Source organism: Heptranchias perlo, unplaced genomic scaffold (assembly GCF_035084215.1).
Source record: "Heptranchias perlo isolate sHepPer1 unplaced genomic scaffold, sHepPer1.hap1 HAP1_SCAFFOLD_47, whole genome shotgun sequence".
Classification (NCBI taxonomy): Eukaryota; Metazoa; Chordata; class Chondrichthyes; order Hexanchiformes; family Hexanchidae; genus Heptranchias; species Heptranchias perlo.
In genome coordinates this window covers 9,341,300-9,413,388 of record NW_027139484.1, presented here as the reverse complement: position 1 = coordinate 9,413,388, position 72,089 = coordinate 9,341,300, and the positions used below count along the sequence as shown (strand labels likewise).

Here is a 72,089-nt window from a genome sequence, read left to right as displayed (position 1 = left end):
ACCAGACATTCGGAGGAAAGGTCCAATTAGCCATTTTGTGTAAAGAATGTAATTCGAGCTTCTATTAAATAAATCAGAGTAAAATTGGACTCAATCTGAATGTCGTTCTGATCAGGGTTTTGGTTCATTTCTCCATTATTCATATTTTTCTTTAATCTGAAACAATAACAGTATTTGTTACAGTAACAGATCTGGAGAGTGCTGCGGGGCCCTGTCCAGTTTAGTAACACAACAGAAGGGGTAAGAGTACATTGTGATTTATTACAGAATCCAGCAGCTCACCGACAGACAAGGAAAGCTTTAAGGTTTGAGAAAGGAAAAGCGCCAACATTTTAAGCAGTAAGCAGTCTGTAAAGTTAAGAAAGCGGCCTTGAGCTCAATACTGCTGACTCCAAAAGCACGTTCACTATTTTGAGCCGGAGTTAAACCAGTGATTTAATAGTGATTTTGCTTTCAAGTTTTTATCTCTAAAATTTTCCGCACCAGCTGAGCGATCGAAGGGAAGCAGCAAAGATTGCTCTCTTTGGTGATTGTTCACTGTGCACCTTTTAACACTCCCGGACTCGTGGAGTCAATTGTGCATGACCGAGACTGACTCGGTACCTGCTCATACCGCAGCGCTGTGGGAGTGTGAGCTGCGACTTGCCCGGCCAGTGGAGCAATGGGTAACGTGTCTGATCAGGGTTCAGAAGTTTGTAGGTTCAATTTCGACCTGGATGGATGGTTTTTGCAAACTGCCGATCAGTTTATGACTTTACACCTTGCAAACTGACCTACTTGGTAATGCTGCCAGGATGGTTATGTGTCAAATGCCTCCATAGCGCAGTAGGCAGCGCGTCAGGCTTATAATCTGAAGATCCTGAATTCAATCCTCAGAGAAAGCATCACCAAGCTCATCTTTCCATAAGACCAAAATCAAGAATGTTTGCTTCCTGCAGCACACCAAAAGATTTGCTGCCCCTTGACCTCTCTGTACCATCGCATGCAGTGAAGCTTAAGAAGTACATGGACCATGGGCTTGCTGAAACCTGACGCCACTATTGTTTCTGGACAATTGAACCAAGTCAAAGGTGAGTCGAGACTGCAAGAATCGATCCTGATGTCTCTCACATTGTCAGTGAGCACTCGACCAGAATCATAGAAAAGATACAGCACGGAAGGAGACCATTCGGCCCATCGAGTCCGCACTGGCTCGATGCAAGTGTCATCCAGCTAGTCGCAGCCCTGCATTTTTTTACCTTTCCATGATTGAATCACCCACTCGAGCAGTGCACTCCAGATCCTAACCACTCACTGTGTAAAAACGTTTTTCCTCATGTCTCCTTTGGTTCTTTTGCGAATCACCTGAAATCTATGTCTTCTGCCCCTTTACCCTTCCGCCAATGGGAACTGTCTCTCTCTATATACTATGTTTAGACCCTTCATGGTTTTGAAAATCTCTATCAAATCTGCTCGCAACCTTCTCTGTTCCAAGGCGAACATAACCATCTTCTCCAGTCTATCCACGTAACTAAAGTCCCTCATCCCTGGAATCATTGTAATAAATCTCTTCTGCACCCTTTCTAAGGCCGTCACATCTTTCCTAAAGTGCGGCGCCCAGAAGTAGACACAATCCTCCAGTTGTGGCCGAACCGGTGTTTTATAAAGGTTCATCATGACTTCCATACTTTTGTCGTCTATTTATGAAGCCCAGGACCCCGTGTGCTTTGTAACCACTTTCTCAACCTGCCCTGCCACCTTCAATGATTTGTGCACATACACCCCCAGATCTATGTTCCTGTACGCATTTTAGAGTGTGCCCTTTATTTAATATTGCCTCTCCTGTTTATTCCTTCCAAAATGCATCACTTTGCATTTTTCTGCGTTAATTTTCATCTGCCACATGTCCGCCCACGCAACCAGCGTGTTTATATCCTCTTGAAGTCCATCACTGTCCTCCTCACTGCTTACTACCCTTCCAAGTTTTGTGTCATCTGCAAATTTGGAAATTGTGCCCTGTACACCCAAGTCCAAGTCATTAATATATATCAAGAAAAGTAATGGCCCCAGCACCGTCTGCATACATCCCTCCAGTCCGAAAAAACAAACGTTCACCATTACGCTGTTTTCTGCACCTTAGGCAATCCTGTATGCATGTTTCTGCTGGGTCCTTTATTCCATATTTCAGATTGTTTCTTGTAAATTGCCAATCACAGCAGTTGCTCCGCACTCGCCTCCAAGCAGCTCCACGACCAGCAGAGAAATCTTGCCTTGGGTTGGCCGCCTCCCTGAATACAATCAATACTTTGCTCCAATCGGCGATATCGAGCCTGATGCTGAGAAGAGCCGGAGCCTGCGGAAGGCAGACGAGGTCACTGGGAAGGAACAGCGGCCCCGAGCTAAAGGGAGCAATTAGAGCCGTGTCTGTCTGATTGACTGATGGAAGGCTTTTTTGCCTGAAAGCAGTTTAAACTGTTGTTACTCAAAGGCACTCTCTGCTGGTGAACAGAGGCAAATGCTCGAACAAAAAGCCGTGCTCGGGCAGACACAGAAAGCTTTCAGGTTTGAGAAAGGAAAAGAGGTGTCCTGTGCCTCAGCACCAACATGTTAAGCTCTCGGCTGCCTGTAAAGTTAAGAAAGCGGCCTTGAGCTAGTAGCAACTTACTCCAAAAGCACGCTTGCTTCTTCGAGCCAGAATTAAACCAGCAAACTAAAGATGACTTTGCTTTGTTTTCGACTACAGTCCTCTGCACTCCGAGGTGAGCGATCGAAGGGAAGCCGCAAAGATTGCTCTCTTTGGTGATTGTTCACTGTGCGCCTTTTGACACTCCCGGACTCGTGGAGTCACGTGTGCATGACCGAGACTGACTTGGTACCTGCTCATACCGCAGCGCTGTGGGAGTGTGAGCTGTTACTTACTCTCCACAATCTGGGCCAGTGGATCAATGGGTAACGTGTCTAATTACAGGTCAGAAGATTGTAGGTTTGATTTCTAGATTGCTCGAAGGTTTCTGCACACTTTTTTAAATTACAAAATATGCTTTATTTCATAAAATTTAAGAATCCACAGAGTTCAAACTAAACACCACAGTTTCAAAGCAATATAATTCAAAATAATGCATAACAGATCGTACAAAATATGATCCCAATATTACAATTCAATTACATTTCATATTTTATAATACATGGTGAACAATACAAGGTGGGATGGCTTTCCACGGTTCCCTTTCGCCTTAAAGCCTTTGCGTAGGCCGCACGTCGCTTCAGTGCGTCCCGCAGCAGGTACTCCTGGACCTTGGAGTGTGCCAATCAGCAACACTCCGTCGTGGACAGCTCCCTCAGGTTGAAAGCCAGCAGGTTCAGGGCGGACCAAAGGGCCTCCTTCACTTAGTTGATGGTCTTCCAGCAGCAGTTGATATCTGTCTCGGTGTGCGTCCTGGGAAACAGCCCACAGAGCGCAGCGTCCTGTGTTACCGAGGTGTTGGGGATGAGCCGGGACAGATACCAACGCATCTCTCTCCACAACTCTGGCCCGGGAAAATTGGAATCAAAGATTGGCAGGCAAAATTGTAATCGAACAATGGGCGGCCTTTAAAGAGGAGATGGCTCGGGTACAGTCTGGGTACATTCTCACGAGTGGGAAAGGTAGGTCAACTAAAGCCAGATCTCCCTGGATGACGAAAGAGATAGAGTGTAAGATGAAGCAGAGAATGGGGGCGTATGGCAGATGTCAGGGTGATAATACAAGTGAGAACCAGGCTGAATATCGAAATCTCAGAGGAGAAGTAAAAAAGGAAATAAGAGGGGCAAAGAGAGAATATGAGAATAGACGGGCTTCTCACACAAAAAGGGAATCCCAAAGTCTTCGACAGGCATATAAATGAAACGGGTAGTAAGAAGTGGGATGGGGCCGGTTTGGGACCAAAAAGGAAATCTACGCATGGTGACAGAGGGCATGGCTGAAGTACTAAATGAGTCTGTCATTACCAAGGAAGAAGATGCTGCCAAAGTCGCAGTAAAAGGGGAGGTAGTTCATCTATTGGATGGGCTAAAAATTGACAAAGAAGAGGTAACAGAAAGGCTGGCTATGCTTAAAGTAGATAAGTCACCCGGTCCAGATGCGATGCATCCGAGGTTGCCGAAGGAAGTAAGGATGGAAATTGCGGAGGTACTGGCCATAATCTTCCAATCATCCTTGGATACGGAGGTGGTGCCATAGGACTGGAGAATTGCAAATGTAACACCCTTGTTCAAAAAAGGGTACCAGGATAAACCCATCAATTACAGGCCAGTCAGTTTCACCTCGGTGGTGGGGAAGCTTTTGGAAAAAATAATCAGGGATAAAATGAATAGCCACTTGGACAAGTGTGGGTTAATAAAGGGACAAATTGGAAAGCCCTTTCAAAGAGCTGGCACAGGCACAGTGGGCTGAATGGCCTTCTCTTGTGCCGTACCTACTATGAAAATATGAAACTATGAACAAAACAATTTCAACAACTTCAACGTCATAAACCTGAAAAAGAATGGCAGCCAGTATGGCAGCAATCGTACTGAGGGACAAACTGGACATCTTACTGAGGTGCAAAGCGGCTATCTTACTGAGGGGCAAGGCAACCAACTTACCAGCGGGCAAGGGGGCAATGTCAAACAAATTGGCCGCCATGAAACTTAAACAAAATGGCCGCACATATCCTGAAACAAAATGACCACCAGAAAGGCAGCCATCTTAATGAGGGGCAAGGTGGAGCTTGTTCTGGTCAGAGACACGGAGAGGGTTCATTTGCTGTTCCTGTTAAATCACTGTTGCACTATAGTTAACGATACAAACTGAGTGAGACTGGCACTAGCTGATGTTTAACACAAAGACAGCGGTGCAGTGAGGGAATTAAACACCAAAACGTGAACTTCTGCTGAAAAAAAAGGATTAACGTTTGTTTTTTTTGACGTAATGTTCACGGCGAAGGAGAGACCAGACAATCGTACCAAAGGTCAAATTAGCCATTTTGTGTAGAGAATGCAATTCTAGCTTCTATTAAATCAATCAGATTAAAATTGGACTCAATGTGAATGTGGTTCTGATCTGGGATTGTGTTTATTTCTCCATTATTATTTAATCTGAAACAATAACAGTATTTGTAACTGTAACAGAGCAGAAGAGTACTGCGGGACCCTGTCACAAGTAACACAGCACAGGGGGTAAGACTACAGTATGATTTATCACAGAATCCAGCAGCTCACTAGGAAAGTTATACATGGTACAGATGGAGAAGCGAAAAGGTGCAAAGTGATTTTACACTTCAATTTGGAGCAATGATTTTTATCTCCACAAGGTTTAATTTTATAATTAATTCAATGCGCTCTTTTTCCTGAAGAAACTTCAGGCACAAACCATGGCGTTATGAAGAAAACAATCATTTATCATTATTAATACACTAGAACATTTGAGATTATAATTTAAACAACACATTGGGTTTATGCCCGAATTAGAATTGCTTTAACACCAATAAAACAACACATTCTGAATTCCCAACATGCATAACCGTTTGGAAATCCAGTGTCTATCTTAGACTAAGCCCATAACGAAAGTTTTATACTGATGGTTGGCTCAATCTTGCCGGGAAGATTCCGGGTATTTTGATGGAGACCGTTGTCGTGCATCGTGACTTTCTCTTGTATCCAGGTCATCTACTTCACAGGCATTCTGTAAACCAGCATCGAGGCATCAAGCTGGGAGGTCGCGAGCAGTCATTAAGATTCCAGGAAGTGAAAGGTGAGATTGGACCAGTCGTGGTGGATCTGTGTCTCTCCCCACTCAACTTCTGCCCAGCTTTTAAAGAAATTTTGAAGCAGAATCACACCTCTGGGACGGTGGCTTATCAACAATAGGTTCCGACAAATACAGCCCACGATTGATTGACACTTCACTTGTTTTCGCTCAGTGTCCACAACGTAGCCGAGTTAAGTCGGCAGGAGTTCAAACCACTTCTCGCCCTCCTGGAATCGTTCTTGTTGCCATGGTGATCTATCGTCCGCTGTCTGATCTTTTGCAATGTGTCACGAACAAACCTTCAATCGTCCTTTTCCTTCAGACATGCTGAAGCCGATTTATTCTCAGGCCTTCGGTTATCAGTTCAATTTTTACTACACAGAGCAGCTGGGAAACTCCTGCAGTCAGTAATGGTCAGGGTCAGGTACACAAGACTGAGTGACTTTTTTGTGCAGCCTGCAGGCATCACCCATCGAAATGTCAAAATTAAATCCACAAGAGTGTTACCCCAGAACAAACATGAACTCTCTGGCCTGCTTCATCTGCTGCTGTTCTGCTGGTCAGCACTCTCACACACTCCAGGCTGATTACACAGTTTGTTTAATGATTTCTGCGTTCTATTCTCATTCCTGTCTCTGCCTTCCTGTCACGAAATATGTTTGTCCGTCTTTCATTGTGTCTGTTCTCTGTTTTTATCGTTTAACTCTGTTGACATTCTGTGCGTTTTTCTATCTTGTTATTTCCACTTCTACTTCTATCAATTTGTGATTCTGTGTCAATGTCTTTCTCTCCCGTTGCATCCACGTCTGCTTGCTCTCTCTCATTATGCTTTCTTTCACGCTTTTTATCGCTCTTTATTTTGATCTCCTGCCTTACAAACTCTCTTTATTTCTCTCCTTCTCTAGTAACTCTGTCTCTACCTCTCTTTGTTTCTATCTCTCTCGCTTTCATGTGAATCTCTCTTAATTTTCTGCGCTTTTGATTCATTATATTGCATTTGTCCCTCTGTCTCTCTCTCCCGTTGTCGCCCCGTTTCTCTCTTTTCCTGCCTCTCTCTTTCTCTCTTTCTCACTCTCGTTGTCTGTTTCTCTGTCGTTGTTTCTCTCCCGGTCTCTCTCTTCCTCTCTCTGTCTGTCTCTTTTTCTTTGTCTCTGCTTCTCGCCCTCTGTCTCATTCTCGCTCTCTGTATCACTATCTGGCTCTCTCTCACTCTCTATCTCTGTGTATGTCTGTGTGTGTGTGTGTGTGTTTCTCTCCCTCTCTAAATCACCATCCCTCCCTCTCACTTCCTTTCCCTGTCGCTCCCTCTTTATCTATCTCTATGTCTTTCTCTCTCTCTCTCTTCCTCCCTCTCTCTCCCGTACTCGCTCCCGATCTCTCTCCCTCTCCATTTATGTGGAGTGTCGCCCATTGTGATCAGGCCCACTGCAGCTACTTTTATTCCAAGCTTTGTAATTTATTTCAAGTCCAGCTGATCTCATTAGTGCCGTCAGTTCGAGCAAAAATGCATGTGTAGTCTGCAGAATAAATCCTGCCTCAAATGGTCAGATTTTAATAAAATATAATATTAGAAGCATATTTCAGATCATTTAATGGCTCTGTGCTGCTAATATAAAATGTATTTTCCGTCCCCCGGGAAGTGTAGGGGATGGAGAATGAAATGGGATTTCTTTCTAGTGCTTGAAAACCTTCAGCTCTTTCTATGATTTCACTAATTTAACAATTAGATTGAGTGGGTATTTCACCGCGTTCTTCAGTTCCTCTCTGAATTTAGTCTGAGTCAGGACATAAATACACGTATTTGTGCAGGAACTGAGAAGCTGCAGCATCTTTGCTGTTTGATCTGTGAGATAAACAGGGTCGGTGAAGGAGTAATAAAACCGAATGTCTGCAATTCGCACATAAATGTTCAATGCAACCTTTGTCAGCCACAACAGTATAAAACTGCCCGATATACTGAAGAGTAAAATGATGGATTTCTTTCGGTTCTCCATCTCTGGATCACTCTGATTCTCTCCATTGCTGCGGACCCGGAGTCCCCTGCGGACTCGACTGGACACTAAAATACACCTGACCGTCAGAACATTGAGCATCAAAATCAGACAGAACGGGACACAAGGGGTTAAAATGAGGTAAAACATGTCAAATGCGGTCCATGCCGGGGAAGTACGGAAGCTCGGTTTAACCTCACAAAACCAGGGAACATTATCGATTATATTGTAAGGTTCAAATGTAAAGTAAACTGGGAAACTCACCAAACAGCCCAGAACACTCACTGTTCCCAGAACCACAGCCGCCGTTCTCTCGGTGCAACATTTAGTTTTCAGCTTCTCACAACAAATGGCCACAAATCGATCAAAGGTGAAAGCGACTGTGAACCAGACAGAAACCCCCGTGGCTGCAGCATTTAAGGAGGCAATAAAACTACACACGGGAGTAATGAGCAGGAATGAATCTCTGAAATACATTATACCAATCCAATTCAATATCACACCAATGATAACTACCATGAGATCTGCCACTGCCATTCCCACCAGGTAGGCACTGATACATTTGGAGAGACCGCACTTTCCTCGGGACAGGATCACAATCGCCACCAAGTTAACTGTAAGAGAGAGAAAAGGAAGCAGAGAATTTACTGATCAGACCTGGAGCCAAAGCAGCAGTTTGAGCGGATCTGGGGTGAAATTTCCAGCTTTGTTTCTGCATCGAATGGTGGAAAGTGATTCATTGACCTGGGCAGCGCTTTCGGGCAGAGAGATGTTTTTAAACACAATGATCAATAATGAATTGGGAGATGGATACAGAAAGTGAATAAAGTGAGCACCGGATCCACTGGAAGGGCTGAGTGAGGGCGCAGTGCCGGTGGGGAAGGGAGAAGGGGTTTTAAACACCGGAAATCCAGCGGATTAAAGCCGGATTTGGCTTCCAGACTGACGGGAAAGAGGGGGAAGGGTGGGGAATGTGAGGGGACAGGGGGAGGTTCAGCTGGTTTATTTTTCTGGGTTAAGTGAGCCGACAGTGGCTGGCACGAAATGGGAAAGGCAGCTGGAGACCGAGCCAGTGAGTGAGATTGGGAGGGGGACAAGGAAAAGGCTATGTAGGAGCTGGACGGGAGTCAGGAGCAGATGGTTTGGGAAAGCGAACAAATTGAAGCAAGGGATGAGGAGACAGAGGATTCAATGCAATGGGAGGAGAGGCTGGGATTAGCAGGGAGAGACTGCAGCAGAGTGTTAGAGGAAATCTCATCTCTTGGTCCCACTAACACAATCCAACTATTACATTCAACTGTTCATTTCTGTGGTTATTGATATCAGGGAACCTGTGCAGTTGTAAAATGTGTACAATAAATTTACTTTGTAATTCACTTGAAATTAAATTTAAAAGTATTAATTAAATCAACCTCGTTGTTTATTGAATTCACATAAATTTAACGTACTGTATCCGAACAATTCATTACGATCAAGACATTTCTGATTATATTTTTTTCAGCAAATTTTAATTATATTTAGTGTTAAGTTGGAAAACAAGGAACATTCACAAAAACAGACTGAGGACCTGACAGGGATATAAACATGAGGAGCGAGTCCCACAATAAAAACTCACCCAATCTGACCAGACAACAATAACACATTCAAATCATATTTTCTATGTTTAATTGTACTTGAAGTTTCAACAGTTCATTCTGATGAATTATTCACACCACAGCCTTTCGCTTTCCCTCTCAGTCGCCCTCTCTATCACTCACTCTACTCTCTTTCTCAAGTCCATTTTCATATCCGATTAATTCCTATCATCCTGTGCCTGCATTCTGTTCACCAGCCCCGTGTTCCACCGATCCTATTCTCAATCTTAGTTTGTTAAATAGTGAAGCCTCTGTGGAATAGTTTAATATTTCTACAGATCATCCAAGTCTCCACCTGTTCACCTACACTGTTCACTTCATCTACAAATCATGGAATAAACAGAATCGAATCCCTCTCCCAGGCAGATCTCACAATAATTGAGATTCCTTCTCCTGTAATTATAGGGTATGGGGATAGATGGCGGGATTGTTCAATTTACAAAACACCAACATCATACTTATAACCTACAGGTATATAGAAGGGCTGCTGATTCCAACAGGGACAGTGCAAATTGAGACCACAAAACATCGAATCATTTCATTTTACAGTGAAGTCCAGTGACAGTCAGTGAATTCATCCACAGTGAAGCAGAGAAGGAGATGTGAAAGAGTCAGCAGCAAACTCAGTTCAGTCATCAGACATCTGAAGCGGCGTCAGATACACACATAATGAAATAATATTTCATAACAGTGATCACCAATAACATGAAGCATGTTATTGGGGAGGGAGACATTCCGCTGCCTCCTTGTAACACTGAGACCGTGAGCTGTCTCATTATCAATCACTGAAAACACATTGATGAAAACATATTCCAGGACAGGTTAGTTCCACAACAAGAAACTGTTATCATCTCCTGATGGTCTGATACCAACTCTTAGCTCAATACATTCAGTACAGAGAATAATGCAGTCACAATGCCAGGGTTGGATAGACAAATTCATGACAGATATAATGCAGCGCCTCAATATCGAAAGAGCAGAGACTTAACACATTCCATCATTCAACCAATACAACAGAACAAGTGACAGTGTAAAATATGGAGGGACAAAAAACAATTTGCCAAGTACAGCAGCAGATTTAACACCGATTTACACCATTAACAGATGAGATAACAGATTACCTGGAACTCCAAAGGCTGCAAGAACTGGATAATAAATGAGTTCTATCTGTTGGATTACTGGATATTCCATTTCTGTGAGAAGCACTGACTTCTGTTGGCCTGGAAACCACAGCTCCAGCAGACACTCTGAGCTGATCCATTCCAACAAGCCCTGATTTATACAGGGGAGAAGTCTCCAATGACACGGTTATACTTCTGACCATTGCTATTAGTTACAGTCAGTTTAACAAACACATTATATCAGCAGCTTTGACTCCGAAGTAAATAATGTGGTGAATAAAACACAAACATCTCAAATCCCACGATATTACTTAATCAGACCTCTCTCAGGAATAAAGTTTAAATCTGTTCTCATACAGGACTGATCCAACAATAATAAACGGCTTCATTTACAGCTTTTATATAACTATATTGACCATGTTCACTCCTGGTGTTTCATTTATAATTTAGACAGATGTCTCCGCAGTGTGCACTGAATCCAGGGACACGAGCAGACCCGTTTCACTCTGTTCCTGCAGTTTCCCAGTTAAAATATGAATTGTGAGTCTCTGACACGAGGACAGTTAAAGGGCAGGTTGAGGATTGCAGCCTAGAAATGACTGTGGGTGATATTAGGGGACGGACACTGAACGTGTCCCATTGACATTCCTCTCTCCTCTATTTTACTGCAGATGTTTACCCGTTTATTCTACATTGGTTAACGGCTCCAGTAAAATTGGCCCCGTGTAAAACCGAGCTGAACTCATGACCCTTTTTCACCTCCATCACAAAGGCCCCGTGATTCCCTCACCCGCCTCCATTCCTTCCTCAGCCCATTGCCATTGAAACCCTCATCAATGTCTCTGTCCCCTCCAGACTCCATTCCTCCAATACACTCCTGACCGGCCACCCAACCCCCACCTTCTATAAACGTGAGCTCGTCCAAAACTCTTGTCCGTGTCCAACCAGCACCAGGTCCTGCTCGGACTCACTGACCCTCACTGGCTCCCAGTTACATATTCATTAAATTTAAAATTCTCATCCTTGGGTTTAAAACACTCCCCATTTCCATACCTACAGACAACCCACCCGTCACCATCTCATTCATCGGACACTGGCCTCTTTTGCTGGGAGTCCCCTCACTTGGTTCCACTCACCTATCTGATCAGAGCCAGAAGAAGCTTCTCTTCCCACCCTATCACCGTTATCTCTGATGTCTCTAAAGATTCAATCCTCCTCTTCCTCATCTACATGCTGCCCTTTGGTGACACAGTCCACAGACACGGACCAGCTTTCAGATGGACGCTGACAAAACCACCGCCTCTCTTGACCCTTCCAATATCTTTGTGTTGTCAGGTCCACATTCTGTTTTAGATGAGCCACCAGTTCCTCCAGTTAAAAATTGGGAAGTCATGATCTTTGGCCCCAAAATCTCCACATCCTGGCCAGGGATTCCATCCTCACCACTGGTTTTTTGATTGGTGAGTCACTCACCAATCACTCAAGCTCTTACTGACTTGTGTTTATAATATATATATATTACCTGTATATTTATGATGTATTTATATATTTGGAAGTGTATTTGCACAGGGGCAGCACGGCTGCAGGTACGGCAGCCGGGCTTGGACCGAATGGAGGCCAGCGGGGAGTCCGTCCCGGACAAAATGGGGGCGAGCGCGACCAACATTTTTTAAAAAGTCGCCGCTCACGCGGCTCCCATGCCGTACAAAATGAGGCCCGCGTCGCCACCACCTTGGACAAAATGGAGGCCAGCTTGGCTAACCTCATTGGACCAAATGGAGGACAGCCAGGCCAACATTTTGGAAAAATGGCGGCTGCGCCAGCCGGCATCTTGGTCAGATGGCGGCAAGTAGCCAACCGAGTGTCCCCAGTGATCCCGCAGTCAACCCACAATGATGCCAGGGTGCAGCCAGGGTTCCCAGCTTGCACCCAGTCATGCCAGAGTGATGCCAGAGTGGCGGTCTTGATGTTCAGACCACCACCACAACAATAAGAACTACCACAACAATGTCCCAGTGACCACCACAAGTGTCCCCTGAATGTCCCAGTGACCCCCCCAAGTGTCCCCTGAATGTCCCAGTGACCACCCCAAGTGTCCCCTGAATGTCCCAGTGATCCCCCCCCAGTGTCCCCTGAATATCCCAGTGATTCCAGTGTGCACCCAGTGACCCCAGAGTAACCCAGACATTACTCACGTGCTCCCCATCGGGTCCAGGCTGTGGTGAAGGTCTCAGTCAGTCAGTCCCCAGCGGAGAGAACGATGCTTGGCCCAGGATTTCTCCCACTCCTCCTCCTCCTCACAAAATGACTCTTTCTTGATCATCTCCTTGCAGCATTTCATCAAAAAGATTCATGAGGGGAGAGAGAGGGAATTGATTAAAATACAAAAGCAAGGGATTAAAAAGGCACAGCAAGAGGCCAGAACTCCCTCCCTCCCACTCCCTCTCTCACTCTCTCTTTTTCTCACCCCTCCCTCTCTCTCTCACTCTCTCTCTCTCCCTCCCTCCCACTCCCTCTCTCACTCTCCCTCCCTCTCTCTACCCCTCTCCCTCTCTCTCTCTCACACTCCCCCAGTTGCACAGAATCTCTCCCTAATCCAAGTCTGCAGCTTGTTTCTCCCCTGCCTTTCCTCTGAATGCCTCTAACCGGTGCCGCACGGCCTGTCTGAGCTGCTCAGTGTTTGCTGCAGGGTCCAACCCTCCCCCTGGGTGTGTTTTCTCTTCTGTCCCTGGGCCTCGCCCACACCTGCTCTGGACATTGTTGCAACTTTAATTCTGGCAGTTGCTGTCAGCGAAAGGTCAACAGCTTTTCCCTCAACTGTTTTCTCCTGTTTGAATTAGAAGCTCGCCCCTCCCTGTTCAATCTCGACCTCTACCTCACCTTGTATTGTCCAGAATGTAATATCAGATATGGACTGAGTCCACCTCACCTTGTAATATACAGAATGTAATGTAAGATATTTACTGGGTCCACCCAACCTTGTAATGTGCAGAATGTATTATAAGATATGGAGTGAGTACAACCCATCTTGTATTGTACAGACTGTAATATAAGATAGGGACTGAGTCCAACCCACTGTGTAATGTGCAGAATGCAATATAAGATATGGACTGAGTCCAACCCACTGTGCAATGTGCAGAATGCAATATAAGATATGGACTGAGTCCAACCCACTGTGTAATGTACAGAATGTAATACAAGATATGGACTGAGTCCAACCCACTGTGTAATGTGCAGAATGCAATATAAGATATGGACTGAGTCCAACCCACTGTGTAATGTACAGAATGTAATATAAGATATGGACTGAGTCCAACCCACTGTGTAATGTGCAGAATGTAATATAAGATATGGACTGAGTCCAACCCACTGTGTAATGTACAGAATGTAATATAAGATATGGACTGAGTCCAACCCACCTTGTAATGTGCAGAATGTAATATAAGATATGTACTGTGTCCACCCCACTGTGTATTGTCCAGAATGTAATATAAGATATGTAATGAGAACACCAGATATTTAATGAGTAGCCAACAGAGTGTCCCCAGTGATCCCGCAGTCAACCCACGATGATGCCAGGGTGCAGCCAGGGTTCCCAGCTTGCACCCAGTCATGCCAGAGTGATGCCAGAGTGCGGTCTTGATGTTCAGACCACCACCACAACAATAAGAACTACCACAACAATGTCCCAGTGACCCCCCCCATTGATCCCTGAATGTCACAGTGACCACCCCAAGTGTCCCCTGAATGTCCCAGTGACCCCCCCCCAGTGTCCCCAGAATATCCCAGTGATTCCAGTGTGAACCCAGTGACCCCAGAGTAACCCAGACATTACTCACGTGCTCCCCATCGGGTCCAGGCTGTGGTGAAGGTCTCAGTCAGTCCGTCCCCAGCGGAGAGAACGATGCTTGGCCCAGGATTTCTCCCACTCCTCCTCCTCCTCACAAAATGTCTCTTTCTGGATCATCTCCTTGCAGCATTTCATCAAAAAGATTCCTGAGGGGAGAGAGAGGGAATTGATTAAAATACAAAAGCAAGGGATTAAAAAGGCACAGCAAGAGGCCAGAACTCCCTCCCTCCCACTCCCTCTCTCACTCTCTCTTTTTCTCCACCCTCTCTCTCTCTCCCACTCCCTCTCTCACTCTCTCTCACTCTCCCTCCCTCCCACTCTCCCTCTCTCTCTCTCTCTCTCTCCCTCTCCCTCTCCCTCTCTCTACCCATCTCCCTCTCTCTCTCCCTCTCTCACACTCCCCCAGTTGCACAGAATCTCTCCCTAATCCAAGTCTGCAGCTTGTTTCTCCCCTGCCTTTCCTCTGAATGCCTCTAACCGGTGCCGCACTGCCTGTCTGAGCTGCTCAGTGTTTGCTGCAGGGTCCAACCCTCCCCCTGGGTGTGTTTTCTCTTCTGTCCCTGGGCCTCGCCCACACCTGCTCTGGACATTGTTGCAACTTTAATTCTGTCAGTTGCTGTCAGCGAAAGGTCAACAGCTTTTCCCTCAACTGTTTTCTCCTGTTTGAATTAGAAACTCGCCCCTCCCTGTTCAATCTCGACCTCAACCTCACCTTGTATTGTCCAGAATGTAATATAAGATATGGACTGAGTCCACCTCACCTTGTAATATACAGAATGTAATATAAGATATTTACTGGGTCCACCCAACCTTGTAATGTACAGAATGTAATATAAGATATGGAGTGAGTACAACCCATCTTGTATTGTACAGACTGTAATATAAGATATGGACTGAGTCCAACCCACTGTGTATTGTACAGAATGTAATATAAGATATGGACTGAGTCCACCCCACTGTGTATTGTACAGACTATTACATAAGATATGGACTGAGTCCAACCCACTGTGTATTGTACAGAATGTAATATAAGATATGGACTGAGTCCAACCCACTGTGTATTGTGCAGAATGCAATGTAAGATAAGGACTGAGTCCACCCCACTGTGTATTGTACAGAATGTAATGTAAGATATGGGCTGAGTCCACCCCACTGTGTATTGTACAGAATGTAATATAAGATATGGACTGAGTCCAACCCACTGTGCATTGTACAGAATATGACATAAGATATGGACTGAGTCCAACCCACTGTGTATTGTACAGAATGTAATATAAGATATGGACTGAGTCCAACCCACTGTGTATTGTACAGAATGTAATATAAGATATGGACTGAGTCCACCCCACTGTGTGATGTGCAGAATGTAATATAAGATATGGACTGAGTCCAACCCACTGTGTAATGTGCAGAATGCAATATAAGATATGGACTGAGTCCAACCCACTGTGTAATGTGCAGAATGTAATATGAGATATGGACTCAGTCCAACCCACGTTGTAATGTGCAGAATGTAATTTAAGATATGTGCTGAGTCCACCCCACTGTGTATTGTCCAGAATGTAATATAAGATATGTAATGAGAACACCAGATATTTAATGAGTAGCCAACCGAGTGTCCCCAGTGATCCCCCAGTCAACCCACAATGATGCCAGGGTGCAGCCAGGGTTCCCAGCTTGCACCCAGTCATGCCAGAGTGATGTCAGAGTGGCGGTCTTGATGTTCAGACCACCACCACAACAATAAGAACTACCACAACAATGTCCCAGTGACCCCCCCCCCAGTGTCCCCTGAATGTCCCAGTGACCCCCCCAGTGTCCCCTGAATGTCCCAGTGACCCCCCCCCCAGTGTCCCCTGAATGTCCCAGTGACCCCCCCAGTGTCCCCTGAATGTCCCAGTGACCCCCCCCCCCCAGTGTCCCCTGAATATCCCAGTGATTCCAGTGTGCACCCAGTGACCCCAGAGTAACCCAGACATTACTCACGTGCTCCCCATCGGGTCCAGGCTGTGGTGAAGGTCTCAGTCAGTCCGTCCCCAGCGGAGAGAACGATGCTTGGCCCAGGATTTCTCCCACTCCTCCTCCTCCTCACAACATGTCTCTTTCTGGATCATCTCCTTGCAGCATTTCATCAAAAAGATTCCTGAGGGGAGAGAGAGGGAATTGATTAAAATAAAAAAGCAAGGGATTAAAAAGGCACAGCAAGAGGCCAGAACTCCCTCCCTCCCACTCCCTCTCTCACTCTCTCTTTTTCTCCCCCCTCTCTCTCTCTCCCACTCCCTCTCTCACTCTCCCTCCCTCCCACTCTCCCTCCCTCTCCCTCCCTCTCTCGACCCCTTTCCCTCTCCCTCTCTCACACTCCCCCAGTTGCACAGAATCTCTCCCTAATCCAAGTCTGCAGCTTGTTTCTCCCCTGCCTTTCCTCTGAATGCCTCGAACCGGTGCCGCACTGCCTGTCTGAGCTGCTCAGTGTTTGCTGCAGGGTCCAACCCTCCCCCTGGGTGTGTTTTCTCTTCTGTCCCTGGGCCTCGCCCACACCTGCTCTGGACATTGTTGCAACTTTAATTCTGTCAGTTGCTGTCAGCGAAAGGTCAACAGCTTTTCCCTCAACTGTTTTCTCCTGTTTGAATTAGAAACTCGCCCCTCCCTGTTCAATCTCGACCTCAACCTCACCTTGTATTGTCCAGAATGTAATATAAGATATGGACTGAGTCCACCTCACCTTGTAATATACAGAATGTAATATAAGATATTTACTGGGTCCACCCAACCTTGTAATGTACAGAATGTAATATAAGATATGGAGTGAGTACAACCCATCTTGTATTGTACAGACTGTAATATAAGATATGGACTGAGTCCAACCCACTGTGTATTGTACAGAATGTAATATAAGATATGGACTGAGTCCACCCCACTGTGTATTGTACAGACTATTACATAAGATATGGACTGAGTCCAACCCACTGTGTATTGTACAGAATGTAATATAAGATATGGACTGAGTCCAACCCACTGTGTATTGTGCAGAATGCAATGTAAGATAAGGACTGAGTCCACCCCACTGTGTATTGTACAGAATGTAATGTAAGATATGGGCTGAGTCCACCCCACTGTGTATTGTACAGAATGTAATATAAGATATGGACTGAGTCCAACCCACTGTGCATTGTACAGAATATGACATAAGATATGGACTGAGTCCAACCCACTGTGTATTGTACAGAATGTAATATAAGATATGGACTGAGTCCAACCCACTGTGTATTGTACAGAATGTAATATAAGATATGGACTGAGTCCACCCCACTGTGTGATGTGCAGAATGTAATATAAGATATGGACTGAGTCCAACCCACTGTGTAATGTGCAGAATGCAATATAAGATATGGACTGAGTCCAACCCACTGTGTAATGTGCAGAATGTAATATGAGATATGGACTCAGTCCAACCCACGTTGTAATGTGCAGAATGTAATTTAAGATATGTGCTGAGTCCACCCCACTGTGTATTGTCCAGAATGTAATATAAGATATGTAATGAGAACACCAGATATTTAATGAGTAGCCAACCGAGTGTCCCCAGTGATCCCCCAGTCAACCCACAATGATGCCAGGGTGCAGCCAGGGTTCCCAGCTTGCACCCAGTCATGCCAGAGTGATGTCAGAGTGGCGGTCTTGATGTTCAGACCACCACCACAACAATAAGAACTACCACAACAATGTCCCAGTGACCCCCCCAGTGTCCCCTGAATGTCCCAGTGACCCCCCCCCCCCAGTGTCCCCTGAATGTCCCAGTGACCCCCCCAGTGTCCCCTGAATGTCCCAGTGACCCCCCCCCCAGTGTCCCCTGAATATCCCAGTGATTCCAGTGTGCACCCAGTGACCCCAGAGTAACCCAGACATTACTCACGTGCTCCCCATCGGGTCCAGGCTGTGGTGAAGGTCTCAGTCAGTCCGTCCCCAGCGGAGAGAACGATGCTTGGCCCAGGATTTCTCCCACTCCTCCTCCTCCTCACAAAATGTCTCTTTCTGGATCATCTCCTTGCAGCATTTCATCAAAAAGATTCCTGAGGGGAGAGAGAGGGAATTGATTAAAATAAAAAAGCAAGGGATTAAAAAGGCACAGCAAGAGGCCAGAACTCCCTCCCTCCCACTCCCTCTCTCACTCTCTCTTTTTCTCCCCCCTCTCTCTCTCTCCCACTCCCTCTCTCACTCTCCCTCCCTCCCACTCTCCCTCCCTCTCCCTCCCTCTCTCGACCCCTTTCCCTCTCCCTCTCTCACACTCCCCCAGTTGCACAGAATCTCTCCCTAATCCAAGTCTGCAGCTTGTTTCTCCCCTGCCTTTCCTCTGAATGCCTCGAACCGGTGCCGCACTGCCTGTCTGAGCTGCTCAGTGTTTGCTGCAGGGTCCAACCCTCCCCCTGGGTGTGTTTTCTCTTCTGTCCCTGGGCCTCGCCCACACCTGCTCTGGACATTGTTGCAACTTTAATTCTGGCAGTTGCTGTCAGCGAAAGGTCAACAGCTTTTCCCTCAACTGTTTTCTCCTGTTTGAATTAGAAGCTCGCCCCTCCCTGTTCAATCTCGACCTCTACCTCACCTTGTATTGTCCAGAATGTAATATAAGATATGGACTGAGTCCACCTCACCTTGTAATATACAGAATGTAATATAAAATGCACGGTGTTCTCACTGTTTAAAATACAAGGTGCTCTCACTGTTTAAAATGCACGGTGCTCTCACAGTTTAAAATACAAGGTGCTCTCACTGTTTAAAATGCACGGTGCTCTCACAGTTTAAAATACAAGGTGCTCTCACTGTTTAAAATGCACGGTGCTCTCACAGTTTAAAATACAAGGTGCTCTCACTGTTTAAAATACAAGGTGCTCTCTCCCCCTATCCCTCCTCTCTCTCTCCCCTCTCTCTCACTCTCTCCCTCACACTCCCCCAGTTGCACAGAATCTCTCCCTAATCCAAGTCTGCAGCTTGTTTCTCCCCTGCCTTTCCTCTGAATGCCTCTAACCGGTGCCGCACTGCCTGTCTGAGCTGCTCAGTGTTTGCTGCAGGGTCCAACCCTCCCCCTGGGTGTGTTTTCTCTTCTCTCCCTGGGCTTCACACACACCTGCTCTGGACATTGTTGCAACTTTATAATGCACGGTGCACTCACTGTTTAAAATACAAGGTGCTCTCACTGTTTAAAATACAAGGTGCTCTCACTGTTTACAATGCATGGTGCTCTCACTGTTTACAATGCATGGTGCTCTCACTGTTTAAAATACAAGGTGCTCTCACTGTTTAAAATACAAGGTGCTCTCACTGTTTAAAATACAAGGTGCTCTCACTGTTTAAAATGCACGGTGCACTTACTGAAAAAAATGCACGTTGCTCTCACTGTTTATAATGCAAGGTGCTCTCAGTTTAAAATACAAGGTGCTCTCATTGTTTACAATGCATGGTGCTCTCACTGTTTAAAATGCACGGTGCTCTCACTGTTTATAATGCACGGTGCTCTGACAGTTTGAAATGCACGGTGCTCTCACAGTTTAAAATACAAGGCGCACTCACAGTTTAAAATGCACGGTGCACTCACAGTTTAAAATGCACGGTGCACTCACAGTTTAAAATACAAGGCGCACTCACAGTTTAAAATATAAGGTGCACTCACAGTTTAAAATACAAGGTGCACTCACAGTTTAAAATGCACGGTGCTCTCACAGTTTAAAATGCACGGTGCATTAATGTTTATAATGAACGGTGCTCTCCCAGTTTAAAATACAAGGTGCTCTCACTGTTTAAAATGCATGGTGCATTAATGTTTATAATGAACGGTGCTCTCACTGTTTAAAATACAAGGTGCTCTCACAGTTTAAAATACAAGGTGCTCTCACTGTTTAAAATACAAGGTGCTCTCACAGTTTAAAATGCACGGTGCTCTCACAGTTTAAAATGCACGGTGCTCTCACAGTTTAAAATACAAGGTGCTCTCACTGTTTAAAATGCACGGTGCATTAATGTTTACAATGAACGGTGCTCTCACTGTTTAAAATACAAGGTGCTCTCACAGTTTAAAATACAAGGTGCTCTCACTGTTTAAAATACAAGGTGCTCTCACTGTTTAAAATGAACGGTGCACTCACAGTTTAAAATACAAGGTGCTCTCACTGTTTAAAATGCACGGTGCACTTACTGATAAAAATGCACGTTGCTCTCACTGTTTAAAATGCACGGTGCTCTCACAGTTTAAAATGCACGGTGCTCTCACTGTTTAAAATGCACGGTGCATTAATGTTTATAATGAACGTTGCTCTCACTGTTTAAAATACAAGGTGCTCTCACAGTTTAAAATACAAGGTGCACTTCCTGATAAAAATGCACGTTGCTCTCACTGTTTAAAATGCACGGTGCTCTCACTGTTTAAAATGTACGGTGCTCTCACTGTTTAAAATACAAGGTGCTCTCACTGTTTAAAATACAAGGTGCTCTCACTGTTTAAAATACAAGGTGCTCTCACAGTTTGAAATACAAGGTGCTCTCACTGTTTAAAATGAACGGTGCACTCACAGTTTAAAATACAAGGTGCTCTCACAGTTTAAAATACAAGGTGCTCTCTGTTTAAAATGAACGGTGCACTCACAGTTTAAAATACAAGGTGCTCTCACTGTTTAAAATGCACGGTGCACTTACTGATAAAAATGCACGTTGCTCTCACTGTTTAAAATGCACGGTGCTCTCACTGTTTAAAATGCACGGTGCTCTCACTGTTTAAAATGCACGGTGCTCTCACTGTTTAAAATGCACGGTGCTCTCACTGTTTAAAATGCACGGTGCTCTCACAGTTTAAAATACAAGGTGCACTCACTGTTTAAAATACAAGGTGCTCTCTCCCCCTATCCCTCCTCTCTCTCTCTACCCCTCTCCCTCTCCCTCTCTCACACTCCCCCAGTTGCACAGAATCTCTCCCTAATCCAAGTCTGCAGCTTGTTTCTCCCCTGCCTTTCCTCTGAATGCCTCCAACCGGTTCCGCTCTGCCTGTCTGAGCTGCTCAGTGTTTGCTGCAGGGTCCAACCCTCCCCCTGGGTGTGTTTTCTCTTCTGTCCCTGGGCCTCGCCCACACCTGCTCTGGACATTGTTGCAACTTTATAATGCACGGTGCACTCACTGTTTAAAATACAAGGTGCTCTCACTGTTTAAAATACAAGGTGCTCTCACTGTTTAAAATACAAGGTGCTCTCACTGTTTAAAATGCACGGTGCTCTCACAGTTTAAAATACATGGTGCTCTCACTGTTTAAAATGCACGGTGCACTTACTGAAAAAAATGCACGTTGCTCTCACTGTTTATAATGCACGGTGCTCTCAGTTTAAAATACAAGGTGCTCTCACTGTTTAAAATGCACGGTGCACTTACTGAAAAAAATGCACGTTGCTCTCACTGTTTAAAATGCACGGTGCTCTCAGTTTAAAATACAAGGTGCTCTCATTGTTTACAATGCATGGTGCTCTCACTATTTAAAATGCACGGTGCTCTCACTGATCAAAATACAAGGTGCAATTGCTGTTTAAAATACAAGGTGCTCTCATTGTTTAAAATGCACGGTGCTCTCATTGTTTAAAATGCACGGCGCTCTCACTGTTTATAATGCACGGCGCTCTCACTGTTTATAATGCACGGTGCTCTGACAGTTTAAAATGCACGGTGCTCTCACAGTTTAAAATACAAGGCGCACTCACAGTTTAAAATGCACGGTGCACTCACACTTTAAAATACAAGGCGCACTCACAGTTTAAAATATAAGGTGCACTCACAGTTTAAAATGCACGGTGCTCTAACAGTTTAAAATGCACCGTGCTCTCAGTTTAAAATACAAGGTGCTCTCACAGTTTAAAATACAAGGTGCTCTCACTGTTTAAAATGCATGGTGCATTAATGTTTATAATGAACGGTGCTCTCACTGTTTAAAATACAAGGTGCTCTCACAGTTTAAAATACAAGGTGCTCTCACTGTTTAAAATGCACGGTGCACTTACTGATAAAAATGCACGTTGCTCTCACTGTTTAAAATGCACGGTGCTCTCACAGTTTAAAATGCACGGTGCTCTCACTGTTTAAAATGCACGGTGCATTAATGTTTATAATGAACGTTGCTCTCACTGTTTAAAATACAAGGTGCTCTCACAGTTTAAAATACAAGGTGCACTTCCTGATAAAAATGCACGTTGCTCTCACTGTTTAAAATGCACGGTGCTCTCACTGTTTAAAATGTACGGTGCTCTCACTGTTTAAAATACAAGGTGCTCTCACTGTTTAAAATACAAGGTGCTCTCACTGTTTAAAATACAAGGTGCTCTCACAGTTTGAAATACAAGGTGCTCTCACTGTTTAAAATGAACGGTGCACTCACAGTTTAAAATACAAGGTGCTCTCACAGTTTAAAATACAAGGTGCTCTCTGTTTAAAATGAACGGTGCACTCACAGTTTAAAATACAAGGTGCTCTCACTGTTTAAAATGCACGGTGCACTTACTGATAAAAATGCACGTTGCTCTCACTGTTTAAAATGCACGGTGCTCTCACTGTTTAAAATGCACGGTGCTCTCACTGTTTAAAATGCACGGTGCTCTCACTGTTTAAAATGCACGGTGCTCTCACTGTTTAAAATGCACGGTGCTCTCACTGTTTAAAATGCACGGTGCTCTCACTGTTTAAAATGCATGGTGCTCTCATTGTTTAAAATGCACGGTGCTCTCACTGTTTAAAATACAAGGTGCTCTCACTGTTTAAAATACAAGGTGCTCTCACTGTTTAAAATGCACGGTGCTCTCACAGTTTAAAATACAAGGTGCTCTCACAGTTTAAAATACAAGGTGCTCTCACTGTTTAAAATGCACGGTGCACTTACTGATAAAAATGCACGGTGCTCTCACTGTTTAAAATGCACGGTGCTCTCACAGTTTAAAATACAAGGTGCACTCACTGTTTAAAATACAAGGTGCTCTCTCCCCCTATCCCTCCTCTCTCTCTCCCCTCTCTCTCACTCTCTCCCTCACACTCCCCCAGTTGCACAGAATCTCTCCCAAATCCAAGTCTGCAGCTTGTTTCTCCCCTGCCTTTCCTCTGAATGCCTCTAACCGGTGCCGCACTGCCTGTCTGAGCTGCTCAGTGTTTGCTGCAGGGTCCAACCCTCCCCCTGGGTGTGTTTTCTCTTCTCTCCCTGGGCTTCACACACACCTGCTCTGGACATTGTTGCAACTTTATAATGCACGGTGCACTCACTGTTTAAAATACAAGGTGCTCTCACTGTTTAAAATACAAGGTGCTCTCACTGTTTACAATGCATGGTGCTCTCACTGTTTACAATGCATGGTGCTCTCACTGTTTAAAATACAAGGTGCTCTCACTGTTTAAAATACAAGGTGCTCTCACTGTTTAAAATACAAGGTGCTCTCACTGTTTAAAATGCACGGTGCACTTACTGAAAAAAATGCACGTTGCTCTCACTGTTTATAATACAAGGTGCTCTCATTGTTTACAATGCATGGTGCTCTCACTGTTTAAAATGCACGGTGCTCTCACTGTTTATAATGCACGGTGCTCTGACAGTTTGAAATGCACGGTGCTCTCACAGTTTAAAATACAAGGCGCACTCACAGTTTAAAATGCACGGTGCACTCACAGTTTAAAATGCACGGTGCACTCACAGTTTAAAATACAAGGCGCACTCACAGTTTAAAATATAAGGTGCACTCACAGTTTAAAATACAAGGTGCACTCACAGTTTAAAATGCACGGTGCTCTCACAGTTTAAAATACAAGGTGCTCTCACTGTTTAAAATGCACGGTGCTCTCACAGTTTAAAATACAAGGTGCACTCACTGTTTAAAATACAAGGTGCTCTCTCCCCCTATCCCTCCTCTCTCTCTCCCCTCTCTCTCACTCTCTCCCTCACACTCCCCCAGTTGCACAGAATCTCTCCCTAATCCAAGTCTGCAGCTTGTTTCTCCCCTGCCTTTCCTCTGAATGCCTCTAACCGGTGCCGCACTGCCTGTCTGAGCTGCTCAGTGTTTGCTGCAGGGTCCAACCCTCCCCCTGGGTGTGTTTTCTCTTCTCTCCCTGGGCTTCACACACACCTGCTCTGGACATTGTTGCAACTTTATAATGCACGGTGCACTCACTGTTTAAAATACAAGGTGCTCTCACTGTTTAAAATACAAGGTGCTCTCACTGTTTACAATGCATGGTGCTCTCACTGTTTACAATGCATGGTGCTCTCACTGTTTAAAATACAAGGTGCTCTCACTGTTTAAAATACAAGGTGCTCTCACTGTTTAAAATACAAGGTGCTCTCACTGTTTAAAATGCACGGTGCACTTACTGAAAAAAATGCACGTTGCTCTCACTGTTTATAATGCAAGGTGCTCTCAGTTTAAAATACAAGGTGCTCTCATTGTTTACAATGCATGGTGCTCTCACTGTTTAAAATGCACGGTGCTCTCACTGTTTATAATGCACGGTGCTCTGACAGTTTGAAATGCACGGTGCTCTCACAGTTTAAAATACAAGGCGCACTCACAGTTTAAAATGCACGGTGCACTCACAGTTTAAAATGCACGGTGCACTCACAGTTTAAAATACAAGGCGCACTCACAGTTTAAAATATAAGGTGCACTCACAGTTTAAAATACAAGGTGCACTCACAGTTTAAAATGCACGGTGCTCTCACAGTTTAAAATGCACGGTGCATTAATGTTTATAATGAACGGTGCTCTCCCAGTTTAAAATACAAGGTGCTCTCACTGTTTAAAATGCATGGTGCATTAATGTTTATAATGAACGGTGCTCTCACTGTTTAAAATACAAGGTGCTCTCACTGTTTAAAATGAACGGTGCACTCACAGTTTAAAATACAAGGTGCTCTCACTGTTTAAAATGCACGGTGCACTTACTGATAAAAATGCACGTTGCTCTCACTGTTTAAAATGCACGGTGCTCTCACAGTTTAAAATGCACGGTGCTCTCACTGTTTAAAATGCACGGTGCATTAATGTTTATAATGAACGTTGCTCTCACTGTTTAAAATACAAGGTGCTCTCACAGTTTAAAATACAAGGTGCACTTCCTGATAAAAATGCACGTTGCTCTCACTGTTTAAAATGCACGGTGCTCTCACTGTTTAAAATGTACGGTGCTCTCACTGTTTAAAATACAAGGTGCTCTCACTGTTTAAAATACAAGGTGCTCTCACTGTTTAAAATACAAGGTGCTCTCACAGTTTGAAATACAAGGTGCTCTCACAGTTTAAAATACAAGGTGCTCTCTGTTTAAAATGAACGGTGCACTCACAGTTTAAAATACAAGGTGCTCTCACTGTTTAAAATGCACGGTGCACTTACTGATAAAAATGCACGTTGCTCTCACTGTTTAAAATGCACGGTGCTCTCACTGTTTAAAATGCACGGTGCTCTCACTGTTTAAAATGCACGGTGCTCTCACTGTTTAAAATGCACGGTGCTCTCACTGTTTAAAATGCACGGTGCTCTCACTGTTTAAAATGCACGGTGCTCTCACTGTTTAAAATGCATGGTGCTCTCATTGTTTAAAATGCACGGTGCTCTCACTGTTTAAAATACAAGGTGTTCTCACTGTTTAAAATACAAGGTGCTCTCACTGTTTAAAATGCACGGTGCTCTCACAGTTTAAAATACAAGGTGCTCTCACAGTTTAAAATACAAGGTGCTCTCACTGTTTAAAATGCACGGTGCACTTACTGATAAAAATGCACGGTGCTCTCACTGTTAAAATGCACGGTGCTCTCACAGTTTAAAATACAAGGTGCACTCACTGTTTAAAATACAAGGTGCTCTCTCCCCCTATCCCTCCTCTCTCTCTCCCCTCTCTCTCACTCTCTCCCTCACACTCCCCCAGTTGCACAGAATCTCTCCCTAATCCAAGTCTGCAGCTTGTTTCTCCCCTGCCTTTCCTCTGAATGCCTCTAACCGGTGCCGCACTGCCTGTCTGAGCTGCTCAGTGTTTGCTGCAGGGTCCAACCCTCCCCCTGGGTGTGTTTTCTCTTCTCTCCCTGGGCTTCACACACACCTGCTCTGGACATTGTTGCAACTTTATAATGCACGGTGCACTCACTGTTTAAAATACAAGGTGCTCTCACTGTTTAAAATACAAGGTGCTCTCACTGTTTACAATGCATGGTGCTCTCACTGTTTACAATGCATGGTGCTCTCACTGTTTAAAATACAAGGTGCTCTCACTGTTTAAAATACAAGGTGCTCTCACTGTTTAAAATACAAGGTGCTCTCACTGTTTAAAATGCACGGTGCACTTACTGAAAAAAATGCACGTTGCTCTCACTGTTTATAATGCAAGGTGCTCTCAGTTTAAAATACAAGGTGCTCTCATTGTTTACAATGCATGGTGCTCTCACTGTTTAAAATGCACGGTGCTCTCACTGTTTATAATGCACGGTGCTCTGACAGTTTGAAATGCACGGTGCTCTCACAGTTTAAAATACAAGGCGCACTCACAGTTTAAAATGCACGGTGCACTCACAGTTTAAAATGCACGGTGCACTCACAGTTTAAAATACAAGGCGCACTCACAGTTTAAAATATAAGGTGCACTCACAGTTTAAAATACAAGGTGCACTCACAGTTTAAAATGCACGGTGCTCTCACAGTTTAAAATGCACGGTGCATTAATGTTTATAATGAACGGTGCTCTCCCAGTTTAAAATACAAGGTGCTCTCACTGTTTAAAATGCATGGTGCATTAATGTTTATAATGAACGGTGCTCTCACTGTTTAAAATACAAGGTGCTCTCACAGTTTAAAATACAAGGTGCTCTCACTGTTTAAAATACAAGGTGCTCTCACAGTTTAAAATGCACGGTGCTCTCACAGTTTAAAATGCACGGTGCTCTCACAGTTTAAAATACAAGGTGCTCTCACTGTTTAAAATGCACGGTGCATTAATGTTTACAATGAACGGTGCTCTCACTGTTTAAAATACAAGGTGCTCTCACAGTTTAAAATACAAGGTGCTCTCACTGTTTAAAATACAAGGTGCTCTCACTGTTTAAAATGAACGGTGCACTCACAGTTTAAAATACAAGGTGCTCTCACTGTTTAAAATGCACGGTGCACTTACTGATAAAAATGCACGTTGCTCTCACTGTTTAAAATGCACGGTGCTCTCACAGTTTAAAATGCACGGTGCTCTCACTGTTTAAAATGCACGGTGCATTAATGTTTATAATGAACGTTGCTCTCACTGTTTAAAATACAAGGTGCTCTCACAGTTTAAAATACAAGGTGCACTTCCTGATAAAAATGCACGTTGCTCTCACTGTTTAAAATGCACGGTGCTCTCACTGTTTAAAATGTACGGTGCTCTCACTGTTTAAAATACAAGGTGCTCTCACTGTTTAAAATACAAGGTGCTCTCACTGTTTAAAATACAAGGTGCTCTCACAGTTTGAAATACAAGGTGCTCTCACTGTTTAAAATGAACGGTGCACTCACAGTTTAAAATACAAGGTGCTCTCACAGTTTAAAATACAAGGTGCTCTCTGTTTAAAATGAACGGTGCACTCACAGTTTAAAATACAAGGTGCTCTCACTGTTTAAAATGCACGGTGCACTTACTGATAAAAATGCACGTTGCTCTCACTGTTTAAAATGCACGGTGCTCTCACTGTTTAAAATGCACGGTGCTCTCACTGTTTAAAATGCACGGTGCTCTCACTGTTTAAAATGCACGGTGCTCTCACTGTTTAAAATGCACGGTGCTCTCACAGTTTAAAATACAAGGTGCACTCACTGTTTAAAATACAAGGTGCTCTCTCCCCCTATCCCTCCTCTCTCTCTCTACCCCTCTCCCTCTCCCTCTCTCACACTCCCCCAGTTGCACAGAATCTCTCCCTAATCCAAGTCTGCAGCTTGTTTCTCCCCTGCCTTTCCTCTGAATGCCTCCAACCGGTTCCGCTCTGCCTGTCTGAGCTGCTCAGTGTTTGCTGCAGGGTCCAACCCTCCCCCTGGGTGTGTTTTCTCTTCTGTCCCTGGGCCTCGCCCACACCTGCTCTGGACATTGTTGCAACTTTATAATGCACGGTGCACTCACTGTTTAAAATACAAGGTGCTCTCACTGTTTAAAATACAAGGTGCTCTCACTGTTTAAAATACAAGGTGCTCTCACTGTTTAAAATGCACGGTGCTCTCACAGTTTAAAATACATGGTGCTCTCACTGTTTAAAATGCACGGTGCACTTACTGAAAAAAATGCACGTTGCTCTCACTGTTTATAATGCACGGTGCTCTCAGTTTAAAATACAAGGTGCTCTCACTGTTTAAAATGCACGGTGCACTTACTGAAAAAAATGCACGTTGCTCTCACTGTTCAAAATGCACGGTGCTCTCAGTTTAAAATACAAGGTGCTCTCATTGTTTACAATGCATGGTGCTCTCACTATTTAAAATGCACGGTGCTCTCACTGATCAAAATACAAGGTGCAATTGCTGTTTAAAATACAAGGTGCTCTCATTGTTTAAAATGCACGGTGCTCTCATTGTTTAAAATGCACGGCGCTCTCACTGTTTATAATGCACGGCGCTCTCACTGTTTATAATGCACGGTGCTCTGACAGTTTAAAATGCACGGTGCTCTCACAGTTTAAAATACAAGGCGCACTCACAGTTTAAAATGCACGGTGCACTCACACTTTAAAATACAAGGCGCACTCACAGTTTAAAATATAAGGTGCACTCACAGTTTAAAATGCACGGTGCTCTCACAGTTTAAAATGCACCGTGCTCTCAGTTTAAAATACAAGGTGCTCTCACAGTTTAAAATACAAGGTGCTCTCACTGTTGAAAATGCATGGTGCATTAATGTTTATAATGAACGGTGCTCTCACTGTTTAAAATACAAGGTGCTCTCACAGTTTAAAATACAAGGTGCTCTCACTGTTTAAAATGCACGGTGCACTTACTGATAAAAATGCACGGTGCTCTCACTGTTTAAAATGCACGGTGCTCTCACAGTTTAAAATACAAGGTGCACTCACTGTTTAAAATACAAGGTGCTCTCTCCCCCTATCCCTCCTCTCTCTCTCCCCTCTCTCTCACTCTCTCCCTCACACTCCCCCAGTTGCACAGAATCTCTCCCTAATCCAAGTCTGCAGCTTGTTTCTCCCCTGCCTTTCCTCTGAATGCCTCTAACCGGTGCCGCACTGCCTGTCTGAGCTGCTCAGTGTTTGCTGCAGGGTCCAACCCTCCCCCTGGGTGTGTTTTCTCTTCTCTCCCTGGGCTTCACACACACCTGCTCTGGACATTGTTGCAACTTTATAATGCACGGTGCACTCACTGTTTAAAATACAAGGTGCTCTCACTGTTTAAAATACAAGGTGCTCTCACTGTTTAAAATACAAGGTGCTCTCACTGTTCAAAATACAAGGTGCTCTCACAGTTTAAAATACAAGGTGCACTTACTGATAAAAATGCACGTTGCTCTCACTGTTTAAAATGCACGGTGCTCTCACTGTTTAAAATGCACGGTGCTCTCACTGTTTAAAATACAAGGTGCTCTCACAGTTTAAAATACAAGGTGCACTTACTGATAAAAATGCACGTTGCTCTCACTGTTTAAAATGCACGGTGCTCTCTCTGTTTAAAATGAACGGTGCTCTCACTGTTTAAAATGAACGGTGCACTCACAGTTTAAAATACAAGGTGCTCTCACAGTTTAAAATGAACGGTGCACTCACAGTTTAAAATACAAGGTGCTCTCACTGTTTAAAATGCACGGTGCACTTACTGATAAAAATGCACGTTGCTCTCACTGTTTAAAATGCACGGTGCTCTCACTGTTTAAAATGCACGGTGCTCTCACAGTTTAAAATGCACGGTGCTCTCATTGTTTAAAATGCACGGTGCTCTCACTGTTTAAAATGCACGGTGCTCTCACTGTTTAAAATGCACGGTGCTCTCACTGTTTAAAATGTATGGTGCTCTCATTGTTTAAAATGCACGGTGCTCTCACAGTTTAAAATACAAGGTGCTCTCACTGTTTAAAATGCACGGTGCTCTCACTGTTTAAAATGCACGGTGCACTCACTGTTTAAAATACAAGGTGCACTCACTGTTTTATAATGCACGGTGCACTTACTGATAAAAATGCACGGTGCTCTCATTGTTTAAAATGCACGGTGCTCTCACTGTTTAAAATACAAGGTGCTCTCACTGTTTAAAATGCACGGTGCTCTCACAGTTTAAAATGCACGGTGCTCTCACTGTTCAAAATACAAGGTGCTCTCACAGTTTAAAATACAAGGTGCACTCACTGTTTAAAATACAAGGTGCTCTCTCCCCCTATCCCTCCTCTCTCTCTCCCTCCCTCTCACTCTCTCCCTCACACTCCCCCAGTTGCACAGAATCTCGCCCGAATCCAAGTCTGCAGCTTGTTTCTCCCCTGCCTTTCCTCTGAATGCCTCCAACCGGTTCCGCTCTGCTTGTCTGAGCTGCTCAGTGTTTGCTGCAGGGTCGAACCCTCCCCCTGGGTGTGTTTTCTCTTCTCTCCCTGGGCTTCACACACACCTGCTCTGGACATTGTTGCAACTTTATAATGCACGGTGCACTCACTGTTTAAAATACAAGGTGCTCTCACTGTTTAAAATACAAGGTGCTCTCACTGTTTAAAATGCACGGTGCACTCAATGTTTATAATGAACGGTGCTCTCACTGTTTAAAATGCACGGTGCACTTACTGAAAAAAATGCACGTTGCTCTCACTGTTTATAATGCACGGTGCTCTCAGTTTAAAATACAAGGTGCTCTCATTGTTTACAATGCATGGTGCTCTCACTGTTTAAAATGCACGGTGCTCTCACTGATCAAAATACAAGGTGCAATTGCTGTTTAAAATACAAGGTGCTCTCATTGTTTAAAATGCACGGCGCTCTCACAGTTTTAAATACAAGGCGCACTCACAGTTTAAAATGCACGGTGCACTCACTGTTTAAAATACAAGGCGCACTCACAGTTTAAAATATAAGGTGCACTCACAGTTTAATACAAGGTGCACTCACAGTTTAAAATACAAGGTTCTCTCACTGTTTAAAATACAAGGTGCTCTCACTGTTTAAAATACAAGGTGCTCTCACTGTTTAAAATGAACGGTGCACTCACAGTTTAAAATACAAGGTGCTCTCACTGTTTAAAATGCACGGTGCACTCACAGTTTAAAATACAAGGTGCTCTCACAGTTTAAAATGCACGGTGCTCTCACAGTTTAAAATACAAGGTGCTCTCACTGTTTAAAATGCACGGTGCATTAATGTTTATAATGAACGGTGCTCTCACTGTTTAAAATACAAGGTGCTCTCACAGTTTAAAATACAAGGTGCTCTCACTGTTTAAAATACAAGGTGCTCTCACTGTTTGAAATGAACGGTGCACTCACAGTTTAAAATACAAGGTGCTCTCACTGTTTAAAATGCACGGTGCACTTACTGATAAAAATGCACGTTGCTCTCACTGTTTAAAATGCACGGTGCTCTCACAGTTTAAAATGCACGGTGCTCTCACAGTTTAAAATACAAGGTGCTCTCACTGTTTAAAATGCACGGTGCATTAATGTTTATAATGAACGGTGCTCTCACTGTTTAAAATACAAGGTGCTCTCACAGTTTAAAATACAAGGTGCTCTCACTGTTTAAAATACAAGGTGCTCTCACTGTTTGAAATGAACGGTGCACTCACAGTTTAAAATACAAGGTGCTCTCACTGTTTAAAATGCACGGTGCACTTACTGATAAAAATGCACGTTGCTCTCACTGTTTAAAATGCACGGTGCTCTCACAGTTTAAAATGCACGGTGCTCTCACAGTTTAAAATACAAGGTGCTCTCACTGTTTAAAATGCACGGTGCATTAATGTTTATAATGAACGGTGCTCTCATTGTTTAAAATGCACGGTGCTCTCATTGTTTAAAATGCACGGTGCTCTCACTGTTTAAAATGCACGGTGCTCTCATTGTTTAAAATGCACGGTGCATTAATGTTTATAATGAACGGTGCTCTCACTGTTTAAAATACAAGGTGCTCTCACTGTTTGAAATACAAGGTGCTCTCACAGTTTGAAATACAAGGTGCTCTCACTGTTTAAAATGAACGGTGCACTCACAGTTTAAAATACAAGGTGCTCTCACTGTTTAAAATGCACGGTGCACTTACTGATAAAAATGCACGTTGCTCTCACTGTTTAAAATGCACGTTGCTCTCACTGTTTAAAATGCACGGTGCTCTCACTGTTTAAAATGCACGGTGCTCTCACTGTTTAAAATGCACGGTGCTCTCATTGTTTAAAATGCACGGTGCTCTCACTGTTTAAAATGCACGGTGCTCTCACTGTTTAAAATGTATGGTGCTCTCATTGTTTAAAATGCACGGTGCTCTCACAGTTTAAAATGCAAGGTGCTCTCACTGTTTAAAATGCACGGTGCATTAATGTTTATAATGAACGGTGCTCTCACTGTTTAAAATACAAGGTGCTCTCACAGTTTAAAATACAAGTGCTCTCACTGTTTAAAATGAACGGTGCACTCACAGTTTAAAATACAAGGTGCTCTCACTGTTTAAAATGCACGGTGCACTTACTGATAAAAATGCACGTTGCTCTCATTGTTTAAAATGCACGGTGCTCTCATTGTTTAAAATGCACGGTGCTCTCACTGTTTAAAATGCACGGTGCTCTCACTGTTTAAAATGCACGGTGCTCTCACTGTTTAAAATGCATGGTGCTCTCACAGTTTAAAATGCACGTTGCTCTCACAGTTTAAAATACAAGGTGCACTCACAGTTTAAAATGCACGGTGCACTCACAGTTTGAAATACAATGTGCTCTCACTGTTTAAAATACAAGGTGCTCTCACTGTTTCAAATGCACGGTGCATTTACTGATAAAAATGCACGGTGCTCTCACTGTTTAAAATACAAGGTGCACTCACAGTTTAAAATACAAGGTGCTCTCACTGTTTAAAATGCACGGTGCACTCAATGTTTACAATGAACGGTGCTCTCACTGTTTAAAATACAAGGTGCTCTCACAGTTTAAAATACAAGGTGCTCTCACTGTTTAAAATACAAGGTGCTCTCACTGTTCAAAATACAAGGTGCTCTCACTGTTTAAAATGAACGGTGCACTCACAGTTTAAAATACAAGGTGCTCTCACTGTTTAAAATGCACGGTGCACTCACAGTTTAAAATACAAGGTGCTCTCACAGTTTAAAATGCACGGTGCTCTCACAGTTTAAAATACAAGGTGTTCTCACTGTTTAAAATGCACGGTGCATTAATGTTTATAATGAACGGTGCTCTCACTGTTTAAAATACAAGGTGCTCTCACAGTTTAAAATACAAGGTGCTCTCACAGTTTAAAATACAAGGTGCTCTCACTGTTTAAAATGAACGGTGCACTCACAGTTTAAAATACAAGGTGCTCTCACTGTTTAAAATGCACGGTGCACTTACTGATAAAAATGCACGTTGCTCTCACTGTTTAAAATGCACGGTGCTCTCATTGTTTAAAATGCACGGTGCTCTCATTGTTTAAAATGCACGGTGCTCTCACTGTTTAAAATGCACGGTGCTCTCATTGTTTAAAATGCACGGTGCATTAATGTTTATAATGAACGGTGCTCTCACTGTTTAAAATACAAGGTGCTCTCACTGTTTAAAATACAAGGTGCTCTCACTGTTTGAAATACAAGGTGCTCTCACAGTTTGAAATACAAGGTGCTCTCACTGTTTAAAATGAACGGTGCACTCACAGTTTAAAATACAAGGTGCACTTACTGATAAAAATGCACGTTGCTCTCACTGTTTAAAATGCACGGTGCTCTCACTGTTTAAAATGCACGGTGCTCTCACTGTTTAAAATGCACGGTGCTCTCACTGTTTAAAATGCACGGTGCTCTCACTGTTTAAAATGTATGGTGCTCTCATTGTTCAAAATGCACGGTGCTCTCACAGTTTAAAATACAAGGTGCTCTCACTGTTTAAAATGCACGGTGCATTAATGTTTATAATGAACGGTGCTCTCACTGTTTAAAATACAAGGTGCTCTCACAGTTTAAAATACAAGGTGCTCTCACTGTTTAAAATGAACGGTGCATTCACAGTTTAAAATACAAGGTGCTCTCACTGTTTAAAATGCACGGTGCACTTACTGATAAAAATGCACGTTGCTCTCACTGTTTAAAATGCACGGTGCTCTCACTGTTTAAAATGCACGGTGCTCTCACTGTTTAAAATGTATGGTGCTCTCATTGTTTAAAATGCACGGTGCTCTCATTGTTTAAAATGCACGGTGCTCTCACTGTTTAAAATGCACGGTGCTCTCACTGTTTAAAATGCACGGTGCTCTCACTGTTTAAAATGCATGGTGCTCTCACAGTTTAAAATGCACGTTGCTCTCACAGTTTAAAATGCACGGTGCTCTCACTGTTTAAAATGCATGGTGCTCTCACAGTTTAAAATGCACGTTGCTCTCACAGTTTAAAATACAAGGTGCACTCACAGTTTAAAATGCACGGTGCACTCACAGTTTGAAATACAAGGTGCTCTCACTGTTTAAAATACAAGGTGCTCTCACTGTTTAAAATGCACGGTGCACTTACTGATAAAAATGCACGTTGCTCTCACTGTTTAAAATGCACGGTGCTCTCACTGTTTAAAATACAAGGTGCACTCACAGTTTAAAATACAAGGCGCTCTCACTGTTTAAAATGCACGGTGCACTCAATGTTTATAATGAACGGTGCTCTCACTGTTTAAAATGCACGGTGCTCTCACTGTTTAAAATGCACGGTGCTCTCACTGTTTAAAATGCATGGTGCTCTCACAGTTTAAAATGCACGTTGCTCTCACAGTTTAAAATACAAGGTGCACTCACAGTTTAAAATGCACGGTGCACTCACAGTTTGAAATACAAGGTGCTCTCACTGTTTAAAATACAAGGTGCTCTCACTGTTTAAAATGCACGGTGCACTTACTGATAAAAATGCACATTGCTCTCACTGTTTAAAATGCACGGTGCTCTCACTGTTTAAAATACAAGGTGCACTCACAGTTTAAAATACAAGGTGCTCTCACTGTTTAAAATGCACGGTGCACTCAATGTTTATAATGAACGGTGCTCTCACTGTTTAAAATGCACGGTGCACTCAATGTTTATAATGAACGGTGCTCTCACTCTTTAAAATTCACGGTGCTCTCACTGTTTAAAATGCACGGTGCTCTCATTGTTTAAAATGCACGGTGCTCTCCTTGTTTAAAATGCACGGTGCTCTCACAGTTTAAAATAGAAGGTGCTCTCACAGTTTAAAATACAAGGTGCTCTCACTGTTTAAAATGCACGGTGCACTCAATGTTTATAATGAACGGTGCTCTCATTGTTTAAAATGCACGGTGCTCTCATTGTTTAAAATGCACGGTGCTCTCACTGTTAAAAATGCACGGTGCTCTCACAGTTTAAAATGCACGGTGCTCTCCAGTTTAAAATACAAGGTGCACTCACTGTTTAAAATGCACGGTGCTCTCACTGTTTAAAATGCACGGTGCTCTCACAGTTTAAAATACAAGGTGCACTCACGGTTTAAAATACAAGGTGCTCTCACTGTTTAAAATGCACGGTGCTCTCACTGTTTAAAATGCACGGTGCTCTCACTGTTTAAAATGCACGGTGCTCTCACTGTTCAAAATACAAGGTGCAATTGCTGTTTAAAATGCTCGGTGCTCTCACTGTTTTAAATGCACGGTGCTCTCACTGTTCATAATGCATGGTGCTCTCACTGTTCATAATGCATGGTGCTCTCACTGTTTAAAATGCACGGTGCTCTCACTGTTTAAAATGCACGGTGCACTTACTGATAAATATGCACGTTGCTCTCACTGTTTAAAATACAAGGTGCTCTCACTGTTTAAAATGCACGGTGCTCTCACTGTTTTAAATGCACGGTGCTCTCACTGTTTTAAATGCACGGTGCTCTCACTGTTTATAATGCACGATGCTCTCACTGTTTAAAATGCATGGTGCTCTCTCTGCCCATAATGCATGGTGCTCTCACTGTTTAAAATGCATGGTGCTCTCACTGTTTTAAATGCATGGTGCTCTCACGGTTTATAATGCATGGTGCTCTCACTGCTTATAAAGCATGGTGCTCCCACAGTTTGTCATGCAGTGTGCTCTCATTGTTTAAAATGCATGGTGCTCTCACTGTATAAAATGCTTGGTATCTCACTGTTTACAATGCATGGTGCTCTCACTGTTTTTAATGCATGGTGCTCTCACAATTTATAATGCATGGTGCTCTCACAGTTTAAAATACAAGGTGCACTGTTTAAAATGCACGGTGCTCTCAGAGTTCAAAATACAAGGTGCACTCACAGTTTAAAATACAAGGTGCACTCACAGTTTAAAATACAAGGTGCTCTCACTGTTTAAAATGCACGGCGCTCTCACAGTTTAAAATACAAGGCGCACTCACAGTTTAAAATGCACGGTGCACTCACTGTTTAAAATACACGGTGCATTAATGTTTATAATGAACGGTGCTCTCACTGTTTAAAATACAAGGTGCTCTCACTGTTTAAAATACAAGGTGCTCTCACTGTTTAAAATGAACGGTGCACTCACAGTTTAAAATACAAGGTGCTCTCACTTTAAAATGCACGGTGCATTAATGTTTATAATGAACGGTGCTCTCACTGTTTAAAATGCACGGTGCTCTCACAGTTTAAAATGCACGGTGCTCTCACAGTTTAAAATACAAGGTGCTCTCACTGTTTAAAATGCACGGTGCATTAATGTTTATAATGAACGGTGCTCTCACTGTTTAAAATACAAGGTGCTCTCACAGTTTAAAATACAAGGTGCTCTCACAGTTTAAAATACAAGGTGCTCTCACTGTTTAAAATGAACGGTGCACTCACAGTTTAAAATACAAGGTGCTCTCACTGTTTAAAATGCACGGTGCACTTACTGATAAAAATGCACGTTGCTCTCACTGTTTAAAATGCACGGTGCTCTCACAGTTTAAAATGTATGGTGCTCTCATTGTTTAAAATGCACGGTGCTCTCATTGTTTAAAATGCACGGTGCTCTCACTGTTTAAAATGCACGGTGCTCTCATTGTTTAAAATGCACGGTGCATTAATGTTTATAATGAACGGTGCTCTCACTGTTTAAAATACAAGGTGCTCTCACTGTTTGAAACACAAGGTGCTCTCACAGTTTGAAATACAAGGTGCTCTCACTGTTTAAAATGAACGGTGCACTCACAGTTTAAAATACAAGGTGCTCTCACTGTTTAAAATGCACGGTGCACTTACTGATAAAAATGCACGTTGCTCTCACTGTTTAAAATGCACGTTGCTCTCACTGTTTAAAATGCACGGTGCTCTCACTGTTTAAAATGCACGGTGCTCTCACTGTTTAAAATGCACGGTGCTCTCATTGTTTAAAATGCACGGTGCTCTCACTGTTTAAAATGCACGGTGCTCTCACTGTTTAAAATGTATGGTGCTCTCATTGTTTAAAATGCACGGTGCTCTCACAGTTTAAAATACAAGGTGCTCTCACTGTTTAAAATGCACGGTGCATTAATGTTTATAATGAACGGTGCTCTCACTGTTTAAAATACAAGGTGCTCTCACAGTTTAAAATACAAGTGCTCTCACTGTTTAAAATGAACGGTGCACTCACAGTTTAAAGTACAAGGTGCTCTCACTGTTTAAAATGCACGGTGCACTTACTGATAAAAATGCACGTTGCTCTCATTGTTTAAAATGCACGGTGCTCTCATTGTTTAAAATGCACGGTGCTCTCACTGTTTAAAATGCACGGTGCTCTCACTGTTTAAAATGCACGGTGCTCTCACTGTTTAAAATGCATGGTGCTCTCACAGTTTAAAATGCACGTTGCTCTCACAGTTTAAAATACAAGGTGCACTCACAGTTTAAAATGCACGGTGCACTCACAGTTTGAAATACAATGTGCTCTCACTGTTTAAAATACAAGGTGCTCTCACTGTTTCAAATGCACGGTGCATTTACTGATAAAAATGCACGTTGCTCTCACTGTTTAAAATGCACGGTGCTCTCACTGTTTAAAATACAAGGTGCACTCACAGTTTAAAATACAAGGTGCTCTCACTGTTTAAAATACAAGGTGCTCTCACTGTTTAAAATACAAGGTGCTCTCACTGTTTAAAATGAACGGTGCACTCACAGTTTAAAATACAAGGTGCTCTCACTGTTTAAAATGCACGGTGCACTCACAGTTTAAAATACAAGGTGCTCTCAGAGTTTAAAATGCACGGTGCTCTCACAGTTTAAAATACAAGGTGTTCTCACTGTTTAAAATGCAAGGTGCATTAATGTTTATAATGAACGGTGCTCTCACTGTTTAAAATACAAGGTGCTCTCACAGTTTAAAATACAAGGTGCTCTCACAGTTTAAAATACAAGGTGCTCTCACTGTTTAAAATGAACGGTGCACTCACAGTTTAAAATACAAGGTGCTCTCACTGTTTAAAATGCACGGTGCACTTACTGATAAAAATGCACGTTGCTCTCACTGTTTAAAATGCACGGTGCTCTCATTGTTTAAAATGCACGGTGCTCTCATTGTTTAAAATGCACGGTGCTCTCACTGTTTAAAATGCACGGTGCTCTCATTGTTTAAAATGCACGGTGCATTAATGTTTATAATGAACGGTGCTCTCACTGTTTAAAATACAAGGTGCTCTCACTGTTTAAAATACAAGGTGCTCTCACTGTTTGAAATACAATGTGCTCTCACAGTTTGAAATACAAGGTGCTCTCACTGTTTAAAATGAACGGTGCACTCACAGTTTAAAATACAAGGTGCTCTCACTGTTTAAAATGCACGGTGCACTTACTGATAAAAATGCACGTTGCTCTCACTGTTTAAAATGCACGGTGCTCTCACTGTTTAAAATGCACGGTGCTCTCACTGTTTAAAATGCACGGTGCTCTCACTGTTTAAAATGCACGGTGCTCTCACTGTTTAAAATGTATGGTGCTCTCATTGTTCAAAATGCACGGTGCTCTCACAGTTTAAAATACAAGGTGCTCTCACTGTTTAAAATGCACGGTGCATTAATGTTTATAATGAACGGTGCTCTCACTGTTTAAAATACAAGGTGCTCTCACAGTTTAAAATACAAGGTGCTCTCACTGTTTAAAATGAACGGTGCATTCACAGTTTAAAATACAAGGTGCTCTCACTGTTTAAAATGCACGGTGCACTTACTGATAAAAATGTACGTTGCTCTCACTGTTTAAAATGCACGGTGCTCTCACTGTTTAAAATGCACGGTGCTCTCACTGTTTAAAATGTATGGTGCTCTCATTGTTTAAAATGCACGGTGCTCTCATTGTTTAAAATGCACGGTGCTCTCACTGTTTAAAATGCACGGTGCTCTCACTGTTTAAAATGCACGGTGCTCTCACTGTTTAAAATGCATGGTGCTCTCACAGTTTAAAATGCACGTTGCTCTCACAGTTTAAAATACAAGGTGCACTCACAGTTTAAAATGCACGGTGCACTCACAGTTTGAAATACAAGGTGCTCTCACTGTTTAAAATACAAGGTGCTCTCACTGTTTAAAATGCACGGTGCACTTACTGATAAAAATGCACGTTGCTCTCACTGTTTAAAATGCACGGTGCTCTCACTGTTTAAAATACAAGGTGCACTCACAGTTTAAAATACAAGGTGCTCTCACTGTTTAAAATGCACGGTGCACTCAATGTTTATAATGAACGGTACTCTCACTGTTTAAAATGCACGGTGCACTCAATGTTTATAATGAACGGTGCTCTCACTGTTTAAAATGCACGGTGCTCTCACTGTTTAAAATGCACGGTGCTCTCATTGTTTAAAATGCACGGTGCTCTCCTTGTTTAAAATGCACGGTGCTCTCACAGTTTAAAATAGAAGGTGCTCTCACAGTTTAAAATACAAGGTGCTCTTACTGTTTAAAATGCACGGTGCACTCAATGTTTATAATGAACGGTGCTCTCATTGTTTAAAATGCACGGTGCTCTCATTGTTTAAAATGCACGGTGCTCTCACTGTTAAAAATGCACGGTGCTCTCACAGTTTAAAATGCACGGTGCTCTCCAGTTTAAAATACAAGGTGCACTCACTGTTTAAAATGCACGGTGCTCTCACTGTTTAAAATGCACGGTGCTCCCACAGTTTAAAATACAAGGTGCACTCACGGTTTAAAATACAAGGTGCTCTCACTGTTTAAAATGCACGGTGCTCTCACTGTTTAAAATGCACGGTGCTCTCACTGTTTAAAATGCACGGTGCTCTCACTGTTCAAAATACAAGGTGCAATTGCTGTTTAAAATGCTCGGTGCTCTCACTGTTTTAAATGCACGGTGCTCTCACTGTTCATAATGCATGGTGCTCTCACTGTTTAAAATGCACGGTGCTCTCACTGTTTAAAATGCACGGTGCACTTACTGATAAATATGCACGTTGCTCTCACTGTTTAAAATACAAGGTGCTCTCACTGTTTAAAATGCACGGTGCTCTCACTGTTTTAAATGCACGGTGCTCTCACTGTTTATAATGCACGATGCTCTCACTGTTTAAAATGCATGGTGCTCTCTCTGCCCATAATGCATGGTGCTCTCACTGTTTAAAATGCATGGTGCTCTCACTGTTTTAAATGCATGGTGCTCTCACGGTTTATAATGCATGGTGCTCTCACTGCTTATAAAGCATGGTGCTCCCACAGTTTGTCATGCAGTGTGCTCTCATTGTTTAAAATGCATGGTGCTCTCACTGTATATAATGCTTGGTATCTCACTGTTTACAATGCATGGTGCTCTCACTGTTTTTAATGCATGGTGCTCTCACAATTTATAATGCATGGTGCTCTCACAGTTTAAAATACAAGGTGCACTGTTTAAAATGCACGGTGCTCTCACAGTTCAAAATACAAGGTGCACTCACAGTTTAAAATACAAGGTGCACTCACAGTTTAAAATACAAGGTGCTCTCACTGTTTAAAATGCACGGTGCTCTCACTGTTTATAATGCACGGTGCTCTCACTGTTTAAAATGCACGGTGCTCTCACTGTTTAAAATGCATGGGGCTCTCACTCTTTATAATGCATGGTGCTCACACTGTTTTAAATGCATGGTGTTCTCACTGCTTACAATGCATGGTGCTCTCAATGTTTATAATGCATGTTGCTCTCACTCTTTATAAAGCATGGTGCTCCCACTGTTTCTAATGCAAGGTGCTCTCACTGTTTATAATGCATATTGGTCTCACTGTTCATAATCAATGCTCCTCTCACTGTTTGTAATGCATGGTGCTCTCACTGTTTAAAATGCATTGGTCTCTCACTGTTGATAATGCATGGTCCTCTCACTGTTTAAAATGCATGGTGCTCTCACTGCTTATAATGCATGGCGCTCTCACTGTTTATAATGCATGGCGCTCTCACTGTTTATAATGCATGGCGCTCTCACTGTTTATAATGCATGGCGCTCTCACTGTTTATAATGCATGGTGCTCTCACTGGTTGAAATGCATGGTCCTCTCACTGTTTAAAATGCATCGTGCTCTCACTGTCTATAATGCTTGGTATCTCACTGTTTATAATGCATGGTGCTCTCACTGTTTAATGTGCATAGTGCTCTCACTGCTTATAAGGCATGGTGCACTCACTGTATATAATGCATGGTGCTCTCACTGTTTATAATGCATGGTGCTCTCACTGTTTATAATGCACGTTGCTCTCACTGTTTATAATGCATGGTGCTCTCACTGTTTATAATACACGTTGCTCTCACTGTGTATCATGCATGTTGCTCTCACTGCATTCAATGCATTGTGCTCTCACTGTTTATCATGCATGTTGCTCTCACTGCTTATAATGCACAGTGCTCTCACTGTTTATAATGCATGGTGCTCTCACTGTTTATAATGCATTGTGCTCCTACTGTTTATAATGCATGGTGTTCTGACAGTTTATAATGCATGGTGCTCTCACTGTTTAATGTGCATAGTGCTCTCACTGCTTGTAATGCACGGTGCACTCACTGTATATAATGCATCGTGCTCTCACTGTTTATAATGCATGGTGCGCTCACTGTATATAATGCTTGGTATCTCTCTGTGTATAATGCATGGTTCTCTCACTGTTTATAATGCATGGTGCTCTTACTGTTTATAATGCATGGTGCTCTCACTGTTTATAATGCATATTGGTCTCACTGTTCATAATCAATGCTGCTCTCACTGATTATAATGCATGGTGCTCTCACTGGTTATAATGCATGGTGCTCTCACTGTTTATAATGTATGTTGCTCTCACTGTTTATAATGCATGGTGCTCTCACTGTTTATAATGCATGGTGCTCTCACTGTTTATAATGCACGTTGCTCTCATTGTTTATAATGCATGGTGCTCTCACTGTTTATAATACACGTTGCTCTCACTGTTTATCATGCATGTTGCTCTCACTGCATTCAATGCATTGTGCTCTCACTGTTTATAATGCTTTGTGCTCTCACTGCTTATAATGCACAGTGCTCTCACTGTTTATAATGCATGGTGCTCTCACTGTTTATAATGCATTGTGCTCCTACTGTTTATAATGCATGGTGTTCTGACAGTTTATAATGCATGGTGCTCTCACTGTTTAATGTGCATGGTGCTCTCACTGTTTATAATGCACGTTGCTCTCATTGTTTATAATGCATGGTGCTCTCACTGTTTATAATGCACGTTGCTCTCACTGTTTATCATGCATGTTGCTCTCACTGCATTCAATGCATTGTGCTCTCACTGTTTATAATGCTTTGTGCTCTCACTGCTTATAATGCACGGTGCTCTCACTGTTTATAATGCATGGTGCTCTCACTGTTTATAATGCATTGTGCTCCTACTGTTTATAATGCATGGTGTTCTGACAGTTTATAATGCATGGTGCTCTCACTGTTTAATGTGCATAGTGCTCTCACTGCTTGTAATGCATGGTGCACTCACTGTATATAATGCATGGTGCTCTCACTGTTTATCGTGCACGGTGCTCTCACTGTTTATCGTGCACGGTGCTCTCACTGTTTATCATGCGTGGTGCTCTCACTGTTTAAAATGCATGGTGCTCTCACTGTTTAAAATGCATGGTGCTCTCACTGTTTATAATGCATGGTGCTCTCACTGTTTACAATGCATGGTGCTCTCTCTGCTTATAATGCATGGTGCTCTCTCTGTTTATAATGCACGGTGCTCTCACTGTTTTAAATGCATCGTGGTCTCACTGTTCATAATCAATGCTGCTCTCACTGTTTGCAATGCATGGTTCTCTCACTGTTTATAGTGCATGGTGCTCTCACTGTTTATAATGCACGGTGCTCTTACTGTTTATAATGCATGGTGCTCTCACTGTTTATAATGCATATTGGTCTCACTGTTCATAATCAATGCTGCTCTCACTGATTATAATGCATGGTGCTCTTACTGGTTATAATGCATGGTGCTCTCACTGTTTATAATGCATGTTGCTCTCACTGTTTATAATGTACGGTGCTCTCACTGTTTATAATGCACGGTGCTCTAACTGTTTAAAATGCATATTGGTCTCACTGTTCATAATCAATGCTGCTCTCACTGTTTGTCATGCATGGTGCTCTCACTTTTTTAAATGCATGGTGCTCTCACTGATAACAATGCATGGTGCTCTCGCTTTTATAATGCATGGTGCTCTCACTGTTTATAATGCATGGTCGTCCAACTCTTTATAATGCATGTTGCTCTCTTAAAATCTATCGATCTCAGCTTTGAATATAACTCAACGACTGAGCATCCACAGCCCTCTGGGTTGTAGAGAATTCCAAAGATTCACAATCCTTCGAGTGAAGAAATGTTTCCTCATGTTGGTCCTAAATGGCCGACCCCTCATCTTGAGAGTATGAGCTCTCGTTCTTGACTCTCCCGCCAGGGGAATCAGACTCTCAGCATCTACCCTGTCAAGCCGTCTAAGAATTTTATACATTTCAATGCGATCAACTCTCATTCTTCTAAACTCCAACCAATATTGTCCAATTTTGCACAATATTTCCTCATACTACAATTGCAGCAAGACCTCCTCACTCTGATATTCCAACACCCTTCCAAAAAAGGCTAACATATCATTTCCCTTCCTCACTCTCATTCGACCCTTGACAAATCAGTATTTCCAGCATGTTTTTCCTCTTTTCCTTCGATAGGGAAAATAAATGAAGGTTGATAACATTTTACTGCAATTACACTCGATTCTGTCTTGGAAACAATATCCAACTGAACTGCATCAAATTCGATTGTAAACTTAAGAGTTTCTGATGGAAATAAACTAATAAGAACACTTAATTGCGATGGCCGGGAATCGAACCCGGGTCAACTGCTTGGAAGGCAGCTATGCTCACCACTATACCACCATCGCTGAAAATAATCAACATTAAAATAGTTCCCAAACATCAGATCCTGACCAGACACTGCAGGCTGTTGGATTTTGTTCTTCATTTGAACTGGTTTCTGACGGATCCTTTCTCGCTCTGTTGCAGTTCCTGTTTCCGCCCAGTAGATTTCACCAACCCCCAATCAATGGAAATTCCACACCAGCCAGTAATTCTTCACCTGATATCGGACTGAAGAGACAGTCGATACCTGCAATACTTGACCAGCTGGAAATACATTTTACCACAGCTCACATCAGCCTTTGAGTAAAGTTAAATAATTCCATTAAATCATTACAGAGACCTGACTACCAACTGGACAGGAATGGCAGCTTAATATTCAAGTCTATAAGATCTTTAAAAAGGACAGGGAAATAGGGAAAGGAGGAGGAGCAGCAATATTACTAACGGACAATATTACAGCAGTTCAAAGATAGAATATCAGTGAGGGTGAGCGGGCAGTGTAAACACTCTGAGAGAGACCCATCACAAGTGCCCCCACTGTACTCCTCCAGAAGGTATAAGAAGGGCGAGCGCGGGAGGATTTCTTCATTCTTTGTGAAAGTGTTTGTGAGATTGTGGAAATGTCTGGAAGAGGAAAAACCGGCGGTAAAGCTCGGTCCAAGGCCAAGTCTCGCTCATCCCGGGGCGGACTGCAGTTCCCTGTTTGCCGTGTTCACAGGCTCCTGCGAAAGGGGAACCATGCTGAACGTGTGGGTGCCGGAGCCCCGGTCTATCTGGCTGCTGTGCATCAAGTATCTGACGGCTGAAATCCTCGAGCTGCCCGGCAACGCGGCCCTGGACAAACAAGAAGACCCGCATCATCCCCAGACACCTGCAGCTGGCCATCCGCAACGACGAGGAGCTCAACAAGCTGCTGGGACGGGTGACCATCGCTCAGGGTGATGTCTGATATCCAGGCCGTGCTGCTGCCGAAGAAAACCAGCATTGTGAGCTCCAAGAGCAAGTAACCGGCCAAGGCTTAATCTGATAACCCAAAGGACAGGACCAACCTGATTGAAATCTTTGAAGAAGGAACAGAAAGTGCAGACACGTTTAATGCAGTAGATGTGATATATTTGGATTTTCCGAAGGTCTTCTATAATGTACCACATTGTAGACTCATGGCTAAGTTCAGAGCACGTGGAGTCAGGTCAGGTGGCAGAATGGATAGTAAGTTGGCTTCAAAACTGAAAGCCGAGAATAGAGGTTAAGGGTCTCTACTCAGACTGGCAAAAGGTGGGAAGTGGAGTTCCAGTTGCTGGGACCACTGTTCTTCACAATTTACATGAACGATTTGGATTCGGGAATCGGAAGTACAATTCCAAAATTTGTGGACGACACCAAATTGGGGGATTTAGTTAATACAAAGGAAGAATGCATCAAAATGCAAGAGGACATTAATAAACTTGCAGAATGAACAATCAGGAGGTCACACACTGCTTGGATAATAAGAGTCTAAACGGGATAGAGGAGCAAAGGGATCTAGTGGTACAGATACACAAATTACTGAAAGTAGCGACCCAGGTTAATCAGGTCATAAAAAGACAAATCAAACACTAGGATTCATTTCTCGAGGGATAGAGTTCAAAAGCAAAGAAGTTATATTAAACTTGTACAGAACCTTGTTTAGACCAGACTTGGAATACTGTGAACAGGTCTCGTCTCCATATTATAGATATAGGGGCATTGGAGAAGGTGCAAACAAGATTCACAAGGATGATACCAGAAATGAGAGGATATTCTTATCAGGAAAGACTGAACAGACTGGGTCTCGTTTCAGTAGAAAAGAGAAGGCTGAGGGTTGATCTGATCGACGTTTTTAAGATAATGATACGGTTTGCTGGGATAGACGTAGAGAAAATGTTTCCACTTGTGGGGAGTCCAAACCTTCAGGTAATAAATATAAAATAGTCGCTAATAAATCAAATAGGGAATTCAGGAGAAATTGCTTTACCCAGAGAGTGGTTAGAATGTGGAACTTGCAACTACGAGGAGCAGCTGAGGCAAATAACAGAGGGACATTTATGGGGAAGATAGATCAGCACATGAGGGAGAAAGGAATAGAAGGATATGCCGATAGGGTTAGATGAAGTAAGGAAGGAGGAGGCTCATGAGCAGCATAAACGCCGGCATGGACTAGTTGGGCCGAATGGCCTGTTTCTGTGCTGTAGTTTCAATGTAACTCGATGTAAAGGCTCTTTTCAGAGCCACCCTCTGTATCTGTGAAAGGGCTGGTTACTGTCTGAAGGGAGACCCTGATATCATGCGACCAGTGTGGCTTTGAGCTGCTTTTGTTTCGTTGTGGACGAGATGAGGTATTAATGGGACTGGAGTCGGGGCAGTGACCACAGTCCGGGACTTTAAACGGTGACTTATAGACCCCAACCCACACATCACCAGGTTTCTTGTATTTATTTAAACTACTTGCCATGCTGGGCTCGTAAAGAATCACCAGAACTGCTCGACTAACCTTTCTACATCTGTGGAATTCAGCGCTTCGCTCCGTTTCTGTTCTATTTTGTTGGATTATTTACATAACGCATCAAACTCACTGGGGAATCACTGAAATGTAACTCTGTACAGAAACAAATAACAGTGAATTGCCTGGTGCCCAGGAGATCAGGAACATGACTCGCCTTTCGTCCTGTTAACGAGTAAACCGTGTTTAGAGTCCACCGACCCGCTTTGGTTCCATATGGGGGATTAAACAGAAAAATCGGGAGGGGAGGAGACAGTCAGAGTGACAGAGCGGAGAGCGGCCTCTGATCTTCCAGCTCCACCTCCAGTTCTCTCCATCCGACAGTTTCAAACCGTTTATCGATAATAGAACCGAACCTCAGCGCTCCGCACAAACCCTGACAGACCCGGGCTTCATATTCAAGGATTCCCAAAACCCGAAGCTTTCAAATAAGCCCCGTTACAATGAGAAATCGTTAATATTCCTCCCTAAATACAGTCCATTCAATAACAAGTCAACTCGGCTCCTCCATTTCAGTCTGTTTCCTTGTTCGATCTCCCCACACATCCCCTCCCAGACGGGTTCAGCGTTTTACAAACACCTTATTCCAGCTTATTTGGAGAATCTCATGTGTTGGGGTTTGAGTTATGACGTGGAGTTTCTCCGCCAGTGTTACTATCTCACAGAGACTCTCGCCCTGAATCTGTGAAAAGATTATGACCATGAACTGGGACTGGAGCCGAACACATCCCCAGTTACAGTGAGGCCCGGCCCGGACATCTCATTCTCTCTATTTTATATCAGACAGTATCCCACTTTCATGTCCAGCAATAGAGAGAGGGAGAGAGAGAGACAGTATCAGTCTTACACTTCCGAACTGTGTCCAAATCACGCTCAATAGCAGTATCCACCTTCATATACAGCACCAGAGAGAGAGAGAGGGAGGCAGACACGGTGAGAGAGACAGAGAGAGCGGTGAGACACAGTGACAGACAGACGTTAACAGTATTAGTTCCAGACTGACCGGTAAAGTGCCGTTTTATCCAGAAAGATCGCGTTGGAGAGACAGAAGATGCAATCTGATCTCTCACTGATATTGTACAAGGGTCAGACACACTATTAATCCCACACTCAGGGACAGTACAGAGAGGGTCAGAAACAATGGGTCACATTTAACCCTCTGATGCCTGTTGTACTATCTGCAGTTTTACAGCTCAGGGCTGTTCGATATTACTCTCAGTGACCTACAGTTTCACTCCGGTTAAATTAATCTGCGACTGTTGCTGCCTGATATTAACCCTACACGGTCCCAGCAAATACACCGACTCCCACTTTCCTCCCATGTTTCTCCAGGATTGGTTTGAGAAATCCTCTCTCAGTCACACATTATAGGGGCCATTAATGAAGAGAATCCATTGGCTGATTTCACAGCCGCTCACTTTATCTCTGAAAGGCTCTTTACCATCAAAAGACCCCGAGAGAAACAGCAGGGATGGAAACATCTAGTTTAATCGTTGGAGATTGTAAAGTCAGTCTGGATTCCAGCGTTAGGCACTGGTGGAATCATATCTGTTTCCCATTCTGGTGTCTGTTCCTGCACTGCCTGTGGACCCCATTCCCTCTGACCTTTCCCCCAGACCCACTTCCTTTGCTCAGACTCGGGATTAATTCCAATTGGGGAAAGTTTCCATCGATTTTTGGATTGGGAATTGTGGGCGCCATTCCCTCAGTGAGCGGAAGAAGATGGTTTAAAACAGCCGGGAATGGAGAGATCACGGCCCCAGGGGGAAGGGAGCAAAGAGCAGCCTCGTTACAGCAGATCATCGCTTCGGGACCGTGTCCGCAGATGGGCTCAGAGATCGGCATTGAGTCCGGGGGAAGGTCAGGGGGAGTCCGGGGGCTGTTTGTAAGAGGCGGAGTGGATCAGGAACAGGTCCCTGAACATGGAGTGAGAGGGGGGAAGGGAGAGGTCATTCTCGGGCTGTGTGTGGACAGGGTGTGTCCAGGGGAAGGGAGAGAGAATGGGAAGGACCTGCTATTAAAATCATTGCTGCTTTCTCTCCCCAAACCAGTAGTGAATGGTCCTCGTTTAGTTCCAGCCTCACCCTGTTTATTGTTATTGGAGAGTGAAGAGTGGAATCAGAGCCGGACAGTAAGGATGTGGGGAGTTATACAAAGAGCATCTATTGCAGGCATCAGCTGAGAAGTGTCAAGGACACATTTTAAACAGCGGCTGTTTGGTTTCGGTTGAACGGTTAGTCCCATGGGAGAGGGGATTAGAAACCTGACCTGTACAAAGGTCCCTGCTACATCGGGTCGTCCCATTCATGGATCAGTGCAGGGGTTGGGCCGTGTCTGGATGTCATTAAATTGTTGTAAAACAGCCCAACACACCTGGTATGCAGAAGCGGAGTGCTGCAGTACTGCAGTGGAGTCAGACACTGACACTGTTTGTATCACTGGATTTCATTTGTGGATATTCAAAATGATCACTCACAGAGATATTAAACTGATCACTTCTGTCTTTTCTACCTCACCTGTTCCTGAGTAACAAGAGATCATTTTCTTTCTCCAGGCAAACCCTTGAACGATCCAGAATAAATGTGATGCTTCCTCCACCCGAGGCAGAAGGAACAGTACAGCCAGCTCCTTCTCACACACAGTAAGTATATTATCACTCACAGAGCACAGAGACACAGACAGGTCATCAGTTCCACAGTCTCAGACAGCAGGTGTAGTCAGTCCCACAGGGATCACAATTTCCAGAGACACATTTTCAATCCAACAGTCAAGCAGAGTAGGTGAGGCAGACACTGTTCCATTTCCCCCTAACTCAGTCCCGCTGACAGGTAGATACAAAAATCCCAGTCCAAAATCACACTCTCAGAGTGAAAGGCACTGTGTCAATCTCACAATAGAGCAACATTAGCTACGAATTAAATACCAGATAGAAATCACACATGGTACCCGATTCAAAGGTACAGAATGAATCCCAATAATGTACCCCGAGATTCAAATTGAATACTAGCCCAGAACTCTCACACACATGACTTTAATCCATGGAATATCCATTCGAAATGTGTATCATATGATACAAATTGCACACAAGTCCAAAACTCAGGCAGAGTATCAGATTGAGAAATATTGAAAGATAGTAAACCTGAGAGACAAATTAGATACCTGTTCAGAATGAACTCGTAGAATGAGATTTAAAGATAGAGTATCAATTCTATTAGTGCAGACTGAGATACACATTACATACCAGTCCAAAAATCTCATACAATATTAGACTGAAAGATACGGTATCAATTCCATTTCTACAGACTGATCTACACATTACATACCAATTCAAAAATGTCACCTTATCAGTTTTAAAGATACATTATCATCCACAACAGTACTCACAGAGATACAGATTTAATAGTACTCCAAAAAGCACACAAATAATCTGGTTAAAACCTCCAGCATCAAATCCGAAAGTATGTCCATATTTACCAATTAAACAAGGAGTAAAACTATTTAAACATTGAGATATAAAAGCTGCAATATTTAACACCATAATTTAATCTGAGAGAATAATTACGTACAGATACAGAATGAATCTCACATTCAGAGACAGTACCAGAGACACACAGACACAGAATGACTCCAACTCTCACAGATGCAGAACGAATCCCAAACTCACATACAGTACAAGAGACTGACAGACACACAGTTAATCCCACACTCACACACAGTGCCAGAGACTGACAGGTACAGTATGAATCCCACACTAACATGCAGTATGAGTAACTGCATATATAGGATGAATTCAACTCCCACATACAGTACTGGAGACTGTATATACAGAATGAATCCCACAATCACATGCAGTATGAGTAACTGCATATATAGGATGAATTCAACTCCCACATACAGTAATTGAGACTGTATATACAGAATGAGTCCCACAGTCACATGGAGTACCAGAGACTGACAGATACCGAAAGAATCCCACACTAACACACAGTTTTATATAAAGAATTAATCACAAACTCTCACACACACTGCTGACAAGATACAGAATCAATTCCAAACTCACACACAGTATCAGAGAGTGACAAGATACAGAATGAATCCCACATTCACACACAGTACCAGAGACTGACAGATACAGAATAAATCCCACACTCACACACAGTACCAGAGACTGACAGATACAGAATGAATCCCACACTCACACACAGTACCAGAGACTGACAGATACAGAATGAATCCCACACTCACACACAGTACCAGAGACTGACAGATACAGAATGAATCCCACACTCACACACAGTACCAGAGACTGACAAATACAGAATGAATCCCACACTCACACACAGCACCAGAGTCTGACAGATACAGAATGAATCCCACATTCACACACAGTACCAGAGACTGACAGATACAGAATAAATCCCACACTCACACAGTACCAGAGACTGACAGATACAGAATGAATCCCACACTCACACACAGTACCAGAGACTGACAGATACAGAATGAATCCCACACTCACACACAGTGCCAGAGACTGTCGCAGCATGAAATGGTCCTTAACAAAGTCACAAATGATACCCTAAGTGACTACCACCTTGAAAAACTAACCCTCCTCATCCTTCTCAAATACAATATCTCAACGTGCTGTTATGCTGTTAGACTAGTCTCCTCTCTCTGCTCTTATTTGGAATATGTTGCTTTTCTGTCTGACAACACTTGGTATCATCGTATTATGTTAGTCCACAAGAGGAGATCATTCGGCCCATCGTGCCTGTGCTGGGTCAAACACACGTATTCGTTCAAAATTCATTCAGAGATAGATTGAGTGCTTTGTTATCAGAAAATTGCCTGAACCCCCACAGTCTACAGTTTTCCTCCTCGCTATCAACGACACGGTCAATTTTTGTGTCACCGGCAAATTTCTTAATCATGCCCCCGACGTTTAAGTCCAAATTGTTAATGTATACCACAAAAAGCATAGGACCAAGTACGGAGCCCTGCAGCACCCAACTGGAAACAGTCTTCCAGCCACAAAAAACACCCGTCGACCATTACCCTTTGCTTCCTGCCACTGAGCCAATTTTGGCTCCAATAAGCCACATTCCCTTGGATCCGATGGGCCTTTACTTTTTTGACCAATCTGCCATGTGGGAATTTTTCAAAAGCCTTGCGAAAATCCATGTCGACTGCATCAATTGCGCTACCCTCATCGATCCTCCTTGTCACCTCCTCGAAAAATTCAATCAGGTTAGTCAGACACGACCTCCACTTAAAAAATCCATGCTGACTGTCCTTGATTCGTCCGTGCCTTTCGGAGTGACAGTTGATCCTGTCACTCAGAATTGATTCCAATAATTTGAAATGGAGTCTTTCTCCTGCTTGCTGCAATAATAGATAAGGCGGTGATGTACCATCAGGCCCGGCTAGCTCAGTCGGTAGAGCATGAGACTCTTAATCTCAGGGTCGTGGGTTCGAGCCCCACGTTGGGCGAGTATCATTTAAAACTTTTATGTTGCGTTCACTGGCCAACGGTGCAGAATTGATGCATAATGAAACGTTAAATTTGTAGTCAGGATGGCCGAGCGGTCTAAGGCGCTGCGTTCAGGTCGCAATCTCTTCCGGTCGTGGGTTCGAATCCCTCTTCTGACATTGCTTATTTTTACGAAGACGTGAAAATATTTTATTTGTGGATTGGGCTGCAGCTGATTTTTAGACCAAGTTGATTTGCTCCTCCCACAAAAGCAACTGGCTTTTTCATGGAAATGTGACTTGAGAAGTTTCAAACGGTGATATGTTTGACATATTAATGACCTGGACAAAGAAATAGAACAGCAGTGGGAAACATTTAAAACGGTGATAAATAGAGTCCAGGAGAAATATATCCCACTAAAAAGCAAGAACAAACTCGCCAGAAATGACACACCAGGGATGAATAAAGAAACAAGGGCAAAATTTAAACTGAAGAAAAGGGCACACACTAGCCAATAAAGGAGAGAGGGGAATGTGATAAGACTGGGAAAGAAGTCTGAAGATCTATTGGAAAGGCAAAAAAGGAATATCAAAAAAGCAAAGTATTCGAGACACATCAACAGCCAAAGAAAATTTTGGATAGGAATATTTGCACGAAGTGATTTTTAGGTAGTCGCCTTTAAATGTTTCAAAGGCGACTGCGAATTTATGATCGTCTGGCCATTTCACCAGCCGTGTTGAAAACAAAACATGTCTCTTAAGGGGAGTCTATAACGAGGGGGCATAGATTTAAGGTGAGAGGGGAGAGATACAAAAGGGTCCAGAGGGGCAATTTTTTCACTCAAAGGGTGGTGAGTGTCTGGAACGAGCTGCCAGAGGCAGTAGTAGAGGCGGGTACAATTTTGTCTTTTAAAAAGCATTTGGACAGTTACATGGGTAAGATGGGTATAGAGGGATATGGGCCAAGTGCAGGCAATTGGGACTAGCTTAGTGGTATAAACTGGGCGACATGGACATGTTGGGCCGAAGGGCCTGTTTCCATGTTGTAACTTCTATGATTCTATGATTCTATGATTCTATGATAATAGGGCCACTAAGGGAGACACACGACAAACTCACAGGCAATGACAGCGAAATGGCAGAAATATTAAATAATCACTTTGCTTCAGTATTTACCAGGGAGACTCGTATTGTTGGGCATGACAGTAGAAGAAGAGATCAAAAAGATATGTAAAGACATTTAAGATCGAAAGGGGGGAGATAATTGATAAACTAATCAATCTTAGAGAGGAAATTTCCTGTTAGGTGCCTAACCAGAGTTTCAAACCGCTCAGCCACGCTAATTTCCGTATTACTGTTCAGGAGCTTATTTCACAGGGACACGATTACTGCGCTCCATTTAGGGAGGCTCAGTGAAAGGCGGAAATTGATCTATTAATAGAATCATAGAATAAGATAGCGCCATTCAGCCCATCGTGCCAGTGCCAGCTCTCTGAAAGAGCTGTCCAGTTCGTCCCACTCGCCTGCTGTTTCCCCATAACCCTGAAAAAGTTTGATCCAAGCGTTTATCCAATTCCCTTTTGAAAACTGTGAGTTGAGAAAAACAATATTGAAAGGGCCTCTGCAGCGTCTTTTTTCGAAAGGCAAAAAACATATTTCCCATGACCTCTGAAGGATGGACAAGTACATTTCAGAAAGCAGAAGCAAGTTCACCAGCCTTTTAATCCGGAGTCAGACCTTTGCGCCGCGCACTCTGAAGACAGGCTCCTGGATGTTATTATATTTTTTGAATGTTTCTCAAACACCGTTTCATATATTGGTTGAATGGATGAGGCTTATCAAATCTCCGCCAGATCCCACCGGTAATGAGACAGCATTGGAAGCAGCCTTCACCCCCAATATCACGCTGGCATTCATCGCCTGCTCTCAGCGGACTGCATTAACAGGGCTTGGAGATATGGACTTTGTTCACATTTAATTAGAAATGTGAATCGTTAAATATTTAATCATTTTTAATGGGGACAACGTTTCAAAATATTTCCGCCCGGTTTCGAACCGGGGACTTTTCGCGTGTTAGGCGAACGTGATAACCACTACACTACGGAAACCTGATATCTGCAACCTCGTGTTAGGGATATAACCCCTCAGCCAAACTAATTTCCGTATTACTGTCCAGGAGCTCATTTCACAGGGATACATTTACTGCGCTGTATTTCGGAAGGCTGCAGAGAAGGATCGGTGACGATGGTCAGGCAGGGAATCCCAGAGCGTCGCGCCGAAACAAACATTTCACTGTTTTTTTTTCATGTGCCTGATATCCGACCGCAGTGTAAATTATGGCGAATCAGGCATGCTCAGATGACATTGTTCACAGAGTGTTTTCTTGCAGCCAAATCACACATTAGAAAACTTGAAATGAGATGAAGAGATCGGAGCCATTTAAAGTGCTCCCAGTTACTGCTGATCAGGAATTGAAACATGGCACCGGCTTCAGTGCTATCAGAATGAGGCAATGAATCCAAAAGTGGGACGAAAAAGGTGCAATTTTCGTCCCTGGGTGGGCTCGAACCACCAACCTTTCGGTTAACAGCCGAACGCGCTAACCGATTGCGCCACAGAGACCGTCTGGTCCTTTTTCTTGCAAGATACACTAAAGTAGCGTGTCACCGAGCCAAAGTTACATGTTGCAGCCACAGAAATGCAATTGTCCACTATCAGTGTTACTTTTCCAGAAATAAAGGATGGGACATTGTTTGTGGAAACATGGAAACGGTCTGGTCTCGCTCACAGCGTCGATATCACCGACAACCAGCTCTCCTGCAACCGGCGCGCCCACCGGTGCTTTGTCTGTTAGTTAGTTGCACTGTGGGAGATCCTTCGCCACACTGACTGCAGCGGTTTAAAAAGCCGGCTCACCACCACCTTCTCAAGGGCTTTTTGGGATGGGCAATAAATGCCGGCCTCGCCAGCGACGCCCACATCCCATGAACGAATAAAAAGAAAATATTCTGAGCGTCCTGATGCTGATGTCAGGTTTTGATCCCTGATCTGCAGTAACTGGGAGCTGAAATATTAATTGTACCGAATGCAAACACTCCCTGATATATTTAACACTCTTACATGCCTTCCCTGCTGGCCTCGTCGTTCGGCTTCGGTGTTTTCATCACGGCGGCCTGGGTTGGGAATATGCTGTTACAAAAAAGAATTGCCAATTTTGTCGAATCACAGCAAACTTACGGCACAAAAGCAAGCCATTCGGCCCATCCTGTCCGCACCGGCCGGAAATGAGCTACCCAGCCGAATGCCACTTTCCAGCACTCGGTCTTTCACCTTGTAGGTTACGCCACTTCAAGTGCATATCCAAGTATTTTTTTAAATGTCACGAGGGATTCTGCCTCGACCACCCAGTCAGGCAGTGAGTTCCAGACCCCTACCACCCTCTGGGTGAAAAAAATTCTCCTCAGCTCCCCTTAAATCCTTCCACCAATCATTTAAAATCTATGCCTCCAAGTTATTAACCTCCCTGCTAAGGTAAATAGGTCCTTCGCCTCCACTCTGTCTGGGCCCTTCATAATTTTGTACACCTCAATTAAATCACCACTCAGCCTCCTCTGTTCCAAAGAAAACAACCCCTGACTATCCAATCTTTCCTCACAGCTGAATTCCGGAATTATTCAGAATTCTACCAGCGCTAAAACCAAATGCGACCCCCGCCGTGATTTAAATACGCAGCTTTCTGATTTAGATTCAGTCGCGCTAACGTTGCGCTACGAGGTCTGATGGTAGCGATCGGGTTATTTACCTTTATGAAAGTTTCTCAAGCACCATTTCATTTATTTCAGATTTCCAAATCCCGCCCACTCCCACCGGGTATCAGGCAGCCACAGAAGCAGCCTTCACCTGTCCGCGGCAGCATGACTGCAGCAAATCCAATTACACACACCCGGAACCCAGAATCATCACATCACAGGAAAGGAACTGCTCAAAATACATAACAGGACGGGCAGCATCTGAAAAAACGCTGAGACTTTCGGTGTTTGGACTTTGTTCAGGACTGCTAACAGGACGGTGTGAAAATTTAAACTATGGATGTGTATAAATGGATGTCATGCTTCTTTATAAATTGAGTGTTTTAGTTATGTGTGCCATTTATAAATTTATTTTGATTATTTTTACAATATGATATATCTTGTTATAAATATATATGATTGCACCTGTGACACTTATAAATACATTTGGGTGTAACTGCTTGGTGGTTATCATTATATCTCTGTGTATCTGTGTTATGTATTTGTGTGTAATGAAAAGTAAGACATAGAGAACTAAATATCCAGAAAATACATTTACAATATATACCCCACAAAAAAGGAATAACTAAAAGATATATCTAAATAGATTTGTAAGCAGCAGTCATGAAATGCATTTACATCTTACAAATCAGAAATATATTTTCAATCTAACACGGCTGCAGCCCAATATATTTATAACCATCTGTTGACAATGTATAAGTCGGGTTTATGGTTATCGAGTGGTTAGAATTCGGCGCTTTCAGCACTATGGCCTGGGTTTGATTCCCGGTCAGCGCATTTGTTTTTACAAAACAGTTCACTTAATTACGCAAAATTATACAAGTCTCTTAGATGATTCTTTCAATTACCATTAATAAACCCACAACTTTCTGGTTCACACTGAACGAAATGCTAACAAGTTTGCCGAGTAAATGTCGAAACGACGCGAACTTCTCTGACTTTCATCCCTTCTCATTTTACGCACTTTATTTTTGGAGTCTGCTTCAAAGTGTTCAGTGGTGATGAGACGAGGAATCTGGTGCAGCCGTTGTTGAATGTGAAAGGATTGCAGCCCAATTTACACGAGAGAAAGCTCGTGCCTGGAGGTTTGTGAGGAGCAAGTTCCAGCAAATTGTTTCTGTCCCGGGATTAAACCGGGAGTTTTTCGCGTGTGACGCCAACATGATAACCATTACACCACGAAAACAACTATTTAGTCCAGCCCAGGTCAGATGGAAGTGTTAAGGGAGAAAGTGAACTGCTGACTCCCACTCCTGGGGGATGTCCCAAAGCGCTTCATAGAGGTGTAATCAAAAACATGGAATCATGGAATCGCAGGAGTCCATTCGGCCCATCGTGCGTTGCCCAGCTCTTTAAAATAAATGGTGCAATTTTAAAGGGGGTGCAGGAACAGAGAGACCTGAGGGTATACGTACACAAATCTTTGAAGGTGGCAGGACAAGTTGAAGAGATTGTAAACGAAAACGTATTCGGAATCGTTGACTTTATTAATAGAGGCATAGAGTACAAAAGCAAGGAACTTATGCTGAACCTTTATAAATCACTGGTTAGACCCCAGCTGGCCATCACACAATTCTGCCCACCACACTTTAGGAAGGATGTCAAGGCCTTGGAGAGGGTGCAGAGGTGATTTACTAGAATGGTGCCAGGGATGAGGGATTGCAGTGAGGTGGAGAGACTGGAGAAGCTGGGGTTGTTCTCCTTAGAGCAGAGACGGTTAAGGGGAGATTTAACAGGGGTCTTCAAAATCATGAACGGTTTTGATAGAATAAATAAGGAGAAACTATTTCCAGTGCCAGAAAGAATGGTAACCAGAGGACACAGATTTAAGGTAATTGGCAACAGAGGTGAGATGAGGAGAATGTTATTACGCAGCGAATTGTCATGATCTGGAATGCACTGCCTGAAAGGTTGGTGGAAACAGATTCAATAATAACATTCAAAGGGGAACTGGATAAATACTTGAAGGGGAAAATTTTGCAGGGCTATGGGGAAAGGGAAGGGGAGCGGGTCTAATTGGATAGCTCTTTCAAAGAGTTGGCGCAGGCACGATGGACTGAATGGCCTCCTTCTGTGATGTTTCCATGCTGTGATTCTATGTTATGGAGGATTTTCTGATGCAGTGGATATTCGGGGCAGAGGACCAAGTGGGGATTGAACTCGACGGCAAGTGTATACAGTTCGTTCAAAGGACTGAAGCCGATGGTTTCATTCCTCCCGTCGTTTAGCAGCAGGAAATTACTCGGCCATGCAGGCGACTTTTTTTGTCTTCATTCATGGGATGTGGGTGTCAATGGCAAGGTCAGCATTTATTGCCCATCCCTAATTGCTCTTGAGAAGGTGCTGGTGAGTCGCCTTCGTGAACTGCACCTTTCATTGACTGTGTCATTGACATTTTCTGGATAGAGAGAAACTATTTCCGCTGGTTGGGGATTCTAGGACTTGGGGGCACAGTCCAAAAATTAGAGCTACATCTTTCAGGAGTGAGATTTGAAAACATTTCCACACACAAAGGATGGAACAAGTTTGGAACTCTCTTTCCCTAACGGCAATTGATGTTTGCTTAATTGCAAATTTTAAATCTGAGATCGATAGCTTTTTGCCAAAAGAACGTATGAAGGGATAAGGGCCAAAGGCAGGTATATGGAGTTCGATCACAGTTCAGCCATGATCTTATCAAATGGCGGAGCGGACTCGAGGGGCTGAATGGCCTACTCTAATTCCGATGGTACATTTCCCCAAGTGTCTGCTCTCTCCATAGTTGCGACCTTGTGTTTAAAGCATATTTTCGTTTAAAGGTTGGTTTAGGGATGAGCCGGTGGGCGTCAAAACGTGCCGTGGATCGAGACCGGGTTGGTTATTGCGGGAAGAGCAAATCAACTGGGCCGAAAAATCAACTGCAGCTCAAGCAAGAAATAAAATAGGAGTCAAAGTAACCAATGTCGGAAGTGGGAAGGAGACTGCGACCTGAAAGCAGTGCCTTAGACCGCTCGGCCATCCTGACGGATAAATAGCACTTTGCCTCGCCACCCTTTCCACATTGAGACCCCCCCCGGAGAAAGGTTCATTCACTCCAGTGCTTGGTGATATAAATGATGCTGGAAAGGCTCGGTGAGCGGGATGCCACCTCCCCGGGTTTTCCTGAGCCTATTGTACTTTATTCCTATTTAATGACGGGAATATTCGCAATCAGTAGCCAAAAAGGATTAAAAGCTGAATCACAGAGAAATGGAAATCCTCGTTAAATCTGATAATGCTGTAAGTAAAACTCGCTGGTGGTCCAGTGGTTAAGATTCGCCGCTTTTACCACTGCGGCCGGGGTGCGATTTCCAGCCAGAAGAGCAACTTTTGAACACTTGTTATATTAATCGCATGGAAGAAAAAAAAAACAATATTTTTGTTATTCACCATTAATTAACCGATAACGTTATTTTGCAGAATGAAAGGCCACTGAGGGATGTTGGAAAAGTTTAATAATGTCTTTTGTGCGATGAACTTTTTATTCCTTCTCATTTTACACACTGTATTTTGAAGGGCTCCGTTTAAAATGTTCAGTGCTCGTGAGACCACGAATTTGTGTCGAACTGAACAAAACATGCTCTTTCACAGAGGACAGAAAAATCTGCCCCAAAATAATGTTCCCGCCCGGGATTGAACCGGTAACCTTTCGCGTGTGAGGCGAACGTGATAACCACTACACTACAGAAACCTCTGATCTGGTTACCAGCCAGAAGTTAGAATGACTGTATTGATTCTCTTTCATAATTATTCACTTGATCGAAGTTGCACAAGTCACAAAAGAAAAATGTTCATTTCAAAGTTATTAAACTCCCAAATGTGGCCCGCCTTGTTTGGACAGGGGTTGACCCTGACGTCACAGCCTCAACAAAGCATTTTCTCAACATTTCCATTGGGAACAGGAGGAGGCCATTCAGCCCATTGAACCTGTTCCGCCCTTCAATTAGATCAGAGATGATCTGAACCTCAAATCAAATTATCCGCCTTTGCTCGCTATCCCTCGATACACTTACCCAACAAAAATCTATCGATCTCAGTCTTGAAAGCTTCAATTGACCCCCAGCATCCACAGCCTTTTGGGGGACAGAGTTCCAGACTTCTACTGCCCTTTGTGTAAAAAAGTGCTTCCTGATTTCGAACCTGAATATCATGGTTCTAATTTTAAGATTATGTCCCCCTCGTTCTTGATTCCCCAGAGGAAATTGATTCTCTCTCTCTATTCTATCGAATAATTTGAACATGTTAAACACCTCGCTCAGACCGCCCCTCAATCTTCGATACTCGAGGGAAGACGAGCCCAATCTATGCAGCCTGTCCTCATAATTCAACCTTTTTAGCCCCGGTAACATTCTGGTGAATCTGCTCTGCAACCCCTCCAAGGCCAATCTATCCTTCCTGAGGTGCAGTGTCCAAAACTGAACGCAGTTACTCCAGACGCAGTCCAACCAGAGCTTTATATAACTGGAACATAACTTCCACTTCTTGATATTCCAGCCCCCTGAGATAAAGGCTAACGCTCCGTTAGCCTTTTAAATTATTTTTGGACCCGTCCGTTAGCTTTTACTGATTTATGTAAATGAACCTTTAATTCTCTCTGCTTCTCCACAGTTCCGAGCTTCTTACCATTTGGTAAATACCCTGACCATCGGTCCAAAGTGGATTACCCCACATTGAACTCCATCTGCCATAGTTTCTCCCACTCACTTAATCTATCAATGTCCCTTTGCAACTTTTCACTCGCATCCACACTACTTACTGTACCACCCAACTTAGTGTCATCAGCAAACTTGGATATACAACTCTCTGTTCCTTCATCTAAGTCATTGATAAATATGGTGACAAGCTGAGACCCCAGTTACAGATCCCTGGGGGACACCACTAGTCGCATCCTGCCAATTGGAGTATGTACCCATTATCCCTACTCTCTGTCTCCCATCTCCGAACCAATTCTCTACCCATGTCAATACATTGCCTCAAGATCCATGTGTTTTCATTTTTTTGCCAATAGTCTCATGTGTGGAACCTTATCAAATGCCTGCCGGAATTCCATATAAATAATATCATAGGAACATGGGGACAGGAGTAGGCCATTCAGCTCCTCGTTCCTGCTCCGCCGTTTGAGAAGATCATGGCTGATCTGTGATCTAACTCCATATACCCGCCTTTGGCCCATATCCCTTAATACCTTTCATTGCCAAAAAGCTATCTATCTCAGATCTAAATTTAGCAACTGAGCTAGTATCAATTGCCGTTTGTAGAAGAGAGTTTCAAACTTCTACGACCCTTTGTGTGTAGAAATGTTTTCTAATCTTGCTCCTGAAAGGTCCGGCTCTAATTTTTAGACAAAATGGTGGCAAGTTCGCGGGACATCTTGGACAAAATGGCTGTCAGTACGGCGGCCATCTTGGACAAAATGGCGGCAAGTCCTTCACGGCTGCTGCACAGGGAAAGGAGGAGGCCATACAGCCCATCAAGCCCGTTTCATCGTTACTGAAGGCCGATCATCCCCTCAAGCCTGTTACATAGAATCAAGAAGAGGCCATTCAGCCCATCGAGCCTGTTATACAGGAACTGAAGGCCATTCAGCCCTTCGAGCCTGTTATACAAGAACTAGACACCAATCAACCGTTCAACCCTGTCAGGTAGCAAAAGGAGGAGGCCATTCAGCCCCTGGAGCACTTTGCACCAGATCTGGTGGCCAATCAGCCCCTCAATCCTGTTACATAGGAACAGGAGGAGGCCACTCTGCCCCTCGAGCGTGTTAACGGGAACTGAAGGCCATCCAGCCCCTCGAGCCCATTACAACGGAACTGGAGGCCAGACAGACCCTCAAGCCTATGACATAGGGACAGGAGGAGGCTATTCAGCCCTTCGAGCCTGTTATACAGGAACTAGACGCCAACCAACCATTCAGGCCTGTCAGATATCAACAGGAGGAGGCCATTCAGCCCCGAGCCCATTACACCAGACCTGGAGGCCAATCAGCCCCTCAAGCCTGTTGCATAGGAACAGCAGCAGGCCATTCAGCCCCTCGAGCATGTTATACGGGAACTGAAGGCCATTCAGCACCTCGAGCCTATTACACTGGAATAGGACTCGGCCATTAAGCCCCTCGAGCTTGTTGCAATGGAACAGAAGGAGGACATTCAGTCCTTCTAGACTGTTATACAGGATCTGGACGCCTTTCAGCCCCTCACGCATGTTACATAGGAACAAGATGAGTCCATTCAGCCCCTCGAGCATGTTACATAGGAACAAGAGGAGTCCATTCAGCCACACGAGCCTGTTACACAGGAACAGGAGTGGACAATTCAGCTCCTCAACCTGTTCTGCCATTCAATTAGATCATGGCTGATCTGTATCTTAACTCCAACTACCCGCCTTGGTTCCTTAATCCTCAATAACCTTGCGGAACAAAAGTCTATCAATCTCCGTTTTGAAATTTCGGATTGACCCCAGCCTCAACAGACTTTTGTGGGAGAGAATTCCAGATTTCCACTACCCTTTTGTGAAGAAGAACTTCCTACCATCACCCCTGGGCGGCCGAGCTCTAATTTTAAGGTTATGCCCCTTTGTTCTAGACTCCCCCAACAGAGGAAGTAGTTTCTCTCTATCTACCCTATCAACTCCTTTCATCATCTTAAACACCTCAATTCAATCACACCTTAATCTTCTATATTCAGGGGAATACTAGCCTTGATAATTCAACCTGTCCTCATAATTTAACGCTTTTAGACCCATTATCATTCTGTTGCATCTGTGCTGCAGCCCTTCCAAGGCCAATATATCCTTCCTGAGGGTCAGTGCCCAGAACTGAATGCAGCCCTCCAGATGGGGTCTAACCAGAGCTCTGTACAGCTGGAACATAACTTCCACCCCTTTATATTCCAGCCCTCTTGAAATAAAGGCCGACATTCTATTAGCCTTGTTAATTATTTTTGCAAATGTCCACTAGCTTTTAATCATCTCTGCACTTGGACACCTAAATTTCTCTGCTCCCCCACAGTTTCGAGCTCCTCACCATTTAGAAAACACTCTGATCTATCTTTCTTAGATCCGAAGTGGATGACCTCACATTTCCCGACATTGAACTCCATTTGCCACAGTTTTGCCCACTCATATAATCTCTCATTGTCCTGGGAATGCTTGGTGCTTTTGTTTGGTTGGAGAATGCTTTAAATCAGTTCATTATTTTAAAAAGATCACAATTGATTTTTATTTTGTACAGTTTGAACAAGACCATTATTACCCGATCAGTAAAATATCCGTGTTTTTCAGATAATGGAGACAGTTCAGATATATTTGCCTTTTTGTCTACTTTAATGAAGTGAAATTTTGCTGATTTAAAATCAGCAGTATTTCTTAGCTTGAAAAAGCATCTCCTCTGTGAGGTGAGGCTTCACTCTCAATGCCTCAGTGTTTCCGCTTGTCCTGATATCAATGTAACACTTGAAGGGCTCCAGGTAATGAACAGTGAAACCCCTTCAGATTATCTCAGCCCACTCGTTCTTTCCAGTGCCGAATAGTTCCTGCTCTTCAGAGCGTGACAGATTCACACTACACTGGAGCTTGTTTTAGACTTTAACTGCCAAACAAATTGATGAAACAGTAAGAGAATAAACAGAATAGTAGCAGTAAGACAACAGTTTTACTGTAAAGCTCAACCAGATCATTATTGGAAAATAAAAAATAATAAATAATTCAAAATACTATACGAAACTGTGCCCGAACTTTCGAACATCCTGGTTCTTTGTTGTCTTTTTCGCACAAACTATGGAAGCTGTCGATTTGATTAACATTCTCAGAGATTCCAAACAGACTCACCAGTTTGAAAAAGACAGGCTGATAAATGCCTTCAAAACAGTGACTGGGAGCCAGTCATTTTAATCAATGGTCTGTTTAATTCAAAAGAAGCTGCCAATCAAAACTGTACGAGGAGAAATGACCCCGGAGGTTTGTATCTGAATCAAATGTTTGACTTTGTGAGTTCAGACTGCCGTTGAGAGGTGCAGCCTGCCTTTCAGAGGTGCAAACCACTCACGCAATATCGGGGGCCCCCCTGCTGGTGAGAAGCCGCTGAACAGCGCAGCCAGGCCTGACTGCTCGCAGGAATCCGATCAATCACCAGGCAGCACCAATCTCACGGACTGTCTGCATCTCAACGACCGGGTGCAGGTTAATCACGTGGAGGTTTATCGACCATCGCGCCCGGATTCGGGGGTTATCGAATTTAACCCCGTACATATCTTTATACATATATATTACATAGAATACAGCACGGCACAGAAACAGGCCATTCGGCCCAACTGGGTAAATAAGTATCCCATCGAGTCCCCACAGTGTGACTAAGTGATTCCACACTGCACCCAGTGATAGTGCCCCATTGATCCACAGTGTCCCAGCGATCTAGTGCACCCAGTGATCCCAAAGTGAACACAGAGTGACCCGGTGATCCAGCTGCACACCCACTGATAATGCCACAATGCTCCCTAATTGATCCCAGTGATCCCACAGTGCACCCAGAGGTCCCAGTATCCCAGTTCACTGCATTTGTGTAAACGTTTGAGACTGTCTTTATATACAACAACTTGCGTGTATGAAATAACATGTCTATATATATATATATAATATTTCTACATGTCTATATATATATATATATATATATGTACATATATAATATTTCTATATTACTTAGAATGGGTAAAGTAGTTTCTCCTGTCACCCCATGAAGCTGAAACAAAATGGTGGCCATTAAGGCGGCCATCTTAAACAACATGGCCGCCAGTATCCCAGTGATGCCACAGGAAGCCAATGATCCCACAATGTCCCACTGATCCCACAATGTCCCACTGATCCCACAATGTCCCACTGATCCCAGAGTGGCCCAATGATCCCACAATGTCCCACTGATCCCACAGTAAGCCAATGATCCCACAATGTCCCACTGATCCCACAGTGTCCCACTGATCCCACAATGTCCCACTGATCCCACAATGTCCCACTGATCCCACAATGTCCCACTGATCCCACAGTGTCGCATTCATCCCACAATGTCCCAGTGAATCTGCAGTATCCCAGTGATCCCATAGCAACCCATGATCCCACAGTGCTCCCAGTGATCCCACAGTGACCCAGACACAATTCACGTGAGCCTGTGGTGAAGGCCTCGATCAGTCCCCTGTGGAGAGAAAGCTTCTTGTCCAAGGAATCCTCCTCCTCCCAAAAATTCTCTTTCCACAACTTCATGTTACAGCATTTCCACAAAAAAATCTTTTAATTGATTTTTAAAAATGGATTAAAAACAAAGCAAGCGAATAAAATAGCACAGCAAGAGCTCAGAGCTCCCTCACACTCACTCACACACACACATTCACACTCAGTCACTCACTCATTCCATGACACAGGCAGGCCATCTCTCAGCAAAGACCACTGACAAAAAAATATCCCAAGTTACAAAGCAGAGAATCTGAAGAAAAGAGTGAAAAGCTGGGACAGAGAGAAACAGAAAGACACTCGGGCAGACTGAAGAGCACATGTTGCTTCTCTCTCTCTCTAATACAAGTTTGCAGGGTTTTCTCTCCTGCTTTGCCACTCACTCCCTCACCCAACCCCTCCCCTAAAAGGTGCTGGTCTGTCTGCCTGTCCTTGGTTAATGTTCGCTGCAAGATTCAAATTGCCCCTGTGCTCATTTTCACTTCTGTTCCTGGAGCAGGGGACAAAAACCCTGGGCATTTTTTGCTACTTCGCCCTTTATGTTGCAGTTTGCAAAGGTGAACGAACTTTCCCTTTGCTCTTTTCTCTTGTTTTAATTAGCAGTGGACGAAAGCCCAGTAGTTTGTGTTCAGATTACAGTTTGTGGCTTTTTCCAATTAGCCAAAGATTTCAAATAAATTCATGACATATAAAAGAGCCAAAGCAATTTTTTAAAAAACTAATATACAGCAAGATTCCTCACTCAGTTACAGGGACAATCTCTCAGCAACATTCATTTACACAGAAACAAAGCCCAATTTATAAACGAGAAGAATCGAAAGAGTAGAAGATTGAGAAACAATCTTTATCGACAACAACAACTTATATATACATATATATATAAGAACATAAGAAATAGGAGCAGGAGTAGGCCAATCGGCCTCTCGAGCCTGCTCCACCATTCAATAAGATCATGGCTGATCTGATCCTAACCTCAAATTCATGTCCAATTTCCTGCCCGCTCCCCGTAACCTCTAATTCCCTTCACTTCTAGAAAACTGTCTATTTCTGTTTTAAATTTATTTAATGATGTAGCTTCCACAGCTTCCTGGGGCAGCAAATTCCACAGACCTACTACCCTCTGAGTGAAGAAGTGTCTCCTTATCTCAGTTTTGAAAGAGCAGCCCCTTATTCTAAGATTATGCCCCCTAGTTCTAGTTTCACCCATCCTTGGGAACATCCTTACCGCATCCACCCGATCAAGCCCCTTCACAATCTTATATGTTTCAATAAGATCGCCTCTCCTTCTTCTGAACTCCAATGAGTAGAGTCCCAATCTACTCAACCTCTCCTCATATGTCCACCCCCTACAACAGCAAATTGTATCCATATGTATATATATATATATATATATGTGTGTGTGTATTATCAAAACTACTATTACAAGCATCCATGAGGGCTGTGGGGGAAAAGCAGAGCAGGAAATGGGAATGATTGAATCGCGCTTTCAAGGAGCTGGCACAGGCAGGGTGGGCTGAATGGACTCCTCTTGCACCGTGCCTGCTATCAAAATGTGAATCGATGAACAACAACTTCAACGCCATGAACCTGAAACAAAATGGCACCCGAAAGGCGGACATCTTACTGAGGGGCAAGGTGAAGCTTGTTGTGATGAGAGACACAGAGAGGGTTCATTTGCTTTTCCTGTTAAATCACTGTTGCACTATAGTTAAAAATACAAACTGAGTGAGAATGGCACGAGCTGGTGTTTAACATAAAGACAGCGGTGCAGTGAGGGAATTAAACATCAAAACGTGAACTTCTGCCAAAAAAATGAATTCACATTTGGTTATTTGGACTGAATGGTGACAGAAAAGGATAGACCAGACATTCGGAGGAAAGGTCCAATCAACCATTTTTTGTAGAGAATGTAATTCTAGCTTCTATTAAATAAATCAGAGTAAAATTGGACTCAATCTGAATGTAGTTCTGATCTGGGATTTAATTCATTTCTCCATTATTCATATTTTTCTTTAATCTGAAATAATAACAGTATTTTAACAGTAACAGAACAGGAGAGAGCTGTGGGACCCTGTCCAGTTTATTAACACTGCAGAAGGGGTAAAAATACATATTATTTATTACAGAATCCAGCAGCTCACTGGGAAAGTAACACATGGTACAGATGGAGGAGCAAAAAGGTGGAAAGTGATTTTACACTTTAATTTGGAGCAATAACTTTTTATCTGCACAAGGTTTAGTTTTACATTTAATTAATGGGCTCTTTATCCTAAACAAACTTCAGGCACAAACCATGGCTTTATAAAGAAAACAATCATTTATTATTAATTCAATAGAAAAAAATGACATTAGAATTTAAACATCATCTTGGGTTTATGCCCGATTTAGAATTGCTTTAGCAAAAATTAAACAACACATTCTCAATTCTCAAAATGCATAACCGTTTGGAAATCAAATGTTTATCTTAGACTAAGCCCATAACGAAAGTTTTAGACTTGCCGAGAAGATTCCAGGTATTTTGATGGATACCGTTGTAGTGTAGTGTGACTTTCTCTGGTAGACAGGTCATCTGCTTCACAGGCAATCTTTAAACCTGCATCGAGCCATCAAGCTGGGAGGTAGCGAGCAGTCAGGAAGATTCCAGGTGAGGTGGTGCTGTCAGGAAGCGAAAGGTGATGTTGGAGCAGTCGTGGTGGATCTGTGTCTCTCTCCAATCAACAACTGTCCAGCTTTTTTAGACCGTTTTTACAGAGAATCACACTTCTGGGACGGTGGCTTGTCAACAACAGGTTCCTACAAATACAACCTATGATTGATTGACACTTCACTTGTTTTCTCTCAGTGTCCACAACGTAACCAAGTTAAGTCGGCAGGAGTAAAAATCACCTCGAGCCCTCCTGGAATTGTTCTTGTTGCTATGGTGATCTATCGTCTGCTGTGTGATCTTTTACAATGTGTCATTATCAATCCTTTCAACAGTCCTTCCACCTTTTAATCGTCCTTTTCCTTCAGACATACTGAAGCGGATTTAGTCTCAGGCTTTCGTTTATCAGATGAATGTTTACTGCACAGAGCAGCTGGGAAATTCCTGCAGTAAGTATTGGTCAGGGTCAGGTACACAAGACTGAGTGACTTTATTGTGCAGCCTCCCGGCATCACCTTTAGAAATGTCAAAATTAAATCCACAAGATTGTTACCCCAGAACAAACATGAACTGTCTGACCTGCTTCACCTGCTGCTGTTCTGCTGGTCAGCACTCTCACACACTCCAGGCTGATTACACAGTTATTTTTGTCCGTCTTTCATTGTGTCTGTTCTCTGTTTATATCGTTTATCTCTGTTGATATTCTGTGTGTTATTCTACCTTGTTATTTCCACTTCTACTTCCATCAATTTGTAATTCTTTGTCAGTCTCTCTCTCTCGTTCCATTCATGTCTGCTTGCTCTCTCTCATTATATACATATATATGCTTTCTTTCACGCTTTCTTTCTCTCTTTATTTTTTCTCTCCAGTCTCACAAACTCACGTTATTTATCTGCAGCTCTGTGTACCTCTGTCTCCACTGCTCTTTGTTTCTATCTCTCTCCCTTTGTCACAGACCCTCTCCCCTTCATGTGAACCTGTTTTAATTTTCTGCGCTATTTAATCATTATATTTCTTTTGTCCTGTGTTCTCTGTCTCTGTCCACTCTTTTCTCCGTCTCTCTCTCCTTCTGTCTTTCTCTGTCTCTCTCCCTGTCTTTCTGTTTTTCTTCCTCTCCCTGTCCCAATATCTCCCTGTCTTTCTCTCTGATCTCTCTCACGCTCTCCCTGTGTCGCTCTCTGCCTCTCTCTCTTTCTCGCTCTCACTTTCTGCCTCTCCCTCGCTCTTTATATCACTATCTCGCTCTCGCACACTCTTTATCGCTGTATGTTCCTCTCTGTCTCTATGTCAGTCACTCTCCCCTCTCTCTCTCCCTCTCTGTATTTCTGCCTCTCTCAATCTCTCTCCCTCTTTCTCCAACTCACTGACTTTCTCTCTCTCGCTCCTTCTCTCCCTCCCTCTCTCCCTCTCACCATTTATTTGGAGTGCACCCATTCTGATCCGGCCCAAAGCAGCTACTTTGAATCCCAGCTTTGCACATTTTGCTGGATGGCCATTTCGTTGAAGTCCAGCTGGTCTCTTTAGTGCCGTCATTTCGAGCAAAATGCATGTGTCGTCTGCAGAATAAATCCTGCCTTAATAGGTCAGATTTTCAATCAAATATAACATCAGAACCATATTTCAGATCATTTAATGGCTCCGTGCTGCTAATATAAAATGTACTTTCCGTCTCCCGGGAAGTGTAGGGGATGGAGTATGAAATGGGATTTAGTTCTAGTGCTTGAAACCCTTCAGCTCTTTCTATGATTTCACTAATTTAACAATTAGATTGAGTGGGTATTTCACCGCGTTCTTCAGCTCCTCTCTGAATTTAGTCTGGGTCAGGACATAAATACACGTGTTTGTGCAGGAACTGAGAAGCTGCAGCATTATTGATGTGTGTAGCGTGAGATAAACAGGGTCAGTATAGGAGTAAAAAGACCGAATGTCTGCAATTCGCACATGAATGGAAAATACAACCTGTGTCAGCCACAACAGTATAAAACTGCCCGATATACTGAAGAGTAAAATGATGGATTTCTTTCGGTTCTCCATCTCTGGATCACTCTGATTCTCTCCATTGCTGCGGCCCCGGAGTCCCCTGCGGACTCGACTGGACATTAAAATACGCCTGACCGTCAGAACATTGAGCAGCAAAATTAGACAGACCGGGACACAAGGGGTTAAAATGAGGTGAAACATGTCAAATGCGGCCCATGCGGGGGACGCACGGAAGCTCGGTTTAGTCGCACAACCCCAGGGAACATTATCAATTATATATTCAGGTTTCAATGTAAAATACCAGGGGACATTCACCAAACAGCCCAGCACACTCACTGTTCCCAGAACCACAGCTGCCGTTCTCTCGGTGCAATATTTAGTTTTCAGCTTCTCACAACAAATGGCCACAAATCGATCAAAGGTGAAAGCGACTGTGAACCAGACAGAAACCACGACGGCTGCAGCACTCAAGAAGATAATAAAACTACACACTGGAGTAATGAGCAGGAATGGCCATGGGCGATACATCGAATTAATCCACTGCAATATCACACGAATGATAACGACCAGGAGATCGGCCACTGCCATTCCCACCAGGTAGACACTGATACATTTGGAGAGACCGCACTTTCCTCGGGACAGGATCACAATCGCCACCAAGTTAACTGTAAGAGAGAGAAAAGGAATCAGAGAAATTACTGATCAGACCTGGAGACAAAGCAGCAGTTTGAGAGGATCTGGGGTGAAATTTCCAGCTTTGTTGCTGCATCGAAGGGTGGAAAGTGATTGATTGACCTGTGCAGCACTTTCGGGCAGAGAGATGTTTTTAAACACAATGATCAACAATGAATTGGTAGATGGATACAGAAAGAGAATAAAGTGAGCACCGGATCCACTGGAAGGGCTGAGTGAGGGCTCAGTGCCGGTGGGGAAGGGAGAAGGGGTTTTACACACCGGGAACCCAACGTATTAAAGCCGGATTTGGGTTCCAGACTGACGGGAAAAAGGGGGAAGGGTGGGGAATGTGAGGGGACAGGAGGAGGTACAGCTGGTTTATTATTCTGGGTTAAGTGAGCCGACCGGGGCTGGCACGAAACGGGAAAGGCAGCGAGAGACCGAGCGAGTGAATGAGATTGGGAGGGAGACAAGGAAAAGGACATGTCGAAGCTGGAGGGGAGGCAGGAGCAGATGGTTTGGGAAAGCGAACAAATTGAAGCAACGGATGAGGAGACAGAGGATTCGATGCAGTGAGAGGAGAGGCTGGGATTCACAGGGAGAGACTGCAGCAGAGTGTGAGAGGAAATCTAATCCATCGGTCCCACTAAAACAATCCAACTAATACATTCAACAGTTCATTTCTGTGGTTATTGATATCAGGGAACCTGTGTAGTTATAAAATGTGTACAATAAATTTACTTTGTAATTCACTTGAAATTAAATTTAAAAGTATAATTTAAATCAACCTCGTTGTTTATTGTATTCACCTAACTTTAACGTACTGTATCCGAACAATTCATTACGATCAAGACATTTCTGATTATATTTTTTTCAGCAAATTTTAATTAAGTTTGGTGTA

The 72,089-nt window shown here is 43.4% G+C and overlaps 6 non-coding genes across 6 annotated transcripts; 2 read left to right on the top strand and 4 right to left on the bottom strand.

Annotated features, from left to right (window-relative positions):
* Positions 1-44,813: 44,813 nt before the first annotated feature.
* trnag-ucc (transfer RNA glycine (anticodon UCC)) lies at positions 44,814-44,885 on the bottom strand. The gene has a single exon. It is a non-coding gene; the product is annotated as a tRNA-Gly (tRNA).
* A 7,912-nt stretch (positions 44,886-52,797) lies between these two features.
* Positions 52,798-52,870, top strand: trnak-cuu (transfer RNA lysine (anticodon CUU)). Its single transcript has one exon. It is a non-coding gene; the product is annotated as a tRNA-Lys (tRNA).
* Positions 52,871-52,948: 78 nt separating this feature from the next.
* On the top strand, positions 52,949-53,029 carry trnal-cag (transfer RNA leucine (anticodon CAG)). Its single transcript has one exon. It is a non-coding gene; the product is annotated as a tRNA-Leu (tRNA).
* Positions 53,030-54,884: 1,855 nt separating this feature from the next.
* On the bottom strand, positions 54,885-54,957 carry trnav-aac (transfer RNA valine (anticodon AAC)). The gene has a single exon. It is a non-coding gene; the product is annotated as a tRNA-Val (tRNA).
* A 440-nt stretch (positions 54,958-55,397) lies between these two features.
* Positions 55,398-55,471, bottom strand: trnan-guu (transfer RNA asparagine (anticodon GUU)). The gene has a single exon. It is a non-coding gene; the product is annotated as a tRNA-Asn (tRNA).
* A 4,823-nt stretch (positions 55,472-60,294) lies between these two features.
* Positions 60,295-60,367, bottom strand: trnav-cac (transfer RNA valine (anticodon CAC)). The gene has a single exon. It is a non-coding gene; the product is annotated as a tRNA-Val (tRNA).
* Between the last annotated feature and the right edge of the window lie 11,722 nt (positions 60,368-72,089).